Here is a 60,948-nt window from a genome sequence, read left to right on the forward strand (position 1 = left end):
GTGGGAATCTCTTGTAAGACCCAGTAAGCTGTATGACAGGAAGTGAGAGAGACTTATGTCATTCTCTATGACCGTCAGACGGCCCATGTGCCTATTTAATTACTGGACACACGCCTGGGAGATAGGAAGATCAAGAGAAAAGCTAGAAACCGATCAAGAGAAAGACAGAGGTGTGATGTGGTGGATATTAATGAAAACGCACAGCGCTAGAACGACTAAAGTAAATGCATGCAGCAACACAGGAACACAAATTTGCATCACCTGAGACGACAAGCTCACTCGAACGGTCGTACACACGATTGCAGAACAATAGCCACCAATTTAGAAGGCTGTGGGAAAAAGAATCCAAACAGACTGTCCATCTAGCACAAATCACACACACAATGTGCACATCCTCCCCACCCATCACACAGCACTGTCCTCCGCAGTCAGAGTTTATGCCAGAGCCGTGAGCTACCAGCATCCACCAAATGCAGTCTCCAAAGCTGGTTTGCATAATCACAAAGACACAGCCTATGGGTCTCAGACCACTTAATTTTAAGGGTAATTTCTTTGCACCATCGTCTGTGATGCTCTTTAAATAAGTATGCCATGCAGACTATTGAATTTGAATATGAATCACCATTTGGATATGAAGATGCATGATTGTGTTTATAAAGTGTTATGGAATCCCCAAAAGCGCTTGCGTCAGCTTGCGTTAGAAGGGTCGAAAAATGTGTGTGTGTGATTCAGGAAGGTCAGCGTGTGCTAAAATAACTCGGCCTTTGTGGTTTAAAGGAAGTCATACAACAGGAGGGACCTGAGATCAGACAGTGAAGTCCGAACACAGACAATGACACGCTATATTGAGAGAACATCCAATATGCTTTGGCACCTCTATGTCGAGTTAGTTTTACCTACACCTGCTTTAAACATCATGCATATACATGTATTTAGACTTTCATGGCATTGCATTTAATGTTGTTTGCAAACAAAACATTTTAGACCGTTAGAAGCACCTTCAAATTTGTGAGACATTTTTGAAAATGCTTCTAAGCAAGGTCAGTGCTCACTGCGCATGTGCACATGTGGTCTCATCTTTAAAATTGCACACGTTACAAACGTTATTATTGCTTGTATACCATATAATGCAACAAATAATAAGAAATACAAATGTACGTTTTGAAATAGATTAAGGGCCACCATATAAACAGTTTTACAAAAAAACTGAAATGATTTGGATGTTCCCCATGATTCCCAAACCACACTCCACTTCCTCTTTCCTACTTTGCTGGGCTTCTGTCATTCACACCCCCACTGTGATGTCACCATCTGTAGCCCTAGACCTGTCTGTCACTGGATTGTGTGTGTGTGTGTGTGTGTGTGTGAGCGAGTGAGTGAGCGAATGCACCATCTGTCCGCTCTGGTCCTTCCCTTGATGCATTTATGTACACTGCTTGCGAGTATAGGCTATATCGCTAACACATCTCTCGCTTTCTCTCTTTCTTTCACACACACATGCATCTCACACCATTACACTCTCCATTTCATTCATATACTCACGGCATAAAACCCTTGGGGCGGTATTACGTTTCTTGAAACATGTATATATGACCCATTAGTTGGGTACTCATGTTCCAATTGATTCCTTTGAACATATGTCCACATAACGTTTCATTCTGTCTTTACAAAATGCCAATTTGACGTGGCTCTGTGCATAACCATCACCGTGATTTCCGGTAGAAAGAATTTTAAGGCATAACGGGCATGCTCAAAATGTGAAGACGTTCAAAACATATACACCAATAATATGCATAAGAGGATCATGGAGTTTCTGCTGATGCAGAGCATTCAGACTTAAGATTTAATTCTAGTTTTTTATTAGTCCGCCCCTTTCCACCACTTTGACGCATTCAAGCAGATAGGTGCTAGTTCATCCAAAAATGTAAATCATTCTTGCATCATGTATGCTCTCATAAAATAATCTTTTTGCAGACTTTCGAAATGTAAAAAAAAATGAATTGTACCGTTTTTTTACAAATATTTAGTAAAAGACAGCCCATTTACAAGAAAAACAAGGCATTTTACTGGAAAAAACAACATTTCTTTTTTGTACAGTTTATTTTTTTAAATATGATCAAAAACAAAGAAAAAAACTACAAATGTACAAGAAAAACAGAGAAAACTGTTTAATATATATCCTTATTTTTTTTAATTATTGTATGCTTTTTTAAACCTGTATGACTTTGTTTTGTGTAACACAACAGAAGTTCACATTTCACTATTCACAGACACATAGATGTGACATCCTAATTCGTTTCCCACACTCTAACTTGCATCAATAATCTCTGTAGGTCCACGTGTGAAAACACACACTGTAATAATCGAAAAGTGACATTTGAAGACGGCTCGAGAACAAATGGCTGCCGGAGGAGCTGCCACTTGATTAAGAAAATGTGTATTTTAAGCAGTGGGGTGTGACCTTCTGTCAAGATCCTCACAGGCCGATCAACATTGTATAGTCTGTAAAGTTAATGTGTGAGGTTAAAAAAACAGGGGTCAGAAATTCGTCAGGGTTCAGGACTAAAAAGTCCTTGTACTTACTGGATCTGTGGGGACCCACTCATAAAAGTGTTGTCCCTTGTCCCAAGAAGGGAAGGTGAGCAACAACCCGGCTGTGGTATCAGAGATCTACATTAGCAGTGACATTGTTGCAACAGTTCATAGTGGTTTCCAGAGATATGCCTGATGTGTGTGACAACACAAAATCTAAGATCAAATATAATTGTTAAATCTTGTCAAAGGGTAATTATGGGTGGTTACGCCAGACGTCGGCATCAAGGTTTCTCATGAAAGTTCTATTGAATATATTTGGCATCTCTGTTTCTTAATCAATCTGTAATATCCTCTTCCTTATTCGAGGGCCTGCCGCCCTTTTACACACTGGGCTACAACCATGAGAACAGCAGACACTCTTATAAAATACCGGTTTCTTTTCAATCCGTGGTTGGGACAAACCCAACGGTGGGGTTTAATTAAACCAGTAAATAATAATCATATTTGACCCAATCAGGGGTTGAAAATAACCCAGTACTTTTAGAGTGGGAAGAGATATTAGTGAGTGTATGTGGTTATTTTATAATAAATAAGTAAACATATTTTATGTTTATCCATAAGGATTTATGTTGGCATACTTTGAGGATAACATTGCTAAAACATTTCCTAGAGGAACTTTTTATAGAAAAATAGACAAAATTAATTTAGGAGACTCCAAAATCCACAAATAATTAAAATCCATGCATTAAAAAATGTATAGAATTGATTGATATGTCCATATATATAAACGCACACATATATGAATTAAATAGTACATCAATTATATATGTTGTTAGTTTTGTAGTTTGTGTGTATATGCTGTAGAGGAGTTTGCGGGAAGTGAGGCGTGAGCTTTTCCGTAATGTTTTCTCTGCTCCGGTCATTACCACGACGGAAATGCTAATGGATGTTTGAATAAGACCAGGTTCGAGGGGGCACGGGGGGCTCAAGGCTTTGTTTGACTTGCTGATCCCGTCTGCCCGGCGGCTCTCAGACACTGTTGTTTTTAAATTACGCAGGGGATATTGCTGGCCAGGCAAAGATATACAAGTAAAAGCCCGATGCTTTTAAAAACCACGGGGAAAATGCTGAACATTACAATTTATAAAGCCTTGTCTTTGGATTGACTCTAGCCACAAATGATTCATGTTTGAAATAATATCGTTACAAATCACTTGTGTGAGGCCTTCCAACAGGCCAGCCTGTTTTGGGATTTAAAAGTAATGATGGATTAGATGAAGTCTCTGGTCCTGTTATGCCATAGAAAACACCATGTTTTATACACACCATGCAAACAGACTCATTATTTCACAGAAGCAAACAAAATAGTTACATTGTCTATAAAATCTGTATATGATGCATTACAAGGTATTCATGGGGTAAGCAAAGCAGAGTTATCGCCAAGTCATGGTCACATTATTAAGTGATTTGTAAAACAGATTAATATATTGTAAATAACGTGGTAAAATGCATTATGCTCTAAAATGTAATTATTATAGGATCATAATATATTATAACTGTGAGTATAAGTCCGTCCAACTGCAATTTATTATAGGGTCTATTAACTGACGTCACAGAAGCATTACAGTGCTTTCAGGATAGCATTATAATGGACTATGCATAGGCGTCACAGAAATTGGTACCAACAGGATCTCAGAGTTTACCCACATTCTTTCTCCGGGATTATTATGACCATAAACTTAATATCTTCTGAAAGGATGAAGAGCATTTCATTAGAATGGAATGTTCAGCCACTCAACGGAAGAGCGCCTTCACTAACATGATAAAGGATGTGTTTTGGACAAGCCGACACAGCCAAGCAGAACCACATACATCCCTAATTATCTCTTACCGCACCATTACATTCAGGAATCTAAACAATAGAGGTGAAATATGCATATAAACAGGCGGGATTTGAGAGAAAAAACAGTAGCTGTCAAAAAACAGACAAGCAACCTACAGTATATGCGGTATACTGTCTCTCTCTCTCCATTTTATTTTCCACAGACAGAGTTGGGCTGTTATGCAAATATTGATGCAGTTGCATTTAGTATAAATTATAAAATAAAAAAAACCTTATAAACACAAAATATTTGAGAAAACACAGACAACATAGTTAACAAATATTAAAATAATTATCTAATAAAATAATTAAATAAATATACAACTGACAATAATAATTATACAATTACGACTATAAAGAACAATATATATTTGCCAGTACTTCAAAGTAACCCAAAAGAAATTATAGTATCCAGGATTCGCCATAAAATGAAATAGAATTTACTACAGCAGTTTAACAACATTAAGTAGAAATGAATTAAAAAGATTTTTTTCTTCACACCAACCTATTTTCTTTTAACCTCAATGGAAGAAAGAAGTTTGAAACTGTAAATTATGTCAAAACTTATTTCTTTTATGTATAATTACTTATATACTTAAATATCCTCTTCTGGCAACACACTGAAAAACATTTCATTACCATCTAAAAGCCACAGAGACTGTAACACAGTGCTGCAAACAGCTTTAACAGGGACGTTAAAGTTGTGTGTTGGTGTGCGTTCATCACCTCGTAACCCAAGAAAGGCCCCTAACATAGTGCAAATGGACACTCGCTATTTTACTGCACAGTCTTATTGCCCTCTCCATAGTTCTCTCTCTCTGGGTGGTGTGGGGAACATCTGCAGGTTACAATGGCCCTCTTATTAGTTCTCTGTCCTGTACATAAGCCCACATGCATGTATTAGTTACAGCGGAAGTCCTGCGTGAAGATGACATTAGTGTTGTTGTGGATTCTTGCTAAAGACCGTTGAATGTTCCTTTCATTACCATGGCCATGACTATCGCAGATATTGAGAAAGACACATCGCCCCTCTTTAATTTTATTATGACTGAGAAGGTTCAAAACCGCTGAAAAAAAGGCATCAAAACGCTATGCTCCAGAAAATAATCTGCTTATTTGTGATTAAAGAAATTAAGTTTATTATTATAACACTGATAAATCTGATCCAGCTTCCCGTTACTCTTTAGCTTTCTTTATGTTTTAAATTTGAGACTTGTTTTTGTTTGTCAGTTCATAGCTCAAGATTGAAAGTTGAGATCTGCATCATCACATCTGTGTTGATCTGTTCCTCTCCCTTATTTCTCCTCCGGTCACACTGACTCTTAGTGATATGGATGTTTACGATTATAGACAGCACAGGAAGAACAGAGCTCTCCGCTGGCGTACACCATCCGAAATTCAAAACTGTGGTTTCATTCTGCCCAGACATTGGCCTGGGAGAAAAAGTGAGAAAAACGGAGAAAGTCAGAGAGATACGAGGGCTTGATTTCTGAGTGGTAACAGTTGTATCCACAGGTTAAGCTCTGGCCTTTCGAGGACACCTCCAACACAACAGTTTGAGCCCGATCACACGAGAGCATCTGTTTTTGAAGGCACGACGGCACCGTTACAGATTCGAATCAGCACTTGGGGACACCAGTAACAAAAGACAGCCTCCCTTTCCTCTTCTTGATTAAGACTGATTCATTAGATTAAGGAAAAATAAGTGCTTGGAGTCATTCTGTTCTAATGAGTTTCACAGCAGAAAATCCAGTTTCATGCTAATGTGGAGAGCAGTTCCAAAAGTCCTGTCATCAATTCCATCTCTCTCTCTTTAGCTTCATTCTATGTTCTAGTAAGATGTCTGCTGACTACTTCTAAGGGAACATTCTAACATGACCATCTCTGAACTGTTTTCTCTGGATTTTGCCCTGAGTGCTGCCGATCAAATTTAAAAGGGTGTTGTGCAACGGTGTGTCATGCATTCTGTCTTCTTTGCAATGTTAAGCCGTCTTCTCATGCTTAACATGGTCAACTTGTCAAAAAACTAGTTGGACGTATTACGTAGTATTTCTGTGCTCGAAACACTCCCCCAGAATGTTTTTTCTAACATTACAAATTGTCACGCAAAAACTTTTCTTAGTCGCTTATTGGACCATTGTACCGGTAATGCACGCCCACGCATCAACCGTGGTGATGAATGTTATATAAACGGTGGATATAACGCTGGATTTGGAGATTGTTGGAAACTGATAGATGGAGCAGCGGTCCCAGCGTAAAAAATATGCCGGACATGCGAGTGAAACTGATGTCTGGGTTTTCTTGGCAATGTGTGCGCACGTGCTTTAGTTCCGCTCACCCCCCCCCCCCCCCCCCACATGCGTCGCATGTTTTCGGAAATAATTGTACAACTACACCTGTCTTTTATAAATGTGATCAGACTAAAGACTCTGCGGATATTTGCAATACTATTCTGTAAGTACTCAAGATAAACATTAGATTTACAGAAACTGTGTAAGTTAGGGCCACTTTAAACCTGTAAATCACCCAGCGTACTAAACACTCAATGAAGATGATACATTAATAATCCTACATGCAAAAATGTAAATAAAATAATTTCAAGCTGTTAGATTTATTGGCACTTGCAAGCGAACAGTTGCTAATTCTCTTCCTGAGCAGCTACTCCTCACGTCACAAACATCACTATCCAAATAATGTGGAGGCCATTTTTGACCCCGTAATGTAGGTCTAACCATCACACACGCTTACTGAACATCCACGTTAACCTTTAACCTGAGTTCATCAGATTGAGTAGAGCTTGATCCTCTAATTGTGACATTTGCCATACACATTCATGCTTGATAACACACTTTCTCCGTCCTTTCTCGCACAAAACACAAGCTGAGCTTCTTGACCTTTACTGGCATAGTTCTCTATAGATTTCGTTTTCCCTCTAATCTTCAGTTTAGAAAAATGTAATGTGTAATATGTTATAACAGCTCATAGTTAATGGACTGTGTGACTTACAGGAACGACCCCAGTGGGCTTCTCGATTTCCAAAACTGTGACGGAATGAATGCCAATGCAGTAGTGATGTTGATGTGATATTAATCTTACTCAATGACCTCAAATAATGTTTGCAAAGATACAGATGACTGTGCAGACAGCTGGTCACGCTTTTGGCACTACACACACAAAATAAGACATCGGGGGATTTCAAGTAGAATGAATTATCGCTGTTATTTTGTATCTGTGATCTGTGTTGTTTTAGTGCCCGATTTGATAAAGGAATTATGCAAACCAGGTACGTGATCAACCACAAACTAAATTGCTAAAGGCAGACTGCACAGTGAAACTTCCGATGCTACAGGTTTATCCTAAACATTACGGGACTGTCCTAGACGTCTGCAGTCTGGTATATTTTACTCAGACGTTTTAGCATTGCTTTATACATTTAAAAACATGCGTTAAGACATGTTTCATGATTTAATACAGAATGAAGCTTAAAGTTTCATAGTACCCACAAAATTGTTTTTATTGTCAAAGTAAATGTAACAACGAACAAGTATATGATTTTTTTTTTGTTATAAAGCCATTAAATTATAATTTTTATATACAAAATATTTAAAATAGTTAACCGGGCCTAAAATGCTTAATATCCTCCATCTCTCTATATTAACCAAAGCATTTCTCTGCCTAAAACGTTTAATGACCATTGATAAGTTTCACACATGGTGTCCAGATCTACAAACACACACAAACAATGTTTGACAGGCACAAACAAATACTTTATATTCACTACATTCATTCATTACTGTTCTTGTTTCTCTTTGTTTATATGCCCGGCTGTGAGGTGAAAGCACGTCTGGTTCCCACTCTGCTCTTTTGCTTTCTTCAGGTCAGCGACAATTTGCCGGTGAGCTGGTGTCCACTCCACCACATTGCTGGCTATTGTTCTAGGGGGGAAAAGTTCACTGATTTCATAATCTACCGGAATTGTCCACTCTGAAGCAGGTCGCATGAGAACTAGTTGCTGTTTTGGTGTTCACAGTTGAAGGTTAGAAGGTATGTGTTGGGTAAATGTTTTCTTTGGGTATGAACAACTATTAAACCTGTTTTTACACTGTCTGGATGTTTAATTGATATTGAAAGACATCCTGATGTGTTTTCTGTGTGCTGGTGATAGACTGCTATTAATGCTTGATGTTTTAAGAGTTGAAAGTACATGCTGTTGAACGCTAATCTGCTAACATGTTAATGTTAATGCATCTAAACAATCATAGATTAAGCCATTAGGGAATACTGAAGGACAATAGCTCTGCTCCAAATCCTGCTGAGCCACCTACTTAGACAACATCCCTCTATGGCACGTCATTCAACATTATGAAAACTCAACCTCATCAATCCAGAATTTTCTCATGAACAGCACAAACAAATATGTTTTTTCAATAAAAAAGTACATTACATATGTTTATTTAAAGGCATAGTTCACCCAAAAAATGTACTTTCTTTCATCATTTAGTCACCTTCATGTCATTCCAAACCTGTATGACTTTCTTTCTTCTGCTGAACACAAAATATATTTTGATGACCATACAACATTGGAACCAATTGACTTCCATTGTATGAACACAAAATGACATTTCTAAGAATATATTATGTGTTCCACAGAAAACAGTGTCATAAAAAGGTTCAACCGTTTAAGGCTTTATAAATGACAGAATTTTTGTTCCATATCTACTGCACTGTAAAAATGATTTTTTTTGGCAGCAGGGGCGCCAGAAATAAACCGTAAAATAACAAAGAAGTTTACAGTAAAATGAAGTTTTCCCAGTTTTTCTTAAATATTTTCTGTAATATAACTTTTGTTGTCTGTGTTTTTAAAAATGCATGAAAAATCTGTTAAAAACAGAGAAATTCTTTAGTTTTTTAACTTTATACTTGTAAAAACTGTAAAACTGTGTCTACACCGGACTCGACCGGCGTGACGAGACAAAAGCCATTAGAAATGCATTAGAATTCATTATAATATTACATTTTGTCAGGATGTGGTGCGCCTGTCGGGTCCGGTGTAGACATGGTGTAAAAATGTACTTTACTGTAAAAATTATGTAAAATGATGTTTTTTACAGTGGTTCTATGCTTTGACTTAGCTTTAACTTAGTACTTTAATTCTTTGAAATTCTAGACAGCAGTGTACTGTAGCTTTTGGACTAATGCTTTTGTGCTGTTTTCTGTCCCTCTCTTTTCTGTATTCGGTTGGACATTTTAGGGTCCTTCTTTGAAGTCCCTTTGTCCCATGTTGGCTCAGGAAAGTGTGTGTGTGTGTGTAGAAGTAAAAAGGTCAACTCCTGCATTGGTGCCAGGTGACACACACATCTGTGTGTTTACAACATCTCCTCCAGGAGGTCACAGAGATTAATGAACCTGAAATAACTCTTGTTAGCAGGTGAGAGAGAGAGAGAGAGAGAGAGAGAGAGAGAGGGTTTCCAGGTGTGAAATGGAAGAGGGTAAGAACATAGAGACAGATGGAGTGATAGAGGAGAGCACTCATCTTTGATTAAATTAGCATTGAGTGGTGAGAGCTGAGCTTTAAATGCAGCTCAACATCTTTTTGTGTTGTAAAACAAGTGACCAAATGTCAGAATATCAAGACCCCATTTAAAGAATACAAGGATTAACTGTTTTAAGATTTTTGAAGCATGTTTGTTTAGAATGTATGAAAATAATAAAAAAATGTTCTGTCATCCTTTATTCACCCTCAAGTTGTTCCAAAGCTGTATACATTTCTTTCTTCCCATGAGAACAAAGAAAAATATTTGGAAAAACGCTTGTAACCACCCAGTTCTTGACCACCATTGACCACCACAGTAGGTCAAATTACAATGGTAGTTAATGGTGCCCCAGAATTGTGTGCTTTCCTACATTCTTAAAAAATATTCAACAGAACAAAGAAACTTTCCTATGGCAGTCGATGGTGGACAAGAACTGTTACAAGCATTCTTCCAAATATCTTTCTCCGTTTGTCAGAGCAAAGACATATATCAAAATTTGGAACAACCTGAGGGTGAGTAAAATAAAAAATGTTTAGGGTGAACTGTTCCTTTAAGAGAAGATACGATAAGTGATACTAATCTTTTAAAAATATTAAAGTGATATGAAATCATCATTGTGAAAAGATGTGCGGTGTGACCAAAGCCATGTGTATTTCTAACGTTACAGTTAATGAGCAAATCCCCTGTTAACGCTTTCTTGTCTCTTGTTCCTTTAGTGTCTAAATACCTGTGTGGTTTGAAAAAAAGAGCTAGGGAATTTATTGACACTTTAAAGTTAATCCCCATATCAATGACTCCTGGAGAGACTGGATACACTTAAGTGTGCTGGGGATCAGGGAGAGAAAGTGAAATCAGAGGAGTAGGATAGCAAAGAAGACGAAGGGATCAGAATACATTGTGGACACATGCACAAGCATAATCACTGTTAAATATATTTATCTATCTGTCTAAATTCCTCTTTCCTTGGATAACTCTGTCCATGCTCTAGGGTTAATGGGCACTGCTGTCTGTGCACGAGGTGAAGGCCTCTCACTGGGAGGAGAATTCAGCCGCAGTGGGGTTAGAGGTCTTCTGGTATTGCTGGTGTCTTGCTGAACAGAAGGTCTCTATGTAAGAAACAGACAACACTGTCTTAACGAGCCACAGTCTGTTAATATTTTAACACTCACTTAGGACTCAGGACAGTGGGAGTGGAAGGAGAAGAAAAGGAGATGGGTGGAGAGACTGAGGATGGCAATAAATTGAGCACTGAGCTTATTGAAAGTCTTCAAGGAGTGTTTGAGGTGTGATGATCATAGATGCCCTTTGTTTGTGTCTGGGATGTCTCTGTGCATATTAGATCGATATATATTAAAGGATATTTAAGAAAGATAGAAAGAAATAAGTAGGGCTGTCACAAATTTGGATTTTCACTATACAATAATTGTGCCCAAAAGATTTCACAATGTCTAACATATTTGATAATATCAGTTTGTAACTAATGTGGATCTGACTGGCGGATCTAGGGGTTGCCATCTCATTGGCCCCTGAAGTGCCCCTTTCCTCTCTGGGCCTCTGTAGCTGAAATGCCCTTTAGTCGAACGGATCACAAGTGGACGAAGTTAAATAACAGGGTTTGAAACGTTTTGAGCAGTACCACTGTCAAAATGATGTTTTATTAACAAAGATATAAATCATCACCGATGTTCCATCAGCTCAATCACCGTATCTACCCTATCAGCTACAGCAAGTTCTATCATAAAAAGACAAACAATCTTACCTGATGCATCTCGCCAGAGAAGCATTCAGCTCCTCTCATTTTCTCTTAGTCCAGCAGGACCCTCGTGGGGGTGTTCTGGGCTCGAGCCGGTTTTGAGCCCGGTGCACTTGCCCTGCCCAGGGTAGAGTGCTCCGGGTTCGGATAGATCCGGCGAGCTCGGAGCCCACTCCCTGCACAACACGCCAAATACGCATAACCTTCATGCCTATGCTTTACCAATCTATCCTAAAAAGGAGCTGTTTATTGGAGAGGGCGAACTCGTGAAAACGCATTCGACCGGATTACGTTTGGTGTAGACGCTCATGTGGTTGAAGCCGTTCGAGCAGCCACAAAAGACCACCTACTCCGCGCACGCTAGCCAGACAGAATTTCAACTTTACCAGCTGCAGACCTAAAAGGTTGGTTTAAAGACACAATCCGTTCAAAGCACAATGTTTTCTCACCATTCCAGACTTCTTAAACACACTTACAGTGTTTGGCGGGCCTCGGGGCTGTCAAAGCAGAAATAAAAACCGCTCCTCTCAGTATGTTTTCTGTCATCTCCGGCCGCGTTTATGTAACCTACATGTGCTTATTTCGTCCATAAGATCTAACAATATCTGCATACATCTGTTTAATAGTGCTTATGTTTTCACTACCGTCGTCCCCTTTATGGTAAATAGGCATACTTTGAAGTAAAAAAAGCATATGATGGTTGTTGTCACTTAACTTCTCTTTGTCTACCGTTAGAAAGCCAGTCAGTTCAGGCGAGTGCCCGATAGCCAGTGTGAAAGAAGCTCGAGACAGTTGATGGATTAGTGACTTGCTCCAGGCTGCGCCTCAGACCTCTCTCTTCCTTTCTTTCTGTGTCTTCTTGTGCTTGAAGGGAAAAATACACACAGAAGTACGTCAAAATAGCCGACTTGACGAGTATCCTGAATGTGCTGAACAGTCAGTTAAGTTTTGTCATTTTTATATGTACACAGTGAAGAATATGCATTCTGTTATCTGAAAATATTATTTTACATTTGGATTTTTGCACTTGATTATATCAGTATCTGAACACCATTACGCCTAAAAACCTAAAGCAATGTTTAATTTGTTCTGTTTATTTACACTATGTGCTAGCTTGTAATTTGTCTTCATTTGCTCTTATTTACTGACTGGATGCAGCATAAAAACAGCTGTGGCGACCCCTGATATCCGGAGCAACCCGAAAGAGAGATAATAACGTTTGAACTTTATATTTGTTAGGTCAATGGTTTTTGCTGTGGTGTTAGATGGTATCTTTTTTAATAGGATTCACAGATTAGTTAACAGTTGAGTAGTTCAGGTAAGTAAAATAGTTAAGGGAAGGATAATAATGTCTGACACTTACAACCCTATAGTATTTAGCCATACCAAAAGTATGTTTATAAGTATTTAAAACATTTGTGTGGTGTTTGCTTACTTACTGACCTGTACTAACCTCTGTTTCTCATTAATAAACCTGCATCATTCTCTATCTCATCTCCATTGTTCTGTTCAGAAATCTGGTAGTGCAAGCAGCAATCCAGTTCCTGAGAGATGACGTATTTTTGTAGGCAAACACAGAATTGAGCGTCGCGCTGGTTCCACCGACCGAAAGCCTATGGATTTTTCCCATAGACTTTTGGAAGATCGCAAAAAACAAGCTCTGTGATTTAACAAAAGTTAGTGATGTTTGTCTATCCACATAATCTTTACAAATGAACACAAAATGTGTTACTTTTCAAGCAGCAAAAACAAATCGACCGAAGTCAAAAGCTAGCATGATGCAGGCTACATATGTCGCCGGTGGATCTGAAGGCAAAATGATACATAGGTGCTAAATTATTAATGTATCTTAGTATTAAATATCACGGTTTTTCTCTATGGCTGTATTGTGACAACCCTAGAAAGACGTAAAGAAAAAAAGATTTTAGATAACACTTCTTCCTGTCTCCAAAGGGATTAGTCGCGGAAGTCATTTACCCACCAGCCCCTGCGTGGTAGAGCGAACATCCATTGGTGTGGAACGCTGCTCTCGAGTCACACCCACCAAAGAGGATCATGGGATAGTTATTCAGAGCTGCAACAATGACAAATGAAATGGTAAAACTCAATGGAGAATGTGTATTATTTTTGTATGTATGAAATCAATTTTTTATATACTTAAAGATAAACATTTCTGTCTAACAAGTATAATATGTGGGCAATTCCATGCAAATGTCAACCTTAAATAAAAGTTTTTGAAACATTATTTTTATTTTAATGCATGATTTTCTGTAGTATGGTATGTGCCATTTTCAGATTTATCCCATCCATTGTCCATATTTCTCATGAATATGGAGCACATGTAAATTAAAATATAGTAAATATTTTATGGTCTACAAAGAGCCATACCTTCTCTATTTGTTGGGTATTATTGCTTCTGGTATTTACAGAAATCCAACAAAGTAAGCAGTCTCACAAAAACTGACCTATTTTATCACACCTGTAACGTATTTCTATGTCCTCATGTATAGACTTGTGTTTAGACTCTATCAACAAGACTTTAGTAAATTCAGTAACAGATTCGGTATATTGGTAACTAACTAATACATTCTCTGAGCGTTTAAATGTCACATCCATAATGCTGGAATTGTCCACAAGCCACGAGTATAAAATATTTTTAATGCAATGTATTTAGCATCAAATGGCTTGTTGCTGCTTGTTTTTTTCTCTTTATTGCCATGTCAAGCTAAGCGCTTTCAAAACTGAATATTTATCTTAGTCTTGTCTGTAATCTATCTCTCTGGTTTTTGTTGTCTTCAGGTTAAAGTTGAGATGCCTCTTTTGTCCTCAGATGTCACAACACCGTTAACCAGCAGCTGCGACAGCAAGGCCTCATGGGAAACATTCTTTTACCTGTGTTAAAAGCATTTCCTTCAGGTGTGTGTGTGTGTGTTAACCTTTGACAGCGCTGAGTTTCAGATAGTGACTCTCTTGCCGTGTTTGAAAATACTTAAAGTGAAAGAGAAGAAAGAAAGTAAAGACAGAAAGGAAAGAAAGGGGAAATCAAGGGAACGGGCCCTTGGGCAGAAGCTTTTTTCTCTCATCAAAGCGGCAGCCGGAGCCTTCATGTGAAACCTGATAATGTTATTGGTCAGACAAACATTTACAGGTGGCATTCTCATTACCAACTTGTTCTCTATCTTTTCGCTTATTTAAAACCACGGACATCATTTCTGTGATCGTTGTTTGTGCAACCTCTCCTCCAAACCTGTTTCATTTTTAAACAGTTTCCTCTCTGTGATCTGTTCTGATACGATGGTCTCTCTGAGGAAGCCGATAAACAGACAAACTATTTAACCGGCAAAAGACAAGAGTTTTCTTGAGTGAGCGCAAGTCAAAGCCATATGTTCTGCTCTCTCTTTCTCTTTTTCTCACTAATGAGTGTGTTTCTCAGCTCCTTGGTGGATTAGGGATGCAAAGAAATAGCGAAGCAAAAAAAAGATCCAATTGAGAGACGGCAAGGTCTATGGAGCTCAAAGGGAGAGAAAAGAGGGCGAGAAAAAGAGGGCGAACGGTAGAATAGGGCAATCTGCAGGGGGCAGACCCTCACACCAGGACCTTCCTCTTTTTCTATCGTCTCTTTTTACCCCCGTTCTTCTTCGCTCTGCTTTTGGGATTCAAATGCAGTCTCATTAGTTTTTATTGGATTGAAATGTTTCGCGAGGTCCGTGTTCATGTAGAGCTCGGTGGTGGGATTCGAGAGGCTACGAGAGCGCCAAATAAGTTGTATCCTTTTTCCTTTTATTCTTCTGTCTTTCACAAGTTTCTTCCCATCCCTCCTTCTGCGCCTGCTAATTGTGCTCTCATCTTCACGCTTTCCTTTGAAAGTGCTTAGAAGTTAAAAGAAAGGACTGTTTTTCGCTCTCTACACACTTCGGTCTTCTGTTCTTGCTTTTCTGAGGGCAAATTGATGTGATTGACTCTCATGAGAAGATGAGGGGAATAGACACACGCGCGCACACACATCATTTTAATTGGTTAATGGTGTAATATTAAGTATTACAATAAGTGGGCTATATATCAGTTTTCCATTGCTCCTAACATCATTTGCATTTAGTTGTTATCTTTTTAGCCAGTTGATTTTCACAAACCCTTTACCATAACGTTTTTACATAAACATTCTAAGGTGGCATTGCTCACAGGGTCCCTCTCAGTCTCCTGCTATTGTGTTGTTTCCTTTGCTGGCTCCTGTTATCAGTGAAGATCTGCTTCTGTAACTCTCAACACTACAGGACACAAAAAGCCACCACACACACACACACATGCACGCGCACACACACATCAGCTCACTTTCCCAGGCTTAGTCCAGTATCTATCCTAATACATTTTGCATGCATCTGAGAGAAACAGTGTTACAGACCACTCAAATGTAGTCAGATCGGATTCTAACATGTCCTACATGACTTGTCTGGCTCTGTGGACCTTAACTCCACCCAAAAATGAAAATGCTGTCTTCCTTTACTCCCCCTCAAGTTGTTCCAAACCTGTATACATTTATTTGTTTTGATGAACACAAAGAAAGATATTTCAAAATATCAGTAACCGTAATTTTGGTTGCTAACATTTTTCCAAATATTTTTCTTTCTATTCAAGCAGAACAAAGAAAGGTTTGGGGAGTAATTTATGACATTATTTTAGTGGAGTGGAGTATCCCTTTTAAATTATAAACTGTCTTAAAACTAAATTTTATTGAAAGTAATCAATAAAAAACTGATTTTAGACATCAAACATTGGTACTGGTATCACTTTAGAACACTAAATCATGTTTTTTAAATAAATATAAAACATTTTGTAATCATTTTCGTTTTTCAGTTGTCATATGATTTATTATGATTGACACAATATCAGATTTTAACTACATGCTTATTGTGGCCAACATTTTCATGATAACCATATTATCACAATATTACTGATTTAAGTATATCGATATATGTTAATAAATCCTGGCCAATAAATCAAAATAAGAGAACAAAGGAATAGGGTGAGAGTTTTTTATTTTGTTGTGAAATTTTTGATAATACACATGCTTCATAATATTATCATAGCCTGTGTAGAATTAACATGATAATCATGGTTTTATATCAGGGCTATTGATAAAACTGTATGTGGGTAGTTGACAGACTTTGCAAATGTGTCCTATGGTGTGACGGCAAAAAGTAAAAAATACAAAAAATCTCTCTTGTGCTATTTTATATGACAAATATAGATATTGATAATATAAAATAATGTAATATTAACAGTTTGTTTTCGAAATTTTGCTGTATCACCCCATATCACACATGTATGATTTATTCGTCAACTACCGATATTCTGACCCTTTTAATTATGATAGACTTTATTTGAGTATAAACAAGAAAATACATATTTGAAATTTAGCAAGAATTATTAAAAACTTATGCAGGAGATTGTAAATCAAACATTTTACATTGACATTGTAATGCGAAATGTCCATATGTGAGCGCCGTGCAGCACTGGAAGATACGGACAAAGGCCTTTTTCTTACAAAGATAACAAACACACACACACAACACCCCTCCTCTGCCAAACTGGCCCTCGACCTCCCCTCTCACCCCAAATCTATACCCTCATTGTCACAAATCCCATCCCGTGATGTTATCTGCTGTGTGTTATCTGCCATGTTCCTTATCTCGCAGTATAGGTCAAAACATCACCTAGTGCTGCTACCGCCAACTTTCACCTCAGTTTAAACTCAAGTGTATAGACATCAGCAAACTCTCTGAACGTTCCCCAAAATCACTGCAGATCTCATTCATCCCACCACCATTCTGATGTTTTAATACCTCGAAGTCGTTCTCTCGGATTAAACTCCTGAGAACTGATTACTCTTTTCTTCCATCGTCCACTCGTCCTTCTGTTTTCTTTTCTTGTTTCTCTCACTAACAAAGACAACATGACCTAATCTAGGATCAGCGCTCCTACCAGCATTATTTTTCTTGTCCGCCTTACTTCTTTTAGTCTTTTTCTCTCCATCCCCCGTCTCTTAATCAGCTCACTTTCCCTCATCCTCTCTTTCTTTCTTCTATGCATCCCCCCACTCTTCCAAATGGTTCGTATCTTTCAGCTCCCTCGCTATTCAAACACTATAATTGGTCATGTGCTATGCTAACATGTGAATTAGCTAATTGGTCTGTTTCTTTGTTGTTTCTTTAGCGCTCCGCCGCATATGTTCGTTCATCCATTATTTTTCACATTCATTGTTACGTGACAGCTGTACGCAGTCACCTTGTGTACGCGCCAGTGTGGGAAAGCACTCGCTAGCGCTGTGTTTTGTTTCTCTGTAATGAATTAGCGTCGGCCTATATCTGGGAGCGGTGGTATATCCTGATTCTTGTTGTTCTGCTTTCGTGTAGTTATTTTTCCTCCTGAGTAGCGTGTGATTGAAAGCTTGCATTTTCCTCTGTCTCGTGTGAACGAGAGACGACAGAGATCTACAGTATGTAAGCCTTGATGGCGAGAGGAAAGAACATTAGAAGACAAATAAGGGGGATAAATACACAGAAAGGTGTTAGAGGAAAACAGTCAATGCTGTGTGTTTGATTTGGCATACAAGTTGGCACTTTTTCGGTGTGTTACTTTTGGATGCGGTGATCCAAAAGTAGATATATTGTTGAAAGTAAACACTTATATGCGAACCATAGATTTTGATTCGCCAAACAAGTTTAAAATAATGAATTTCCCTACGTTACTTTTTATCACCCCTGCTAAAAAAACGAAATAAACCATCACAGAAGTTGAATGAATTTAATACTAATTCTTAAGGCTTCCATCACAATACCATTTTGAGCCCTTAGCATTTACTAATAAAACTATAAAACAAATCCTTTGTGAAGTATGTTTTGGGCCTTATTCCAGAAGGATTTAATGGTGCTCTACCGGTTCCCGTCGACCAGATAACATCCCACCAATACAACGCAACACATAACCATTAGAATCCATTATAGTTTCAATTAAAACCAACGCAATTGAAATTATAACCAAATGAATCAGTTAGAAATCCGGTAATTGTTTCAATTGTTTTCGTTTCTACTAGTAGGATGGCCAGTGATAAAAGTAAATATATAGACAAACCCCCTTTCGTTTTTTTACGCAGGGTTCTTGTTTTACTTTATTTGTCTCTCTGGCAGACCTTTTGACATTGAATTCTTAAATTGAAACATCCACTGTTTATATCTACATTTGTTTCAGCGAATAAACTTTACACACCCAGAGACAATCCCAGAGATCTTTTGACAAAGAAAGATTTCTTAATCTTCAGCTTGCATGTTCTGAAAAAATATGATATCAGATCAACTGCATATGCTGCAAATGGTCTGTATTGTGTAGGTTATAAATAATGGAGAGGTCGTGACATGAGTTCAGGAGAATGTACATTTAATAGATAAATCAGATTAGACAAAGATCACAATCCACACACACATTTCTCCTAAGGGCTGATGTAAAAGCAGGTGGAGTAATATACTTCATCACTTTGTTGTCATAGAACCCAACCCTTCCCCCAGGCCACATAGATAAAAAAACTAAATACACACAGAATCTAAAATGTTGTTTCAAGATTACCAGATACTGTATATTTGTATTTTCACCTTTTAAAATACTGTAACTTTAATAGTATAACTAGTAAAGCTACGTTCTTCAAACAATTGCTTCAAGATATTGACTTATTTTATCAAATCATTTATATGGCTTTATCAATCCAGACACACATGATGGACAGCGATACAAAGAAGGGACAGATAAAGCACTTTCTTTTATTCTTATTTACTTGTACTTATAACATTACAATGTCAATTGTAATGTGTCATTTCAATTAAATAAAAAACCAAGAATTGACAATATTTGCTAACAACATAAACAATACGTCTAACACATTTATTAATCTCAGTTCATATTAATTTCATAATTTCCTAATAAATGTTTTAATCAAAAGTTGTACTGTATCTGTTATCATTAGTTAAATCTACTGTATTTCATGAATTACTCGTTGTTCCAACTCTGTGTAAATGTATTTGTTTGGTTAAACACAGAGATTTCCGGGGCACCATTGAATACCATAGTAGAAAAAAACTTTGTTCTGTGTGAGATTTCAAGAGAACAAACAGCTCTGGGACTCCTGCTTTGATTTTTTTTCTACTATGTTTGTCAATGGTGCCTTAAAAATGTCAGTTGCTTACATTTTTCTAAATATCTTTCTTTGTGTTCAACAGAACAAAGAAATGTTTACAGGGTTGGAACAACTTGAGGTTGAGTATTTTCGGGTGAAGTATCCCTTTAATGCACAGTGAACTAACATGAACCATTGTAACATTAACAAAATTCAATAAATGCTGAAAACCCATATTGCTCATAAACTTAGTCCATGCTAGCCATTGCGTTTACAAATTTCAACAAATACATTCTTATTTGAAAGTGTTAGCATTTATATACATGGATATGTACAGATGTGTTTGCTGGTTCTACGAGGGAAGTCCAGTACATTGGAATGAACTGTGGGCAACACGAATGCTCTTTTCAGCAATTCGTCTTATTCCGCTCATTCCTGTGATTAGCGATGCTAGCCAGGAGCCGTATCGCTACAATGCATTTCTCACGCGGGGACAAGCGGCCTCTCAATTTCCTTCTTTGCTTTTCTTTTACTCCCTTACACGCTCCTTCATTTGGACACTTGGCAGGAGGGTCAGAAGAAAGGGGATTCACACTTTCATTCCCTCGTTCTGTCCTTTTCTTCCCCATCGTTTCAGAACATTCCTGCTGGTGGGACGGCATTCCAGGGCTTTGTCTGAGGTCAGGAGGGTCTCAGAGATGTTTAATAATGGGGTTACATGAATGGTATCTCTTCTTTCTTTTATGAGAGTTGGAGAGAGGAAATCTGAAGTGGGTAATAACGTGTTGTTATAACTTAAGGACACAGTTGCTGAAGTGGATCGGATTACACAAGCAGACATCAGCACACTTTAATTGTGGCATCATTATCTACGGTAAAGGGCAAATAGTTTCACGCACACACAGTAACACAGGGTGTTGCTAGAGGGTTGCAGGTGTGAAAGGCAATAAGGCATCATAAGAGTCCGGGCGGGTCAAAGAATGTTCAAGGTGTAAAACAAGTTAAAGGAAAAGTTCACCCAAAAATGAAATGTTGTCATCATTTACCCACCCTCTTGTCATTTCAAACCTGTTTGACTTTGTTTCTTCCTCAGAACACAAAAGAAGATATTTTGAGGAATGTTGGTAACCGAACAATTGACTTGCATTGGATTTGTGTCCATACAATCGAACTAAATTTCTACCGCCATAATGCGGTTGCCAACATTTGTTTTTGTGTTCTGCAGAAGAAATAGTCATACAGGTTTGAAATTTGTGGCATACCCGAATACAAGTTAGCAAAAAACTCAAAATGATCTGGTGTATTTGTCCTCATTGACTTCCATTGCATGTGCTTTTGTAGAGTTCTAGTTTAAAGACACTGACAAAAGAAAGCCATGGAGGTTTAAAACATCATGAGAATAAATAAAAATATAATAATAAATCATTTTCAGATAAACCAGTTCTGCTCTTATTAATATGCACCGCATGCAATTATTATCTAGTTCCTAGCTTACATCCGTTCAGTTCCTGTCATGTCTTTTTTGAGTTACTGCAATGCATTATACCATAATGTGTCTGATTATCACGGCTGACCTTTTAAAAAAAGACATACACGCACACATCAAACACATTTAAAGTCAGACGTGGAAGTAAAAGAAAGTAATTCTGTCCACATATTCAGACTTAAAATAATAGATTACATACTTAAGCACACACATGCATAGCTTTTGCCATTTGTGCAACGGTAAAGAATGTCTATTAATCCTCTAAAAGCCCATTGAGTGGGACAGAAAATGTTGATGTGTTTTTCTCTTTGCAGTAACTCAAAGGCAAACAGTGTTTCACACAATATCTCACTTCCTGTTGCAGTTCCATTAATGTAGGAGTCCAGCGGCGTGCCAGCAGGGCCCTCAATAACAATCGTGCATGCGAGAGACAGCTCTTCTCAATTCACACACCACCTGTGTAAGTGTTTACGTGGGGTGAGCGATTATGATGCAAGATTTCTGTGTTTGATAGTGTGTCATCAAGCAATGCGATAAATTCACTCAAAGGTTTTTTGTTTGAATTGTGCAGTATTGTCTTTTTCGTTGACATTAGAAGGTCAGATCAAAATGAAGAGGCAAGCATGTTAGAAAGAAGATCAATGGACAGTCGTGACCCTCAAATATGGATGAGATGATAATCAAAGGGAAATATTTAACGCAATCAATAATCAATAAGTTATCTGTGTGTGCTGGGTTGAGCAGAAGCTGGAGAAAAAAGGTCTGCACCTCTTTGCTGACCTGATTTGTCGACACAAGGTGATCTATGAGGAAGGATATAGATCGCATGGGGTCTGGCTCCTCACTTAGTTTAGTCTATTGATTTTTAATATCAAAACTTGAGATTCAAAGGACAGAGGTCTGTTACATGAAGCATGTGTGTAGGCATTTCATATGTGTCAACCTCGAGCATTCAAATGTAACAATTTCCTGATGAACAGGTTTTAAAGATATCTCGCAAGATGACCCCTCTCTTGCATCCTAATGGTGCGATCTCAATAACTCTTTATAGTATTCTTTAACAGCCCTAACACACCCTGTCCAGCTTGTAAATTACTCTCTTACACACACACACACACGCAATTCTACAAAGCAAGATATTTTTCATAACAAAACCTGTTCTAGCGGCCCAATATTACGTTAAAGCAAGCTTTACAGGGAAAGTCTTTAAGGTGAACTTTATTTGAACTTTAACATCATGTATCCAGTAGGCTGTAGTGAGACACAAATCTACTGGGCCACTGGCTGTCCAATGCCCCGGGTGGTTTATGGGATGCAGGTGGGATAATGAGATTTACCACCTCCAGAAACACACACACCTGGCCAGGTGATGCCCTATACCTTGACACACATTGTTTGTAACTTTAAACTTTTATACTAAATGTATTGCAAACATTACATAAGTTCATTACATAACATTCAGTAGAAATATAAAGTGTGATGTAATACTGTACTTTTTCTTCATGTGTACATGACTTTGAGCTCTGATATGCATTCTCATTTTATGCATATATGAATAACAATTACTTATCAATATTAAAGAATAATGCTTGTTATACTGAGATGATTTTGAAGTAGTTCCCATCTGTGCTCTGGCTGCTCTGCTCTTTTTCAGTATTTAGTCAAAAACATCCATTTCACATATATTTTATGAAATAGTTTAGTTTGTAATAGAAAATGTTTTTATTTGCAATTATATGTCTGTATACCAAACTCATTCTAGGCATTTAAGCATACACCTCCTGATCTAAACCGTTTTAAGATAATGATAATGATAACATATCACGCCAGATTTCCACCGTCTTTTGGATAAATTGCTATACTTTTTAAGAGTTCATGTTAAGTTTTGGTGTTTGTTTTAGTAGCCTAGGCTAAATAGTTAGCATATGTGTTGAAAGGCGTCAGTAGCAAATGAGACCTGTGGTGTCATGATTCTGCCGCATCATGTCATGTCTTGCTTGGTCTTGTGGCAGAGTCATGGCAAGTCCTCATGTTTTGTGTGGAGAGAAACACATTATTGTTGGTCATGACATGGTGCGCTATCTCTCCGGTCTCGTCTTTGGCTCCGCCCCTCTCGTTTCCTCGTATAGCTTTCCAATAGTGTCTCTTTACCCACACCTGCCTATTGTTATTTTCCCTTGTTAGTTCCTTGTGTTTGCTGTCCTGGTTCGTTTTGTATAACCCTCTTGTTGTGTTCTAACGGCAAAGAATCCAGTGTTGTCAAGAGTCCTGTTTTACATTCTCCTGTTCAGTTAAGTTATTTACATTTACATTCAGCAGACGCTTTTATCCAAAGCACCTTACATATGAGGAGAAAGCAATTATAACAACACAGGCAACAAAATACATAAGTGCATCAAAACCAGTCCATTAAAGCCTGTATACAAAGCTAATACTATTTTGTTCTCTAGTTTTGCCCCTCGTGGGAAGTTTTTGGTTTGCATTTTTGAATACTCTTTTAGTTACCTTGTCTGTCCCCCGTCGTGGGTTTTTATTTTTATTCTGTTATTAAAGCCTTGTTTGTTACCCCGCAATTGCTGCCTGCATCTGGGTTCTTCCCCACCACATCCGTGACATGTGGTCTCAGTTTGACTGTTTTTGTGAGACTAAGTTGACAAGTTCTGTTGCTACTTTCCGATTTAGTTTCTGGTTACCTTTAAACCTATTTGGCTCAAACCAATGGCTACAAAACATTGTTGAATTGCTATATTTTTTTTCTCCCAAATAGGTGTCCAATGATGATAAATATTTGATTGCTGAATATTGTACCCATATTGAAGTAGCGGAATTGTAGGATCATGATATTGCATACCATTGCAAGAACGACTGCCTGACACGTAATATATTATTATTTTTATATTAAACAATCAGATGGTTATTTGGTTATGAACTAGCTGCTATGAATACAGGGGCCAGTTGCATATACTTAGCCGCTAAGTTATGACTGTGACTTAACAACTAATCTCACTAACTAGCCATTAGTTGGGACTAATAAGTCTTACTTTTCAGATTTCAATTAGACTATTCTAAATTTTTAGGCAACATATTTGTAGAAGTTATGAAAACAAATGAGATGACTTACTTGTAAGACCAGTCTAAGCATTTTATGCAACTTGCCCTAGGTGCCATCAGTTGTCATCTTATGAACGACTTGTTTGTCATTGAATCTTGTCATGTGTTGCTGATGCAAAGTAGGCCTTCGTTACCATACACCACATAACTAAATTAGGATAAAATTAAGAGTCATTTGCAAACTGTTTAACATTAAACTATTGGTTACTTCAAAACTGACACAGTGTCTCCACCGGACTCAATCGGCGTCGATGTTCTATTGTCTTTTATATTTTCACGTCCGGTGTAGATACGGTGTAAGCTTTATCTGGGAGATCACAGTGAAATGTGATTATCTGTTAACTGGTTGCGTATGTCAGATTTATAGCATGACTCAGGCAGAGAAAAGCTGTTGCTATCAAACATTGTTCACTTAATCAGCTTGGTCGGTGTAATAGGGAAAGGATAGATAAGATAAAATATATATTGTACTGTTGTAAATTGTCAAATATGCAATACTGAAATTAACTTAAAATAGCTGTTTGTAATTGCAAGTATAACTTAAAATAGCCTAAAAAAAGAAGTAAGTGATGAGAGATTTGAACATCAAACAGATATTAAATGGCCACGATTTCCCATAAAAACTCTTCCATACAGTATTTCCTGGATGTCTCAGGACCGTGGGTATGTTCCTGTCCACTCAGAGAGGTGTATGCATGATACTCTCTGTTCGAAAGCATGTATTTGACAGCATTGGGCCTGGTGAGTTTGATCATTTTTGTTTGTTTTGTTACACAAAACTCCCTTTAGTTAAATAATAGCATGCTTGTTTACTCGTCGTATCTTAATGTCGGGTAATTGGACCTAATTTTTGAAACTCGAGAAGAATAAATGTCTGTAAAACATTATTAACCTAATTCTACCTGACAATTTACAGTAGCAATGACAAACAAAGAAATTCATACTACTCAATATTTATAAATGATGTCCAAACCTTTACCATGTGGACCCAAGTGAATTAAGACACAGAGATTTCTTAGACTACAAGTGTCATTGGTCAACACTTTTTGTTTTGTCTGCGATGTTCTTCCTTTGCCTGGTACTATAGGCAACTATTCTGTCCGCATTTTAACTCTATGCTTTAGGTCAGATGCTGTTTGAATTAAGCTCTTGTAAGTAGGGAATAATATCTTTTTACCTCATGTCATGTCAATCGGACGATTATTAGAGAATGGCTTTGTTTGCCCGGTTCTAAAGAAAGAATAAAGGAGTTAAAAGAAAGAAAGGGTTTTCCTAAGAAGATGAGGTCACAGGTCAAAGCTGTTGGGGGGTCAGAGTCAGGAGTTTGCTTCTGTGACAAAATGAGCTGCATTAAAGAGATTTAACACTCTGTGACCTCACTGTCACACTGGATGTCTACTAAAGACCACAGACCTTAATGGAGTCCAGCCTGAGCGCATGTATGTGTAATACGCTTTCTCGTTTTATTTTAATACAGTGAGCTGAGAGAGCGAGAAAGAGAGACCGACAGGGTGATTTTAGAAAATAAAAATGAATGTGACAGGCTGGATATTAACGCAAAGACACATTTACGCTCTTTGACTTGCACATATAATATTTACTCGAACACACAGACACACACACACACACACACACAAACACACAGACATATAAACATCAAAAGGCACACACAGCTATTTGGCCCATCTGTCTTTGCTTTTGAAAGGAGAGAGAGGTCGGATTGTGACAGCTGTAGTGGACTGTGCTGTCCTCTTGTGGAAAACATTTGACACAGTTGTGTTTGGGTTTAGTAATATTACGTTGCATGTTTGAAGTTTAAAAACGTTTCAAATGAGTTTTTTTCCCCCATTACATAGGTAGCCTAAGCCATAAGTGAGAATACAGCCCTTATGCAATAATGTCAACATATGAGGTATGGCTTGACAGTTAGTTTTACCTGAAGGTTTTAAGCAGGGGATATGTCCTGTTTGCCTAAGGCCAGTTTGGTTTTCAGTTATACTTAATTTCTGTGTCACTTCATGTAGATGTTTGAGCAGGAAAATTGTATCTGTAAATATTCTCGTATATTTAAATATGTAAACGTGTGTGTGTGTGTGTGTGTATTTTGTAAACTGGAGTTTCTCACGCCAGACTTCATAGTCATGTCTCTACACACCAAGGTCTCCATTTCCTGCTATTGAAATAACAGCCCTTCTCATTTCTGCTGGCTTATCTGCTCTAACACACACGCAAACAGACACACAGACGCACAGTACAGGTTTGCTTCAGTAAATTAGTAAAGACATTTCATATTTAAAGCTAAAGAATATATAAATATAATTATACTTATTGTGTACTTGTGTGAACCACCTAATGTGTTACTAAAGGGTTTTTAAAGCGATGCCACTAAAGAATAATTTTAGTTCCCAAAATAACAATTTACTCATAGATTCTTATAAGAGTTCATTTTCAAAACAGATCACTTTTTAAAAATGTAAAAAAAGGTTTTCAAAGTGCAGTTGGGTTGTTTTGCATAAGTAGCAATAACAAAAAAAATGATTTAAAATACAGCCTAATAACACAATAAAAAATGATAACCTAATAAAAACATGTTTTTTTTTAATTGAGGATCTCTTTTTTCAAATCAACTCTACAACTTCTGTCTTATTTATATCTAAAGAACAAGATTTCACTACAAATAACCTCTTGTGCTAAAGGTTCTTTCTGGAACAAAAATGGTTCCATTATGGCATCACAAACCAGCTGAGAGTGTAATATTCAAATGTTTTGGCGTGTATTGCTATATTTGAGAGAATTATTTGAAGAGGGATATAACCAAACAATGGCATGACACATGCGGATTGTTTTATGGATGTACATCAACATATACTGACATCCATTAATGTGCTTACTCAAAGCACAAGGTGTCTATTAACACACAGTCACAACTGGTTTCTCTTGGTACAAACATTTGAAACACGTGAGCGATCTAAACGGATACCACAGATGTTTACTGGTGTCTGTAATACAGTTGATTTTGGATTATTGCGGATATACTCTCTCAAAATTTCAATCTCAACCACATCTCTATTTTCCAATTTGTCCTTTCTATCTCTTCCTATCCCTGTTTATCCCCCAGCACTCAATCTCTCGCTCTTTTTCTTCGTCTGATCAAAGAGTCCCAATTCTGTCAATGCGAGTTTCTGTTCGGGATTACCACACCTTCGGTTCAGGGTTTAATCTGGACTCTGGGAACTGGGAATGCCTGCCATATGTCCCAGAGGAGGCATGGAAAGAGGTCGAGCTGTACCACGAGGACTAGGCCTGAGACCTCAACACCTTTCAAAACAGTTGCGGTGAAACGGTGCATGTAAGGTGTTCTTTAAAGCTCTCTTTTTTATTTACCCATGGTCTTTTCTCAGAGGGGATTTGTTTTTGTAGAGTCTTAAAGATTTCTCACCTGTTGTCCCCGATACAAAAGAAAGAAAATCCCTCTAGTGGTTCTTCACTTCCTCATTCTCATTAAGCTGTGCGATCTCTCTAAGATGAAGTGACAGAGTAAACACACATCACACAGCAGTGCAGTTTGAGTGTGACCGGGCCAGCTATTCACCCTGTCTGTTTCATAAACACTGGATTAACCCCACTCACACACAGCACCTATCTCACAGAGTGACGCCCCTTCAACCGTAATAGAATCTGACATTGTTTGTGAACTCCAGCACATTCCTTCCTCTAATTCTTTCTGCCTACCCCCCCTCCCCTCCCACATACACACACAGAGAGAGAGAAACATTAGCTCATGTCTATGCTTTCATTCTTTGAGAAAGAGATACAGTTTTAAATTGTGATCTGTAAATCAAATAATTTAAAATAATTGAAATTAGGCCAAAATTACAGTTATAGGGATTTAAACTAACGTGCGTTTTTAATTTACTGGCTTTATTTTCACACAGGTGATACAGTGTGTGAGTGTTTGTCTCCATCTAGTGGCTGCATTGTAGTACTTTGCGTTTGCGTTATAGATTGTATGCAGTGCACTAACAATCTGATACATTTTTGCTTTAATTTATTTATCCGTCAAATGTCGCTGTTCTTAAGCAATACAATGAATTATTTTATAAAGCTCACATCGCGTTATAAATAGTTATTTTATCTTGTGGAAGGAATGTCTCCATCTGCTGGACTAATTGTGCACTGCATTCAAAATTGTATTTAAAATGAATCTCTTGAGAAATATCTAGAACCAGAATGTGTATGTCAAATACCACTATAGTAAATGTTAATATTAACATGAAATATGATTTACATAATAACATTACTATGATTTAACTTCATATTTATAGCCAAATAAACAACAATACTGTATGTAAATAGAATATTAGACAATGGGAAATAAACAATGCATCTCTTAATATATTATCATATTCTCGCTGCATGACAATACCACAAAGGCCTATTGTGGGACAGATGACATTTCATGTGTGAAGAGTAAAGAAGCACTCAGAGATATTTAAATGTATCCGTCTATCACTCGGAAGTGTTTAAAATGTCACAAACCATTAACCTTAGAAGTAAATGGATAACTCAGAACATTTAAGCCAGAAGAAATATTATTACGTATTATATTTATTTCAACTTATTTTACCAGAACAATTCTGCCAGACACAATTCTACAGTAGAAACCAATTCCTTGCACTTATCTGAAAATCATTACCAAAATGTATATATACCCCTAAAAAACGGATATAGGCAAGGCCTCATTTATATATTTTTCTCCAGAACAGGCATATACCTCGTATTAGCCTGATGCTGATCTTATTTAATCTGTTAACAGCAGCCATCTTGACTGAAACTGTTGTTACAGGCCTCAGGAAGTGAAGAGTGTGTGATGTATGCACTTATACTTGCACATCTTGAAAGAAGTCGACACTCCCATGTGACCTGTACACTTCCTCGAAACGACACTTTCTTTCTCTTGTCTTTGCTGATATAGGATTTGATCAATATTCTTTGGAAACAACGAGAACCAGGTAAGAAAGTCTTTTTACGTTTTTGAAGATTTTTGACGCAGCGGATCTGTTTTACTTGGGCCTGAAATGAACACGGACAGAACAGAACGTGATGTGGGTGGTAGATGGTTACTGGTGGTTAAGTTTCTCTGCTAATGTTTCTACCTCCAGATTTTGATCGTGATGTCATTTCTTTACAATACATATTCGGTTAATGTAGCTTTAAAAGAGGAGATGGATGAGAAAGTCACTGATGCGTTTGACCTGTCGTGTTTGAAAAAAGCAGATTATGTAATTAAGTTACTGTATAACAGTGTCATTGACTTTGTAAAGTCTATATGTTAGGTGAGATTTCTGAAATCTTTTGATGGTTTGAATGTTAATGTTAACCACGTCAGGGGCATAAAGATACTTTCAAAGTGTAGAAAAAGTATAACAAAATGTCAAAGTGATAACATGTTTGGGTTGAACTGTTCATTTTCATTCCCCAGTAAGTTCCAGTAACTCATGGAGGAGGTTGCAAATTTTTGCCCCCTTAATAAACCCCTGAAAGAAAGGCAACTTTTCATGCATAGTTTCCGCTGCATTTTTTTTAAAGATATTTTAATTTCCTGTCATGCCAGCGTTGCCCGGTGAACTGCAAAATGTATGCTTTAACAACCTCAGCGACATTTGGCTTTAAATCTAAATTTAAACATACGGAATTTGTCTACCTACATGCACTGTCAGTGGTGCTATTCGACCTTAACCCTGTTCATCTTGAATGCACTTCCATAATGAGAAGAAAAGTAGATGCTGTACAAAAACCCGGTAGATTGAAATTGACATATACCCTTTGGTGTCATATGAAATGAATATAATTCACTCAGGCTGATCAAAATATGAAAATAATTCATTGCTGTTCAGTACATACACATGTACTGTAAAATGTAGTAGTTGAGGAACCCAGACTCTGACATGCTACACAAATATGTAAAGTTTTCTCAGAGCAGTTCCTCCGCGTGTCCTATGGTGCAATCAAACTGATGTCGAAACCACCACTAGAAACAACCCGTTTTAATCTGTACATATGCTAAGAAGATATATGAAAGCTCAACATTTAAAATGTGATATCAGTTTATAAGACGAAATCAATTCAGGAAGTCATATTGATTTGCTGTATTCAAACTAGTCTCCCTTGTGACAAAAATAAAACGGATAACTAGTTTGACATTTTACATGTGTGACAACTAGCCCCAGTCTTTATGTGCATTGTGTATTTGTGACTTTCCCATGCATCATTTATGTTTTATTCTAATCAGATTAGATCAATATTAAGAGGAATTATGCCATTTTATTTGTCATTGTCATAGCAATGCACAAGCAGCCGGCGCTGGTACTTCCTGGAGCTGTTCAGTTGAGGATCAAGAACTCTCAAAGCAGCTCTGGAGAAAGACTCAGCCAGACTAAGTCTATGGTCCTTCCAGAACCTGAGACGCTACTGAAACCTGTGAGCTCTGTGAGTGAGCACATGCACACCTTCACCAAATGTCTAGGGTTGATTTTATGCTCACACAATGGTTTTTGTGCTGTGATTCTGCTGAAATTCTCATAACATTAACGCAATCAATTGGATGTTCTATAGTAGATGTTTTCAAATGACAAAAAATGACAATTGACAGATTATTCATGTATAATAAAAAGGAAGAAATAGTGGAAGAAAGAAGTGTCCACGACAGAAATACTCATCTTCCATAACGTTTTTCACTGACACAGAAAGATATTTACATATTTATCTGAAGTGACGCATCTATAATACATTTTAAATAGCCAACAGGTTTATATTTTTATTGTTAAAAATGTAATATTCTCTTGTCAGGCAGTGAAGACTTTTCTCATTACCGATACATGTCGTTTTTCCACATTTAAAGAAATTTGACATGTAGGCCTATGACATTCTATTAAAATATAGTTCTTTAATGTCTTATTATGTAGGCCTTTTATTAATAAGGCATCATGGATTTGCATGTTTTTAACAATTATTGTTTTGTCAGTAAAAGTTTTGAAATGACTGCCTTTAAACATGATATACCTTGTTTTAAATAAAAAAAAGGAATTTGTTGATCATGTGTTTTTAAGAAAATCAAGTTTGACATCTTCAAACCAAGATTTTGTGAGAATCACAGTAAATCGATACTGTATGTTGATGCATTACAGTGCAATGCATCATCTGCTGTAAAGCTTCCTGTTGCGTTATGTGTGTTGAGAAAAACTGGAACTGAATGTGTCAGGTATAGAACAGCAGAGGGCAGCCCAGCACTGCTGAACATGGCCCGCTGGTTTTATTCATTTCTCCCACATAGGATATTTCAGCCTGTTCTGTCAACAAAGCATTTTCTTTCTTTTTTTTACTTTTTGTAATATTTTGATAGATAAACCAACAATTCATAATTGATTGTGTCATTCTGAGTAGTAATGTATTTAGTCATTTTTATGATACATACGATTTTAAGACTCCCTCACACCAGTTTGTGATTTTTTATTATTATGTGATTGTTTTAATTATTAGATGTTCTTTAAAAATATGAAGATCTTTTCAAATCATCAGATTTTTATGATTTAATGTATAGCTCAATAGAATATTTGATGAGCATAATTAATCTGCATATTATTGTCATGCACACCAAACAATACGATAAAAAGTAATAAATAAACACATCATATTTACAATGCATAAACGTACAGAATTTATTGTATACAGAAGTCTTATCATTTTCATAATCTTTCGGTCTCAGGCAATTTAGTAATATCAAATTGTTCATATTGACTTAGCAATACTCTTTGTTTAGATTAATCGTCACCGGAGGAATCAGTCTCAACATGACATTGATGCTTCTGTTAGGCTGCAGGTATGATCTGTGGTGCCTCCTTTATTTTGACATCGCATGAAATTGGGTTTGGATCAGAGAGCATGGAAATCGAATAATGAGCCAGTTGTGAGGACGCGATGCTCACCCTTTGTAATATGTTTAGTTTGCTCAGTTGAGTTGGCGTCCCCTTTCCCAAACAAATTAACCAGTCAAATTTCAACAATCAGCCTAAATTTATTTACACTTTGTAGAATTCAAAAATTTTGCATGTGTTTTTATATTTCAGCCTGTTTTTAAAGAATATTTAAACAAAGCCAAAATTGCTGAAGGAGGGAAGAAATTACGGTTTGTTTATTTATTTATATCTTTCCATCTGAATGTCTGTAATGATAAAAAGAATCATTTTAATTTGAGTAATTTAAAAAGTTAATGTAGAAAAACAACTATTGATATTTTCACAGGAAAAACTGGACTTCAACCTGGGTTGTTCTCTCCTCTAGTCAGCTATTGTTCTATAAGGAGAGCAAACAAGAGGCTGTGGCAAATTTGGTAAGACACTGCAGCTCTGTTATACACATCGTACATATTTGCATAATTAGTAAAAACATTTAATGCTGAAAATTGTCAATTATCTTGCTCTTTCAACATAGGAAAACAGTTATTTTCCTTGAGAATAATAAGAAAACAATTTCTATAAACAGAAAACAAACAGCAGCATTAATGAACAGATGCAGATGTGCATTGAGCAGTAGCCTATAACTGTAAGCGAATGGGTGGAGAAACGTAATGATTTCCATATTTGTCAAAACTCACTTCTTAACTTTGCCTTTGATCCTTTCTATTTAAAATGCTGCTGAGAAAATATTTACCCATCATGCATAGAATTATACCAGCATATCATTACTTTGATGATTTGAGTGAGCATGTGGCAGTAATAGAGAGAGAGAGAGTTGTTGCAGAGGTTCAGAGGTTTGCTACCTTGGCAGGCTTGTCATTCTTATAAATGAAACAGCGAGACCATCAATGAGGTCAGCTCGTGTTTGGTTCAACATCACTCATGGTCAAGTGGCTATAAAGCCCTCAAGCCTCTCAGCCATTTCTGAGGGCAATACACACAGAGGTTATCAGGATGAAGTTAAGTATTTGTGCCACCTCATTCAAACAGTAGAACTGCTTTTTCAAATAGTGCAAAAGCAGGAGATTTTTGCTTGATGCTCAAATGCAAGAGATCACATATAAAGCACAGACATTATAAATGGACGTTTCTCCTCATAGATGTCATAGATTTTTATAGAATGTGTTAAAGGGATAGTTCACCCAAAAGAGAGAATTCTGTCATCATTTACTCTGTAAACTATTTTTTTCTGCAGAACACAAAAGAGGATATTTGAAGAACGTTTGTAACCGAGCAACTGTGGAACCCGTTGAATTTGGCATTGCTTTTGTGTCTATACAATAGAAGTCAATGGGTACTGCCATTATTTGGTCACCAACATTCTTCAAAATATCTTCTTTTGTGTTCTGCAGAAGAAAGAAAGTCATACAGGTTTGAAATGACGAGGGTGAAGTAAATAATGGCAACATTCATTTTTGCTTTTTTTCAAAACATCCAGAATCAATGCTGGGTAGGTTTGGGTTGTGGTGGCTAAGTTCCATATAAGAAGGTCACATGATGTTAAGATTTAACGTAGCATTTTATCATTATCTGGGGGAGATAAACGCTATGTCCCAAGCTCTGTGAATTTTTGCACAAGCTCTTGTGTCAGTCTTGGCAAAAGTGTCACATTTTTTCACAGAAACCCAGTTGTAGACCAGATGGTGTGGATCTGTGTGGGGCTGCAATCGAGTGGACAACAGAGAAATCCAGCCGAAAGAACGTGATGCAGGTGAGATATTAGAATATTTTATTCATCGTATAGACATATTAACAGCTCTTGTAAACCTCAATGGCAAAGCACTATTGAGACAGATCTGTCAGTCATCTTGAACCCGAGTCACGAGGTCTCCCTTCTAATAACTTGGCCCACAGCATCAGCTCTAACATTCTATCATTTTTGTTCAACTCAAATTTGTAAGGTCACAGCTTAACCAAGTTGTTTATTGCATTTATGAAGTCTCAAGGGATTGAAAAGACTACAGTGCCATCCAATTGCTCAGTGATCTTAGGGCTTTCACCAGACCATTCTTAAAGGTTTGATATTGTCTGTCAGAACTGGTGTCATACCTCTTAAAATCCTTCAAGTGTTTCTCAAGAGATGAGCGAGAAAATATAAGCTGCCTTTGAAAAAGAATACACAGGATTTAAATCTGCACACCAGTGTTTGCACTGATCTGGATCCAAAAGCATCCCCTGATATTTCTGTCCTGTCCTTTTTGTCTTGAAGAATTTTCATTAAGATTTATCTAAAGAGAGATAATCTTCAAGCTGGTGTGTCGGGACGCCGGGTGCTTATCAATAAATTGATAGCGGAGTTAGCTTTCATAATGAGGTAAACTGTGGATAAAAAGCCGATTTCAGATCTCTTATAATGTCTTATCACCACCGCTGTACTTGCCGTCCACTGGTTTGGCCAGAAATCTTTTTCTGCGGGAGAGATTAAAATGGCTTTAAACAGTAATCTTAAATAATCCAAACTCTTGCACAGAAAAAAAGTGCTTGTAATGACGGTACCGAGCCAGTTTGCAGTCTGCCATTGCTGTCAATCAACCTCAACCGGGATTAGAAATTAGTGCGGAGGGTTGTTAATTCAACGGCGCTCGGAGTTAGATTTGCAATCTGTGAGGAATTCAGCCGAGGTCTCGAAGATCTGCTCGGTTTAGCCCAAGACAAAACACTTGTGTCAGATGAGGGATAGTTGCGATTAAGAAGTTCACATTCTTTTATTCGAGGTTTGATCAGTGTCTTAAGCATCAAATGTTGACTTTCATTCCTTTTTATGCTTCTGTCACGTCTGATATTAACCTTAAATGCTGATGCAGATCCTTAAATCTCTGCTAATACACAGATTACAGTTCTTATCGGTTGAAATTTAGAAGCTTTGAATTTCAATGCTGGGGAAGCTGAAATGAGCATTTATTTTTATTATGAGAAGATTCTCATAAATGTGGGTAGATGTAATTGGCATTGAGTCTAACTTATTATTAGACTTATATGAGAAATAGTTTTGTGATTAAATGTAAGATATTTGATGTCTACTAGTGTGAAACGTAAGGATGCACTACTTATTAAACAAAGAATTGCTTGAAAATCTCATCATGCTTTTTTTTTTTTATTTGTTGGTTTCAGTTTAACTCATAGCTTTTCTGGTTCATTTAAAAGGGTTATGAACCCAGAGAGTAATATGCATTTATCTTTTTCAGAGCTCGCACAAAACTAGATCTGTTTTCTTACACGGATGAAACTTTAGAGCTTTAGTAAGTGCCACATTTCTCTCAGAGGAAAGCCTTCCCACCTCTGAAACAACATGCTTTGTTCCAAAACTTAGTGAGCTGCCTACGTTCAGTGTAAAGGTTGTTCCAAAATGTAAGCAACTTAATATTTAAACCCTCTGTGTTCTTTGTTTTAGAAAAATGTTAAGGCAGGTATCCTTCAAAAGGCATTTAAGGTTTTTAATAGCATTGTAATTTTTCCTACTATGGTAGTCAATGCTGGCCAGAACTGTTTGGTCACAAGCGTTCTTCCAAATATCTTTCTCTGGGTTCATCAGAACAAAGACATTTATACAGATTTGGAACAACTCAAGGGTGAGTAAATGATGCCAATATTTTTTATTTTTAGATTAACCGTCTCTTTAAAGGTCAGTGAAAAAAAATCAAGATTGTGGAAGAGACAATAGAAACGTTGAATAAAGCTAGTTCAGTGTGATTAAAATGTATAATTTTACCAAATGCATCGTTTGAGAAACTAACTAGCTAATTTCCCGAAAACATAATAACTTTTTCGCAGATCTGTCATTTGAACAATGTTGGTTCAACAACATAGTTGATGACATCACATAGGTGGTGGAGTAAAACCGTCTTCAAGTTTATCCGTTAAGAACGATTTAAATTCATATTATTGCTGTAAATAATGTACACTTTTGAGTACAATTTTTTCGATCATGTTTTTGCTCCCTATTGATTCATAAGTTTCTTCCTACGTAACTCCCTAGAGCCCGTAGACCCAGGCAACCACGCTTCTATTCTACTGACATGCTAAAAGATGTCAAATGTAATTTGTATATTTAGAATGACCTGCATGTCGCTTGCTGAAAAGCATTGATGTATGTCGGTCTACGTGTCATAATAATAAGGAATTATCCTTCTAACCACAGCTCTAGACCTGTAGTTCCAACCACGCAGCTTTGTGATGCTGCTTGCGATTGATCATTGGAACAAGAGTTTCAGAAACACTTGAATCGTTGAACTATGCTGGAACGACATAACTTGAGACCACAGTTGGCTAACCATTCTTTTTCGGAAACGCACCCCTGATAATTTGTATAATGTAATTAAAACGTTTTGACCCTAGCCTTAAGCCTTACCTGTAAAGCTTAGGGCTAAAAAAAGGCAGAAAAATTACATATTTCCATTGTTGTAATTGGAAGAACACGGAAAGGGGTCATCTTCCAAAAAATGTATCCTAAATGTCGGTCGTTTCAGATTGCAGCATAGCAGGAAACAAAAAAGTCGGACAATGAAAATCCGATTCTCATTTCGTTCACGCTACGTGAAAATGTCTATGAAATCCAGTCATCCCTATAGAAAAAAGTGAGAGACTAAGACCTTACAACTGTGTCACATTATTGACAATAGGTGCCTGGCATGACTGTTTGAGAATCAAGAGGAAACATCTGAGGCTGATTGGAATATCATATGATTGTAATATCATAATAGCATATGGCGTCAAGCTGGAGAGACGGTAGAGATAAGACAGAAACCGTTCCGCTCTCAACAGGGCCAAGTGCCTTTGCTGTTAGCTTCACCAAGGGTTGCCAACTGTCCCATATAGTCTGAAATTGTTCTGCATTTTAGGGAACCAGTATTGTGCTCTATAATAAATCTGTTTGAGATATAGGGGTTTCAACGCAAGTATCAATGTTATAAAATGTCAGGTTATGAAATGAAAAACATGATGAAAAATGGAGGTGAAATACAGACACCTTTTGCGAGAATTGTGTGGACCACAAGAATAGAGAGAATATGGTCAGAGAATATGCTTCAATTATGGACCAATTTATCCTGTTTGAAATGTGTCCAGTGGTATATCGCTATGTTTATAGGCAGTATGATGAATAGCATGTGGTTCACGTCTATCCATCATCTCTTAAACTGTCTGTGGAAATGAAGATCCTCAGCCAGGCGCTGTCAGATCTGGTCTCACGTACACTGTACCTTTCAGGCATGTTTACTGGCGATTATGGTCGACTGACAGGTTTAACATTGAGTAGGAAGGATCTGACACGTTGAATGGCTTGCCCAGAAGGACCGCTAAGTATTGGTCTCTTGAAAGGACACTTTTTAGCATTGAGCTAATGAAGTGATGTGTTGTCTAATTACAAAATGTTGTTTACATTGTCACTCATTGTAGTACATATTAACAGGCTTAACCTAACTGCCACGCCAATGTGTCCCGCAACACTGAAATCTTGTTGTCATTTCTATCAAAATATGCCTTAAAAATGGCATCAAATTGATTAAAAGCACAGTGCATTTATACCATTTGTGAGAAATACCAATGCGCAAAGATAAAAAGTCTCCAAGAAGTAGTTTAAATGTTGTCATGTTACTTTTGTCTCTGGGTGAGAAACAAAGGAGGGGATGTGGATGGCTTTTTCAATTACTTTAAGGAACATCCGACTGTATCTGGGTGTTTCTTCAACTTTGGCCTCTTTTGGCCCTGTAGGCATTCAGAAAATAAACTCTTCAGAATAAATCAGCAGACCTCTTTGTCTTGTTGAGGCCAGTGTTGTAGCCGGCCTTTTATTTAATATTTTTTATAGATCTACAGTATAATTTGTTGAGATTTCTTGAGTATTACATGATTATTTTTGAGTTTCAAGCTCTTTCTCTCAGATCTAAATGTAATGTAAAATGTAATATTACTGCACCTTTAAAGTCCAGTGTTTGAAATTTAGCGGCATCTAGTGGTGATGTTGTGAATCGCAGCTAACTGCTCACTCCACCCCTCCCTCTGGAAGCACTACACTGGCTGCACAGTAGAAACATATCATTACATTTTGCTTATTTGCCAAAGGAGATCACTTTTTTACGAAAGGTGCTCTTTAGAGGAGTTTGTCCGTATAGTAGAAGCAACCTTGCGAATTCCATGCATGCACTATAGAAATAGCTCATTCTATTGTAATATATACATAGCGCTGCATTATACCGTGAAAGGCCTTTGTACACCTCTAAAGATGTAGTTACGTATATTTTATTGCATTACTGTCAATAGATTCTTCAAAGGATTACTCACTGGACTTTTAAACTAGCAACAGCACAGTCATTTATCTCTTAAGACCACTTTGAGATCTGGACAAAAGGTATTTGCAGTGCTTGACCTTAGTGCATAAAGCTGCTTATATTGTTTTGAACATTAATTTCTCTGTTCATAGCAAAGCAATATAGTGTATAAACGGTAATAATCATGGGGTGAACAGAAGGATTTGAGATTCAGACAACAGATTACAAAAGAGATTAAAGTAGAAAAACAACTCCTGCAAGACCACATCTTATGACAAATACCACACTTTGGCTTTTACTAAAATTACCTTTTTTGGAAATTGTGTTACGATTTTTAACCCATTTGGGACCGATTGTTTCATTATGTTTATTATTAATTATACATTTTTGTATAAATTATATTAGCAATTTGGTTGTGACACATTTTGTTGTTTGTTTTCCTACTATAAGTTTAATCAAATCGATTGGACGTTTATTACTTTGCGATGAAAGCTCTCTCAAAACTGCAATCTAAAGAAGTAGGTTATAGAAACAGTATTCCCAGCTCATGAAACATTTTACGAAGATTTCCTTTCTGTATTTTTTATTATGAATGTTTTAAATCTGGCAGATGCAGACTGAATCATTGAATTAAACACTGAGCAAGAGAAAGCAATGCATTTTCTTTTCTTTTTTCTTTTCTTTTGTTTTCTTTCGGAAGCTGATCGCTCTCGTACTCAAACCAATCTCAGGATTTGTGGAAAATTGGAGATAATTAACCCTGCTATCAAAAGCGCTTCAAAGTTGAGTTGTGTCTTTATGTAGCTTTCAAATTAATGATTTATTTAACAGCAAAACACAAATGTTAAGTCACAAATGTCATTCTGGTCTTCTTTTACCATGGCTCTGCATAATTAAACATTAATGAACAGTCAAAGTGAGGGCCCAGATATTCAAATTCCTCCTCATTAAACAGTGGCATTAAAAGCCATGTGCTTTTATGTTATACTTTATTATTTTCACCCAAAATCGAAAAACTTTTCACCAGTCCTAGTTTTTCAATGAGCTGTTTTGACCGGTATTTATTTTAACATTTTGCTTGCAGGTCAATCCTGATACATGTTTGTTTAACACTCTATCCAGGCATAACGTCAGATGAAATGGTCATGTGAGGTTTAAAATAAGGATGATGTATGGCTTGATAATGTTGTGTTGGTGAAAAATTATACTAAGCGCTTTTAAATGGCTCCTGTCACTTTTACTTTTCCCATTTACTTAATCATCACAATATCGCTTAATTTGATTCAGATACTATAGTGGCTGTGATCTTACAGTAGTAAGATACTATATTATATTTATTCATTGTGTAGTTTATAGTAAGCATCACCAAACATGGCAGTGAAGTATGGCATGCATTTATGACAGCTGTTTGCAGAGGAGTAATTGTGAGTGTGACAACGGGGAGTTGAAAAGATTATTATCATTTTTCAGAAACAGAGAGAACAAAACTCATGAGTCATCGGTTGACATTCTTAGATGATCTCCGTGATATCAAAGACCAATGCGACGTTTGGTTTTGAAACCACTCGATTTACAGGATCAGCTATTGCCAAAGAAATATACAATGTGTTTCAGTTTAACTTAATACAACTATGGTGTTGAATTTATTAAGGCTGGTTTGGCTTTGAGATGCTATTTGAATTATTTGATCCTTTGCGTGCTGGGTTGTGAAACAAAGCCACGGTCCTTCTAAAGACCAAATTTGAATGGCAGTAGACTCTAAATTCGCTTAATTTTGCCTAAAATATCGGTCGAATCTGCATAAAAAGAGATCACTGATATTGCGTGTGCTTCACACGTCATACCAGAACAAGATGTGAAACTGCCGTTGTAAAGTTTTGGATGACCCGCAGGATTATATCCTTCATTACATCGGAGATGTTTCACCCGATCAAAACGCCAGCGAGAACTCCAACAAGTCCATTCCACTACAAACTAATGCTGTCATGTCTGCAGGCGGCCTTCAGGAAAAAAACCAGCTTCAGAACAAACATGTTCTCTCGGATGTTCCACTCTGAAGAATAGAGGGATCGCAAACACGCTCTGACAAGTGTTGTGCCCCTAACCATCCCCCCTCTATCCCCAAAGAGACTGCTTGATTCCCCCGGCACGCTCTCTCCAAGTCAGAGAAGTCTGTTTTAAATGGACAAAACTTTGGACGTCTATGTGGAGTGACTTTACGGGGGGTGGGGAAAATCTATTGCGCGATGTGTTTTTTTAAAGACTGAGCACTTTAAAATGATTTTAGAAATATGCACCGTCAGCTCTCTTTAAAGTAACAAGGATCTGTTCAGTGTGACGGTATTTGACAGTTCTGACCTTAGCGTTGGTGTTGGCTTGGATTTTCAGGGAAAGGCCACTTATACTATGAGACTGTGCCATGTGAAGTTACACCAGTCTTGAAATATAAGTGTAATGTTTAGTCAGGTATCAAACTAATAGCATTGTCAAAAGGCTTATATCTTTGGAAACACGAGTTTAAAGCAAAACCAGTTGCATGTGTAATTTTGTCCCTGAAATCTACCTTCTCCACAGTGTCTGTTACAGAATTAGCATTTTGTCTGCTCTTCAAACTAAAATATAGGTCATTCAAATAAAAATCGGACAACCAAACGAAATTGTATTGTCATTTTTTTATTTAAACATACAGTACATACTTGGTTATTGACAGAGGATTTTCACACAAAGTTTGCTGGTTGTTTTAACGTCACTTTCTATTCAAACCTCAGATCACCACCCCTACTGGCGATGAGTTTTTGCTACAAGCTGATCATTTTCCAACAATCTGCAAATGGCACGACACCATCAAAAAAACAGCGGACAGTCTGGTAAGTCATTAAAAAAAAAATGTATGAAGCAATTATTATATTAGCTGCTCTTTCAGTTCATGTCTGTAACTGGAATTTAATGTCATTGAAAATATTGTCAATATTGAATATAATTGTTGAGAACTGTGTTCTTAAACACATCTCTGAGTATACGTTATCCTTGAGATTTATTAAAAGTAGATCAATCATTTAGCACGGTGACCAGTGCTTCAAACAATATTCTGGATGTTATGTCTGCATGTTAATAAATACTAACAAAGCTTGTTTTATTATGTTCTGTTGTAGTCGAGCAGAACTGGAGGCCACAGCTATGGAAGAGCAGCCCTAAAGAAATCCAACAGTATAGAATGTTTGTCCAGACCAATCTGTGATCCACCTAAACCCAAACCAAAAGACTCCAAATCTGAACACAGACGCTCTATCAGTGAGTAACACTTGTGTGTGACATAGAGAGAGAGAGAGAGAGAGGGAAGGTGATAACAGGCAATTGACACAGATAGTTCAGACACAGTGAGTGTGTCAGGGTTGCAGCCTTGCCTCACCACTGTTTAATATCTACATTAATGAGTTTACAGTACAGCTGACACAGTCTGTTCTGTTCCATCTTCCATTTCTTATGGTTGACTCCCACGAAACCTTTCAACAAGTCATTTCCACTTCCATATTCCAAAGAAGCAAATATATACTGTATACAGAGACAAAAAAATTAAGATTGTTCAGTTTTTCTGTTTTTATAATTCACTATTTATAGGTACTGTATGTGTTTATGTAAAACGATCATTTTTGTAGAATAAAAATATTGCTTCTATTTACAATTATTTGTTGAAAATGAAATCTAGAGAAACGGGTCAAAAAGACAAAAGAGACGCTCTGTATTTTTCAGACCTCAAATACTACAGAGAAAACTGTTCAAAGAAAAAGTTCATATTCTCTTTTAAGCCATACAACAGTAATATTTGTAAGTGTATTTTTTTTGTTTTGTTACTGTTAGGCGTCCATCTTTAATAAAAGTAAAACACATTTTACATTACGTACATTTTACTGATTTTGAAAATTGAAAATGTAGACGCATGTTATTACATCATTACCATATGAGACAGAAACCAACCCATTAAAACGGTATAAATGTTGTTGAATTTCATACAGTATGAGTAAGACTTAGTCATTGTCAATCATTATTATAATTTACCAGCTACTTGACACTCTCCAAACGCCTCTGTCATTTGTAATTTCATATATTTTCTGTACTGAATGAGTATCAGAGAGAATTCATTTACTACTGTACTGAATACTGGCCAGCAGTGTCACATGCCTTGCTCACAAGGATGGTGTAACATCGACACCATCATTGGCCAGAATCAATAAATAAATACAGCCAAATGAGAAATTCACTTACACGGGAGGACATTTGAATATTTTACATAAGCAGTTCACTTCACTGTTGTGCTCGCCGTATTTTTGAACAATGTGGAGACAGAGTCTCTCTTATTTGCATGAGGAGGACTTGCACAAAGAAACCCTCAAAAGAATGTGGCAAGTGTTCACTGACAACATTGTTCCTTTGTCTTTTGTGATCCCCCGCACAGTGTTCAAGCTGAATTACAGCACGTCAGACAGCGCGGATAAGAACGGTGTCAAGAACAGACTGAAGAAGTTCATCTCCAGACGGCCCTCCATGAAAACACTACAGGAGAAAGGCATTATTAAGGGTGAACTATTATATTTTATCATACTGGTCTGAGAAAAAAACTTGCAGATTTCAAAAATGACTTAAAAATCTGCTGCAAAACTCTTATTAATTTAACAACGTTGAGAACAAACCATCATAGGGCAGTTAATAGTCATAATTACATGCTACGTAATTACTGGTTACATATTGCATGATGACATATGAATGGATGATCTTAGGACATTAGTTTAGTTTGGCTCTACGTGTTTCCATATTAAACAAAACCGTAATCCAGTGAAAAAACACATTCTGTTTTCCTTTTGTACATTCTACCAGTTCGGCCCCTGACGCCAGTACTTAAAGACTGTAACTAATTTATTCCATTCATGGCACACACCACACATAACATTAAAGGATATTTTAGGCATACTTGGAACCGTCGGATGAAGGTAATGATATCTTTAATTTCCTTTGGTGTTGAAAAAGACCCTTTAATGTAGTATCTGTGGGGGTAAATGGCAGATCAAAGAGGACAATATTGAGGGAATGAATTAAACTACTGTGAGATTAACCGAGTAGCGCAGGTGGCCCCAACACAGCTATCGCTGGCAGGGCTCCAAGGCAAGTGAGCCTGCAAACATCCATCTCAAAATTAGGATTCTTGCGTATTGTACCGTTTCTTTCTAATGGCAGTTTATCTCCAAACTCCCCTCCTCCCGTGCAAAATATTTTTCTAGGAAACCTTGTGAATGCGCATTTGTATGCAAAGGTGGCTCGCTCGCAGTCATTTATGCATTTAGCACGCACCCCCCTCCTCCTTCTCGCGGATGCTGAAATGAGAGCAGGACAACTTTGATGTTCCAGAAGCCTCTGGGACAGCTCGCCTGGTTCTATATGGCCTCAGAAAGCCAGATGATGAGGACACTCGCTGCCTCTGTGCACCTTAGCCCTGACAACTGAGGCTTTCCTCTTAAAAAAAATGTTGAGGCTTGTAATCATGCATTGATTTTTTAAAACTGTCAATGAATTTAAACAGTAGTTGAATGAATAGTATTATAAAGGGGCTGTCCTTCCAATACCTCGGATGACCAAATTGGCGTTTTTCAGGAAATGGAAAAAACTATTTTTAAATGATTCAAAAATGTGTATTCACAGTCGACAATCACTTTTAAAGCCTTTTTATTGGTTATGTATTGGCAAACCCAGTGACAAACGTAAAGGGTGACTAATAATAATAATTTCTGGCAAAAACAATATTGAGATGCAAGGTTTCAGAAGGACAACAGCAATATGCTGAATGATTAATGGCAAAAAATCACACTTATCAATACTTGCCAAGCGACCAAATGATGATAATTCACAGACATTATTGTGAATGATGATTGAAGTGCTAAAAGACGCTACAAAATATGGATTTAGAAAATATACACAGTATATTTTATTTTCATACAGGCCTACATCGGTTGAACATAAACATTTCACTGGCATACAGTCCACAGCAGACTTTCCATTTTTTTTATACTGACGTTCATAATTGCTCAGATGGTTACAAATACTTACAAAATGTGTGTTTGGGTCTTGATTAAATTAAGTTAAATCAAGTTAATTGTTTCCTTTTTTCCCTTCTAAATAATCATGTTACATTTATTTTCAATATTATTGCTTCGGTTATGGATTGTTCATATTATATCGTATTAACAATATTATATATTTATTAAATATATTGAATAATGTTTACACATTTATTCTATATTTATTCATATTTTTCTAGTAATTGAACTAAATATTTTTAATAACAATTGTTTTATAGACCGCGTGTTTGGATGTCACTTACTGACCCTGTGTGAGAGAGAAAGAACCACAGAGCCCCCGTTTGTCAAGTTGTGTATGAAGGAAGTAGAGAAACGAGGTACATGATCCTTATAAAAAACAAAAGTGGTGGTATTATAGCATGCCAGGCTGACTGACTAATAGATATCTTTACCCTCATAGGCCTGGAGACTGATGGGATATATAGGGTGAGCGGCAATTTGGCCATTATCCAGAAACTACGCTTCATAGTCGACCAAGGTAAGTTTAATTCAGTTATTATTTATATCTTCAGTGACTGGTTTAAGAGCAAGACTGTGCTCTTGATCTGTATTTCTCTAAAGCATATTTTTTCCGAAGACTTTTTCTGAAATGTATGAAGTGGTTACTTGTGTTAAGGGCCACAAATAGATTGACAAGGATTATCAGTAAGGTTTGATATGCAGTGAAATGCAGGCAGGACAATGTGCTGGGGTTCTCAAGGGGCGTATTAACATTGACACAATGATTAGCATGTTTTAATTTCCTCATCAAACGACTGTTGTTCTAATTCTCTCCGTTGGCTTCTCTGACTGTGCCTCTTTCCCCAGAGGAGGAGCTTGACTTGGGCGACAGCCAATGGGAGGACATCCATGTCATCACCGGAGCGCTAAAGATGTTTTTCCGCGAGCTGCCAGAGCCCCTATTTCCCTTTCGCTTTTTCGACCTGTTTGTGGAAGCCATTAGTAAGTACTGAAAACATTTACAGTGTGAGCAAATTGGTGCTGTTGCTGCAAATATTTGGGATTAGGACTTTGAAATACATTATAAGGAATAAATAATTACCTTCGCAGAGATGTGAGACTTCAGAGCACTCATAATGTGCTCACGTATTCCACGGCTACATGTACAAGTTATTTCCATTCACGGTTTACAGCTTAAGTTAACCGGGTCCTGACTGTAATTTAAGGAATGGATGGTTAAACTGGCAGCCACTTTCAGGCTGAGCGTTGTATTTGGGATCGACCCTTTCAGAGGCATTCCTGCAGATCTGTCAGCCAAAAGGGGTCGCTTTTTGACAGGGAGGTACTAAGATCGTTCAAATTCCCTGTTTGGGGAATGGGGGAATTTCTCAGGCCAGAGGGCAAAGTCAGGGCCTGTGGTCCAGACAGAAACTGTCACCAGATCGGCCTTAGTGTCACGTGTAAACTCCCTCCAGCAGCACAGAGCAAACTCTGGGCCTCATCTCTGCCGTCCAGCTGACGCCAATGTGTTTCTCTAGGGCAAACTACCTTCTGAAAGCTGTATACCTTATGAAATATATGCATGCTTGAAAAAACATTGCTCCTTACTTTTGTTTTATGACTTTTTCTGAAACCCTGTTAGTTCAAAAACAAACACAGTACTGTAGTTGTAACTATGTTATACTCTACAAACTAAGCTTTATACTGTTAAATAGAGAGGAAAGGTATAAAACATATCTAAACATAGAGCTCAACATTGTTAACAGGAATAATGAAAGTTTAAAAAACATTCTTGTATAGGAGATTACAAAATAAGAGCACATAGCTAAAGCGTGAAATCAATTCATCATTAGCATTACCAAAATAAATTACAACAATTATTAATATTTTAAACAGTTTTTCAAAACATAAACACAGATTTCCTACATGTGCCATTGCCAACAGATAGCCCCGCCTGCAAATTCATGCTATTGGTTGAGACAGTGTTGCTCTGTAAAAAGAGAAGTCCACCGAGTCACAGTGTCTACACTTTTCACTCAATTTACAAATAATTTTATTATAGACGCTTTCAACGGCAACAACATAAACAAACTTAATGTGGCCCAAACGTAACTTCTGGTATACCTCCGCAAATAATAACTGTTGAGTAGTTTTAATGCCATTTAATATACAATAAAATATTTAATATTAATAAACATTTAATATAAAATACAGTTTTATATATAGTACAATTTATACAGTACAATAGTATAATATAAAGTACAATTTATAACCAAACACAGACCGGAAGTTAACTTCGAGCCAGGCACAATTGTGTCCGATCCTAAACTAGGATAGAGAAAAGTATTTTCGTATTAATAATACACACATATAAGTAATAAGATATTTGTTAGATGGTTTAAATCAATGACGGATTTGTATTCTCAGCATTTTGAGACATAGACCATAAAATGCCTGTGCATGTACTACCAGTCTTCTCACTCTGTAAATGGCTGTATTATTATTATGAACACAGCACCTCAGTATTTCCATGCTGGAAGGAGATATGCATGAGACAGAATGGGAACAGGCCCGAGGTGATGTTGTAATTTGCTAATAAATATTTACTCATGCCGCATGTAGGCCAGAGTACCGCAAACTGTTTGTATCCAATTAATCAGTAGATGAGCCGATCATTTACAGATAGTGTTTAGACAGCTAATTATTACAATAAAAGACCCCTAATAGCAGGAGGTATAATTAGTCCAACCTAAAAACATACCAACAATATACCCAACAAAACTCAGGGTGATGTTGCCTACTTTGATACTATGAAGAAAACGGCCTGTATGCGTTGGATATTCCTAAAAACACCATATGTTGGGTACAGTCATCATTGTATCCCACAATGCAATGGACCCTGGTTGATCTTTTATTTTCGCAAATATAAATAGCATTATTGACTGATCATGTCTAAAATAATAAATAATCAATTGCTAAAATAATCATTATAAAGAATGATGCATAAAATTAGTAATTCATCAATTCTGAGAAGTAAACTGGATAATCCTAGCTGACCTGAACATGCAACAGTGAGTTCACGACAAGAAGTAAATTCAGCTTATCGTGATATCTTCTGTAGACTCCAATAATACAAAAATAATGAAAACTGAAAAATGTATTGTAATTAATTAAAGATAATGCAAAAATATGAATTTCTGAGATGAAACTGAACAGTTCCAGCTGCAGTAAACATGCAACAGCAAGTTCATGCAACAACAATCTGGCAAAAACTATTTGAAATGTTCATCATTGCCTTTTGCGTAATGGTAAATATACACTTCTTTATGTTCAATTCCATTCAATGAGATTCATATCTGTGAGGTCTGGGTTAAGTGACGAACGTAACCAAAGTAACATTTTTGTGAGCCAACAGCTACTGTTAAACAGGGTATGTTGGTATTAAGTTCCTCCCCTGCCTGTAATATTGGCACAGTTTAATGAACCTTGCATCTCGTCTTACATTTCGTTTACCGTAACTGCTCTACATCCAGTTTCATTGATCTCACTAGGCCACCAGCGAGCATTTTCAGTAATCCTGGTGATATTTGAGTGGCTCGGGACATCTATATTGGTCCATCACTGTCAAAAGAGGACAGCTTCTCTAGTCCAGTTTCTCAACATGTCTGCCCTTTATATGGATGGTATTAACCAAAGGTCTCTGGAATGCTACTTTGGACAAGAATCCATTCAATTAGGACAGCTGCCCAATAGCGCTGCGTCTGGAGGTCTTTACGAAACTTTAAGTCAGTTTAAGCTTGTTGGACGCTCTGGCAAATTATTCAAATGTAATATTGGGGTTTAAGACTTAACTTCACCCAACATTAAATGGCCCCTTCACTCACGATTTTGCTTCTCAGTTGCAATCTGTATATTTCTTGAAAAAATTATGCGATCGCTGCCACAAATCCGCATTTGGACTTCCCATCGTCCTCAGGTGAACAGTTGGCCTAATTTTCCATTCTTGCACTTGGTGCCTGTTTTGGACCTGGCAGGCACCAGCACTTGGCTGGCGACGGCCAAAATCTATTATTCATATTGCCTGGTATCTTAGCGACATTGTCCTGCCACCTGTCCAATAGACAAGCTCGCCTTGTTAGACAAAGCGAAGACATACTTGTTGACAAATGGAGGCTTTGTTCTCTGAGCCCCCACACACAATCCAGTGTTTATGTTGTAATCTCCAAAATTCATTCAGATGCACTGTATCTTAATGTCACGTCTGCAGATGACCATTGCATATTTATGAAGATCTAACATTATCCAGTTTCTAGTTTATTTCCAGTTCATTTTGACAAAAAGACACGCCACAATAACACAATGACTGCAAGCTGCATCAAACAATGCATCTGTCACAACGTCATTATTTGACCATTATGCTCTTTCAGATGACAGTTCAGGCTCCAGCCTTGAAGTCTTTACATTCTACAGAGCGTTTCTCATTTGTGCAACGTGGCCTCATTGCCATGCAAAGCTAGCATGCAGAAATATTTTCAAATGCATAAATCTCTTCCCAGTCTCTATATTTCATCAAGAAGTTTTTCATGTTTAATAAATTACAGCGCAGATCCTCTAAGACTTTGTTATTCATAAAGCAAAGTATTCTATTGGGATACATTTAAAATCTTAATCATAACCTGCAGGACTATTTGCGGTGTGTTAATATTTGCCTTGACGGTGCTTAAAGAAGCCCGCAGACAAAGCTCGCAGATGGGCTTATCCTGAAAAGCAAAGCTGTACTGCAGTAAAGAAGGTCTCATTGTTTGTAATTGGATTATATTCACAGATTTTTGTAACTGAAAGTGCATCTATTCTTTCCTGAACATCAGCACTTTTCTTGACAAAACAATGATGCTCTCAGTTTGATTTAGACGGAGTGCGCCATGCACCGATGGCGCTGGCGAATTTGGCACATTTTTGCAACCACAGGTACATAAAAACTATTTTCATTTTAAGCATTGTGTTAAAAGTGTGAGCCATGCCTTTGTTTTATAAAACCACACCAAGCACATTTACCCAGAAATACAAAATAATCTTTGAATACTGTTAACCTGTTTCAAAATGGCAACGTCTCATTATTTTTAATTGATTAGTATTTACTTATTAAAAAAAACAGTAACAATTGAGTTTTGCTCTTCCAACATAGTTAATAAAATAATGATAATGTGAACATGATGAATTTGATCCATCAGCGAGTCCCTCGTGATCTGATTACTGTGGATGTAATGCTTACCATAGTGTATTCCTGCCGATTTGGGGTGTAGGCATTTTGAACCTGTTTTATATTAATGACACTGTCCACACCATCTGTCCACGATATAGGACAAGGGACCATCTCCAATATGCTAGCCACCAAAGGCAAAGTAATTAATGACAGCAATAATGCCAGCAATAATGACTAGATTAAATATTTTACAGGCCCACTGCCATGCAGTGTCAAAGCCAAAAGAAAGCGAAAAGCCTCTGCTGAGATAATGCTTGAAGAGAATGTCATAAAAAAAGAAATTGCTTGGATGAAGCAATGACTAAATAATGAAGAAAAGCAGTGAAAAGAATTCAAGCCTTTACCGCGCATGGTGTCGTGATGACTGTAACTTTGCAGCTAAAAATATGATGAGTTTCGGATTTATTTAGGGGATATGTTACATATGTTGCAGAATGTCTTGTCTTATAACTTATAGTAAAATAGCAGAAAACATGGTGCATCTGTTAGTGTTACCTAGAGGAGCGGGTCAGAATGATTCTCTGTCCTAGAACATGGTCTCTATCTGTGCTCAATTGACAGACCTGGCATCTGACAGGGGCATCTGCTTGCAGAGCCTGTGCCAGCACGGTGTATACACGGAGACATCTGCTCCATTAGTGCCCAGGGGGCATCCTGGGCAGTACAGTAGACCAGGGGCAAAACTACTGCCAGCTCCCTTCCATGGCACATCCCATGAATAGCACGGAGTAGCAGATAGCCAACCACGGTAGGAACAAACAGTGATGCTTTGGGGAGGGGACTTTGCTGTCATAGAAGTGGAGGAATATTTCACTCTGTTCAGAATGTATAGACATACATATTTAATAAGAATAAAAATGACATTATTAAAAATTTTCTGTCATGATATTTCATGAGTACAATTACACTAGCTATAGTTTGCTGCTGCCTTTATTCCATTTTGCAAAGTAAATATATTTTCCTATATGCTAACTGTCATTAAAGGCCCATATTAATGTATATAATAATACATTTTTAATTTATTACAATATATGGAATCACGCATAAGTTATTGCTGTTTTTCAAAAAAGGAAAAAAATAAGCACTTGGTTTCATCATATGGAAATGCATTATTTAATATATTGCATTAAATATTCCAGTATATTTCCCTGTGTGACAAATATAAAAATGATTTGCAATATATAAAGTAAATACCCTGGGTAAATATAGTGGCCCTACTGTTTGGACCCTTAAAGCACACTTAATGTCTGAATGTCATTGCATTATTGAATAACATTATATAAGTCATTGGTTTTTTTAAATACATAGCACGCCTTTGAGCAATATTTCACTTAAATACAATCATTTAGCTTTAAACTTTTAAACAGATATACTGTTACTTCTAAGACCTCAAATATTTTCTGGTTGTCATGTGAAATATTTTTTAAGTGATGATCCACACCTGTGGTTACTCTGCTTAAACATCTGTGGGGGGAATTGAAACATCTACTGAAAATGACTTTGAGATCAGTTACATAAAAATTATTTTATAAACTCCAATAAATGTAATGTTTACTTGGAAAACCGGTCTATGATTTGTTTGCAGATTCCACTTTGGTGTTTGATGGATATAGTTTCAGCTGTTGCTTAGGTGTTGAAACACTTTTTGGGGCCACTGTATGTATATGGAAATCTCGACTTACAATCATGGAGGTCTGTTAATACTGTTTTACACAATCCGTTACGGTGAAATCTGACCTGAATGATCTGTGAATGACGACAGGTGGCCCCCGTGAAACCAGCTCCATTTCAACATCTGCTTAGGTTCCATAATGATATTGATCAAAACCATCGATACCACTATTATAAAAATACCCTCTACTCCCGCAGATCAAAGTTTTTGCAGCGGCAAATGATTCCATTATTATTATGTTGCTGGACGTGCCTTTTTTAAATCATAGCAGCCTGGGTGTAAACCCACAGTGTATGAGATGCTGATGATACAATTTAACGGATACAGAGAACTTCAAAGTGTCAAAGGTCCGGTACTGACACTGATGAAGAACGCTCAGCACACAGGTTGGTGCCTCTCAGGAGTTTGCCATGAGGTCATAAGCCATCTGACATGTAAAGAGCAGCAGGGTCAAGAGGTTGCCGGTTACAGCTAGTGTTACAGCATAACAGCTTTTAATGGATGTGGAGAATTATAGACCATTAGCATCACTCACATGTGCTTTCATAAGATAACCTGACTACAAAATCTAAGCATATGGGTGGGTTTTAACAGATAGCTTGTGTTCATTTTACAGTATGATAAAGCAGATGTCTTTTAGTAAGGTACATGGAAATGTAAGTGCACCGATTTGCAATTGTTTTTATATGAAGTGGCAGTTGATAGTTTTTGTGTAAAGTTTATATTTGCAAAAAACTAAATGCAGATTGGTTTCATTTTAGTGTATTAACATGTTAATTCACACTCATTTTTTGTATCAAAAAACTACGAAAACTCTTCACTAAAATGTCCATTTTGAATGCCCTTGAACTACAGCCGCAATTGTGAAATCTTCTGAAAGAAGTCAATTGGGATTTTATTATCCAGAATTTAAATGGGGATTATGTTTAGTTTTATTGTAAAGGAAATCAAACCTACTGAAACTAAGGCTTAGGGTATCACATGTAATGAAATAAAGAGATAAATTGAATAATCTGTTTGATTACATATCGCCTTTGTCATAAATCTGCATTTTGGAGTCGAAGGTATTTTGAATGGGACCTTCTCTTGCATGTCTGTATAATTAATAGAGATCGGGGTAATGATGCGGTATTAGGGAAAGTTCTGATGTTAGATGAGCTATGTTAATGATAACGTGATGAAAACGACATTAACTTCTCTGTGAACCTAGAAGCTCAAATGAAGGGGCAATACTGAAATCAAAACATTTCATCATGTCTTCTGTGCCAACAGAAATTAAGGAGACCACACAGAAGATTCAAGCTATGAAGAAACTGATCCATCAACTTCCCAAACCCAACCACAACACAATGAAATTGCTCTTCCACCACCTGAGGAGGTATGTTGAATATTGTAACATTGGCGGGGACTTGTTAGGGGACCCCAGGCATACGATTATTTTGGGGCCCTCTAATCCAAACGGAAATTCCCTTTTCATTTGCACGAGAAAAACATTTAAAAAAATAATCACAAAAAGTACACTTCCAGGTAATAATCCATTCAGGATAGACATGTCCCACAAACAGCGTTTGGAGAATTTTCACTTTTTTTTGGCAAATCATATGTAAAAGTATGCCTTACTTATAGATGCCTCTGCATATTAAACTGTGATGGAAGAAAGTATTTTAACATCAAAAACATTACACACATCATCTGTCACTTGCCAAAAGCCTACTCACCTCCAGTAACCAGTTGCCTTTAACGTAGCAAATATCGTGATGCAATGCTCACCTCTTCAAAAATACTCTGTAGTTCCATGTTATATATGGCATTAAGAAGCCCGGGGAACAGAGTAGGTGGAAATTTGGCTCCTATAAATTGTTTTACTTCAGGTGCTGGATTTAGTTTTTGATCTCAGACGTTAGATCTTTGTTGTATGGTTGTGCATGACCTGTTTTAATAGCTTTATTCATCCCTGTCAGCTTCAGACTAGATGTGAACATATTACAGATTACTGCTGTGGTCTTTCCCAATTTACTAATGATGCTGTCAAAAGGAAAAAAAACCTTGTGGTTAAATCTGCAATGGCTTAGTATCTCGTGAGCGTATGTTTGGATACATATAGCTTATCTTGTTTTGAAAAATCACCTTTGGTTGGTAAAGAGGACATGACTCGTGCTCTTTTGTGAATTAACCACAGCCATTGACCAACCACCATCAAAGACCACAGCTATCCATTTTACAATAACATTTAATGTTACCATGACAATATCATGGATTTCTTTTTAACCTATATGACAACATGAACAGAGGACTCAACATGAAGCACTGTGTGTGTGTGTCAGTGCTCAAACCCTTGTCCATGATAGCGTTACTGGCACAGCCAGAAGGCCATATGGCTAGTCTCCATCTCCCAGGAGGGGTGTTCTATCCCACTTTACCCTTCTGCACATTTACCACCCTGCACAGGAGGGCCACAGGACTCATCTCAGATTGATGAGCCCCCCCTCCTCCCTTCCCCCAATGGAACATGCCCTTTGGCACTAGTGCTAAAGTCTGTTGGGTTGCCCATGCCAGGTCTCCCAATCAGAAAACACTAATGTGTGATAGAGAGAAAGAGAGAGATAGAGAGAGAGATGCTCATTGAACGCTTCCTAAACAGGAACACATTATTCTGAAAGTCTGATGTGTTGAGAAAAATTAGGCCTGCATTCCGTGACAACGATCGACAAGTTGTGTCCATCAGTAGTTTTTGCATTTGAAATGATGGGAAGAAATATACTACATTATCGGAATAATCTGCATGCAAGCATGAGATGGAAGCGTTCGAACATTCGCTTACCAAATAACGTTACAGTAAACTTGCGGTGACACGGAAAATCCCTCTAGTGCCACCAAGTCTGTTCCTTCTCCACAGCGACGTTCCTGCTGCTCTTTTCTCTCACTATTAGAGCAATAAAGGCTAGTGCCTTGAATCCAAAGCATAAAGCTTTGCTTTGTGGGTACCACACCCTGGCCAAGTGATGTGGTTCAGTTCATTTTACATTCTCACTTAAGTCATACTCGTCTACTTCTTTCCCTCTCTAAATATCAGGATGGCTTTCCTATGAATCAGGGCAAGGAATGTGCGGTCATGGTGAATTAGGTTAAAGTGCGTGTTGCAATCTGTTGTTTTCAGAGATGTATTCTTTTTTATTCATACTGGTACAGTCCAGGGTGAAGAGAGTACAGGGCTTTCTTCCATTCTGGGGTTCCCTCATCATGTTTGGGATTTTTCCGTATATTTTTCCGTACCGTTTTAGTGACACAAACAAGACATTTGCTGAGATACAGTGAGAGTAAAGATAAGTAAGATTTTTTGCAAACAAAATATGCAGTATGTGTGAGAAATATTTGAGTTTAGGTTGAGTGACTCATCACATTTGAGGCGTTTTTGAGATCAGAAACGTGCCATCACACAAAGAAAATTGGTCCAATATCAAAGTATTTATACGCAAAAGCTCCATGTGTGCTCAGACATCAGTCCCAGCCTGTAATGTACACTTCGTGTCTTTCTCATCCAAAACAGGTAAAAACTCAACTGAAGTGCGTCTCTGAACTCCTGCGGTCGAACTTCTTTTGTGGGTTATATTTTGTTCTGGCTCGGCCCATGCAGAAGTGGTGAAAGTCAAAAGCTCTTTGTTGTGGGCGTTTTCTGTGCCCGCGTGGAACGAGCGTTCATTTTTTCTTCTGGTCCTGGATTCAATAACCAGTTGTGTGCTCGCATTGTGATGATGTGGTCAAGGCAACCAGATTTTCTCAACCGTACACTTGCTCAGTAGTGCTATTTATGTCTCTTTTTGTGGGAGGTTTTGTCACCACCTCTCATATTTCCTGTTTACCGCAAGTGATTTAAAAGGCCACAGGTTTTGTTTTTGTTAGTAATTCAAGGTTCCGTTCGCTTTGTGTTGGAAATGAAACCTGGAGCGACCGTTGATCAGCAAAACCAAGAAAAAAGTTATTCTCATCTGGGTTTGTGTCTCTTAAATTAGATTGAAAGAAAACTGCGGTCGTGCATGTTTTGATATTTACAAGCGTATATAAAAACATTCCTTTTTATTTCAAAGGTATGGACAGAATCCTATAAAAGATCTCTAAATAGCATAAAATCAAAGTGAGGCACACAATTGTTTCCCTTGATTCCAGCTAGCCTTTTTAGGTTCATCAAGGCATAACATGAAAATGACACAGTTTAAAGCTTGGAGCGATTCTGTAACCCCCCCACCCCATCTCAATTTATTATTCGTCCCAAGGTTCTTCAGAAGCCAGTGAGGCTGACCCAATTAGCCGGGCCTCCTAGGCGGGGTATGATGGCGTTGTGCGCTATCCTCCATTTTCTGTCATGCAAACGAGATGCTAATTAATAACCATTGGCATCTTGAGCCGCACACGTCGTCTTATTTACGGGATATCAATGATTTGTCAGATTCAACCATGCGTAACGTAGTCACCTCCGGTCAAGCTGCCCTCAGCCTGGCCCTTATCCAGACACCAGAGTAACTTCACTGGGCTCAAAGTCAACTGATGGTTTAATGAGCGCTTTTTTGCCATAAATGCCCAGATACTGATGATCAGATTGCATCCTTCACTTTTTTAATTCAAGAACATTTTCCCCTAAACCCATTAGACAATAACAATATATATATATATATATATATATATATATATATATATATATATATATTTAATTTGTATATTCGTTCATTCATTTTTAAATTGACTTATTTGACGGGATAACTTAGGTGTAGAAAAGCCAGCCAATAAGAGCATTTTAAAAGAATACCAGGCTAAGATCTCAAGAAGCTGGTTGATAAAATGGTAACAGAACATTTTTATATATTCCGTGCAAATTGTAACAAAGATGCTAAAATATGACATGCGGTTTATGTTTAGTCACGTTATTTTAGTCATGTTATTTTATAGATTTGAAATTATTTCACTGCATTTTAAAAATACATGAACATTCTGCAAAAAGAATAAAACAATAAAATGAACGACAACAAAAAAAAATCACACAGCGAATTTGTACAGTGTAGGACTTTACAGTCCAGTTGAATGTCTGATTAGGTCGAAAAACTCAAGTAAGCATTCAGCTCTTTCATTTCTAAATCCTTTGCGTGGTCCCTTTTGATTCAATCATGTTTACAGTCCACATAACTCTGTTTTTCGTCCGGATAGAGGATTTCTTCATATTTCACTTCTGCACAACACGTGATACTACTGTAATTGAAAATGATAATGACTGTAATTAAGCTTCTATCATAATTTGAATCGATCTGGCATTACTGATAGCGCAAATGAACGTGAAGGTGGGGGATGTGGGCTCCATAGTATATAGTGGTGCCACAGTGGCATAATTACCAAAAAACACTAAAAGGTTGGACGAAAAAGCTTCATTTTTAATGTTTTGAAAAATCACTTCGGAAATGAAGTCTCTCTCTTTAAGATCATTAGTGGACCATTAGCAATGGCAGCCGGGATCCTTACATCATAGTGCGCTAATTAGGTTAAAATGCTCATGGCAGGACAAGCGTCTAGCTATGATGTACAGGGGAAGCGAAACGGCCGAGGTTAATTATACACATTAACAGGGAATTATTGAGAGGGCTTGGCCTGCCTCTCAAGTTGTGTTTCTCAGCTCAAACGTCTTCCCAAAATCCTAAAAACACACACGGAGAGACTTAGCACGACCGGTGTGTCCTTAGCCGAACACGTCTTGCTGAGGGAGCCCGTGCCCTTATTTTATTCCAGGGGTATTTTGACAATGACATCAGGATTTTAGACGGCTGAATTACGCTGCATAATTGTAGACCATTATTTTGATAGATGTGACCACAAACGTAGATGGCATAGTGCAACAGTACACGTACACGTGAGCGCAATAAACCCAACACGTCTAAACAGTACCTTTCAGATCTGTGCTGCTGCTAAGCCATACAAAGCGTGCTCCGAAATTGTTAAGCCGTCTTCCCACCTCTTAGTCAGGATCCTGTTGACAACTTGGAACGCAGCCCTTCACCACAATCCCTCCCTCCCTTTCCAGGCCTCAACCCATAACACAGCCAGAGGGCTCCAATCCGACTCCTTATAAGACTCCACCAATACCCTGTATTGATTGTTTCTTCACCACAGCCAAACCTCAGCTCAGAGAGATTCTACTAAAAGTGCGCTTAGACGCCTCCAAGGAACAGGCACAAGTTTTTCTAAAACACCCTACCGATGGTTCGTCACCAAAACGGGTTTTATAAAAGAAATGTATACACTTTTTAAGCCGGGAGGAAATTATATCTGTTGTTCCATTAGGAATATGTTTTCTAAAAAAAAACGAAATAAAGTTCAGTGCTTTTGTGTCTTTTCCCTGACTGAGGCCTTGTTTTTCTGTGTTACAGAGTCTTGACCAAGTCCCAGCGGAACTTAATGTCGACCCAGGGCATTAGCATCGTGTTTGGACCAACTCTTATGTGGCCAGAGTTTGAATCTGGAAATATGGAAGTCAATATGGTATATCAGCATCAAATAGTGGAGTTCATTCTCATTGAATGCCTGGAGATCTTTGGACCAGCGGGCAAGTAAAGTGACTGGAAAAAGAATCAAATAAATACGGTGGGAAAAAAAGAAAAAAGATCTGGATTTGTTTATACAGTTTTTGCCTTAAAAAGTTGCTTTACCTTTTTTTAAGTTACATTCATAAATACATATACTATATTTTCATTTCAATTTATATACGGTAATGCCCGTTATCATAGCTCATTAAAAATATCGACAAAGTTGAAAAGTTGTATATTTGTAATGATATAAATTCATTCTAGACAAATATTCTTTTGTAAATGCATTTGTAAACTGAAACATGGTAGTTGGTGTTCGTATCTATTAGTTTAAAATGAATTGGTAGAAAGCAATTTGCACTTCTTTTTGAGATGTTTTTAGCTTAATGAGATTGTACAGTTATTTTAGTTTAGTGTCGCAACAGGTATTTGCTTTGTTGTATTAAGAATTTGCGATGGATTCATAGTAAATATGTGCTGTAAGTGTTGTAAAACAGTAAAATGGTCAGTTTTAAAAAAATCATTCAAAAGTAAACAAAAAATGTTCATGCATTGACTTGTTCTGCATTGTATTTCAAGTTCTGTTCAAAGTGGCCTTCCGCGTTTTCCACCCCGCTGCAGCATCCCACGCAAAATGCAGTCAGTACTCGACCCTTCGACTTGTCAGATAACGTACAGCACGACCACGATCACATCAGTTTCTAATCAAACTGCCAAAGTCCTTTCCAATTCACTAAGAGCAGTCTCTTTTTATTTGCTTCCCGCAGGCCAGCACAGAGACTGTCTGCATGGAATGTGTTTTTAATTCCATCCCAGAGATAAGAGAGAGAGTCTGTAATTATGGGAAGATCCATCCCTCCTGTAGCATTTTGCCTGCATCAGATCCCTCATAGTTTGGCATCTCCAGCGGTAATGATGAAGGCGTGCTGAAGAAAACAGGAGGGCGACATAAACCAGATTTGCGGGTTGCACGTCTCTCTGGAAGCGCACTGAGAATAACGCAGTGAAATAAGATGCAGCTTTTAGTGACCTCTCTGGCATAGCTCTACACTTTACGTGGGGACCCTAACTGTTTCGGCAAGCCACCAAGACCAGCCTCATGAAACCTTTGAAAAGAAGCATGTCTTGTTTTTCTCAGAAAAACGTTACAGAAATCTTGGATCGTGTGTTGAACTCGGTGGCTTTAGTTCGTGAAGTTTTGGCACCTTTAAATAGGGCATAAATTATAGGGGATTGAAGGGTCTGACCTCCATAATTGAGGCTTAACCGCAAAAGGACAGCTTTGGATAGGGTGTTGAACATCAAGTTCTCTTTACACATACACAAAAAGCATATATTTTGGTTACAGTAAGATTAAAACACTAACAGTGAGGCAAGGTAATAAACAGACTAAACATACATGTAGAAATGTGAAGTACTTGACCTTGTAAATCAGCTGTGGCCTAATGGTTAGAGCGTTGGGCTTGTGATCAGAAGGTTGCTGCTTCTAATCTCAGTACCAGCAGGTCATGACTGAAGGGCCCTTGAGCAAGGCACCTTACCCCTGATTGCTCTGCAGTAATGTGCCACTGTATAAAACTACTTGTAAGTCGCTTTGGATAAAAGCGTCTGCCAAATAACTAAATGTAAATGTAAATGTAAATATAAAGTTACATCTAATTTTTCAATATCAGTGTGAGCATACAGCAGAACGTTGACAAAACATGCCAAGTTTCGTCAGAGTCATGGCTGTGTAGACATTCTTTCCAAGTCCTGCCCTTTCTCCACCCCATTGCCTCTTTTCTCTCTCTGCTGTCCTTTTAAAATTGAAGAAAAAAATAGATATTTTAAAAAGCATGCCAAATTTTTGTGATTTCATGTTCAGCTTATTGAGCAACGGGTGCAATTTTGGTTCTCTTTTGTCCAACTGGACCCTGAGCAATTCCAGCATTATGGATGTGACATTTTTGATCCAAACTTGAAATGTAAATTCTCAGAGTGTTTATAACCGGTATTTTGAACCCTGTTTATATTTGACAAAACCAATGATGATAGAGTCCAGACATCAGACTAATATCAGTCAATGCGCAAGTTTTCTTTTTTGAAAGAGCAAAACAAATATGCGTTATGGATGTGAGAAAAAGGATGCAAGTTTTTCAGAGAGATCGTACTTTGTAGGATTTCTGTGAATTAAAATGTACAAACCAGAATCAACCTGACAAATGGAGATGGCATGGTTCTTTAAAGAAAACAAAATGGTTATTTTATTTTAATGTCCATTTATGAGAATTATGGACTGTTATGGATGTGACAATTCACCCGATTATGGACATTCATACTTTAAAAACAGCAAAACAATGCTTTAAAAACTTAGAGACTTCACGTGGGTATTTAAACCACCAAATTGACATCTGGCCTATGGTGAAAAGTCATTGTCTATAATGTTGTCTTAAAATGTTTTGATATGCTGGAAAAGAATCGGCAAGGAACAATTTTGAGAAAATAAATCACAGAAGTACTAGAGAAGAGAAAGTCCACAAGATGGCACAGACAGCCACGATTATGGCTCTCACGTAGAACTTTGATTTGAAACACATCCCCTGATATAACAGATGTATCTATCTATATGAATTAAATATAAACGCCATGATACACCGATA

General features: G+C 37.4%; 1 protein-coding gene across 2 annotated transcripts; it reads left to right on the top strand.

Annotated features, from left to right (window-relative positions):
* Nucleotides 1-29,320: 29,320 nt before the first annotated feature.
* arhgap15 (Rho GTPase activating protein 15) lies at nucleotides 29,321-60,500 on the top strand. Of its 2 annotated transcripts, XM_079464303.1 has the most exons (14): nucleotides 29,339-29,474; nucleotides 30,806-30,951; nucleotides 32,282-32,341; nucleotides 32,589-32,647; nucleotides 32,764-32,851; nucleotides 34,099-34,188; nucleotides 41,512-41,610; nucleotides 41,896-42,034; nucleotides 43,197-43,319; nucleotides 45,090-45,188; nucleotides 45,272-45,349; nucleotides 45,679-45,813; nucleotides 53,019-53,124; nucleotides 58,154-60,500. In XM_079464303.1, exons 2-14 carry the CDS (start codon nucleotides 30,808-30,810, stop codon nucleotides 58,335-58,337), a joined length of 1,404 nt encoding a protein of 467 aa, XP_079320429.1. In that variant the 5' UTR covers nucleotides 29,339-29,474; nucleotides 30,806-30,807; the 3' UTR covers nucleotides 58,338-60,500. The 2 variants fall into 2 exon arrangements, with proteins under 2 accessions (XP_079320430.1, XP_079320429.1); XM_079464304.1 differs by lacking the exon at nucleotides 32,282-32,341 and having other exon boundaries at nucleotides 29,321-29,474; nucleotides 58,154-58,857.
* Nucleotides 60,501-60,948: the final 448 nt, after the last annotated feature.

The sequence above is a fragment of the Barbatula barbatula genome (genome assembly GCF_947034865.1).
Source record: "Barbatula barbatula genome assembly, chromosome: 9".
Taxonomy (NCBI): domain Eukaryota; kingdom Metazoa; phylum Chordata; class Actinopteri; order Cypriniformes; family Nemacheilidae; genus Barbatula; species Barbatula barbatula.

Bases quoted from the DNA above. Each gene is read 5' to 3' on its own strand.
- arhgap15 (XM_079464303.1), top strand. From the start codon at position 30,808: ATGCACAAGCAGCCGGCGCTGGTACTTCCTGGAGCTGTTCAGTTGAGG. The intron at 32,852-34,098 runs GTAAGACACTGC...ATTTTTTCACAG, and splicing joins AAGAGGCTGTGGCAAATTTG to AAACCCAGTTGTAGACCAGA. The intron at 42,035-43,196 runs GTGAGTAACACT...TCCCCCGCACAG, and splicing joins TGAACACAGACGCTCTATCA to TGTTCAAGCTGAATTACAGC.